General features: G+C 45.2%; 1 protein-coding gene across 1 annotated transcript; it reads left to right on the forward strand.

Moving 5' to 3' along the window:
• The first annotated feature begins 46,447 nt into the window (after positions 1-46,447).
• LOC146186960 (uncharacterized) lies at positions 46,448-55,687 on the forward strand. The gene is made up of 15 exons (XM_084608151.1): positions 46,448-46,478; positions 47,902-47,931; positions 48,332-48,361; positions 48,798-48,839; positions 49,270-49,299; positions 50,084-50,113; positions 50,315-50,344; positions 50,770-50,799; positions 52,204-52,233; positions 53,198-53,227; positions 53,951-53,980; positions 54,404-54,433; positions 54,867-54,896; positions 55,008-55,034; positions 55,594-55,687. The coding sequence occupies exons 1-14, from the start codon at positions 46,448-46,450 to the stop codon at positions 55,019-55,021; spliced, it is 417 nt and encodes a 138-aa protein (XP_084464277.1). The 3' UTR covers positions 55,022-55,034; positions 55,594-55,687.
• The last annotated feature ends 16,402 nt before the right edge of the window (positions 55,688-72,089 follow it).

Below are 72,089 nucleotides of genomic sequence, written 5' to 3' on the forward strand. Positions count from 1 at the left end.
CTGGGAATCAAACGTCCATCCGTCGGATCCAGGCGCTTTAAGCAATCGTTCACGCTCTGGATCGTAAAACGCACGTCATAATTCGCCTTGTTTACTATGAGGATAATTGTAGCGGCATTCCGCGAGTGGTAAATACTACGTCATGCTGCCGGGGCTCCCCCCTCGACAGCTCGTGCATTCTGTCGCGCGCACGATCTGTTTGCGATAGGACGCTACGCCCGCACGGCTATGAGACGCTTTAAGTGTAAACAACTGCAGTAGCCGCTCGCGCTCAGTTATTTGTGGACTGTGCTCGGACACTTGCATGCGAGCGACGTGAACTTGTTGTCTTTTTTGCGTTTTGTAAGTGATGTACAAAGCTCCCACCGTCTTTTCTTGCTATCGCTCCCCTCTGCACTTCCCCTCGATATCCTCTCCCTTTTCCTTCGTGCTGGTCGCAGCTCTTGTGCTTCAGACGCCCGACTACTGTGCCGGAGTACCCGGTTTCGAACCCGACCTCGGCGGCTGCATTTCGATGGGGGCGAAACGAAGAGGCGTCCGTGTGCTGTGCGATGTCAGCGCACGTTAAAGATCCCTAGGTGGTTGAAATTGCTCCGTAGCCCTCCACTACGGCTCCTCTTTCTCTCTTTCCACTTTCACTTCCACCTTCCTCCCTTCTCTTACGGAGCGGTTCAGGTGTCCACAGAAAACAACTGAGGCAGTTACCGCACATTTCCCTTCCTATAAAGCAATCTTTTTGCAATAAGCGTGCTGTGCGATGCAAGCGCACGTTAAAGATCCCCAGGTGGTAGAAATTACCCCGTAGCCCTCCACTATGGCTCCTCTTTCTCTGTTTTCACTTTCACTCCCACCTTCCTTCATTTCCCTTACGGCGCGGTTGCGATGTCCACAGAAAACAAGGGAGACAGTTACCGCGCCTTTGCCTTCCTATAAATCAATCAATTGTGCTTCAGTTCAGATCGCTGTGGCCGCGGCAGGCAGCACTCTTTTCCTTCCGTTTTTTGATTATTCGATAAACAATCATAACCACCATCGCCACCAAATACTGCACCTCTATAAACCAATGTTAGAGCGGCGGGAAACTTGATGTGATGCGTTCAACGGAACGCTGGATTTGTTCGACAAGGGGCGCGCGACGTACACTGTGCGGCTGCAAAACTTAGGATTTGGCATTTCTCCACTGCAGACTCTACACTGCTCTAAACATTTAGTAATATGATTGAATATTTTTATTCCACTTTGAAGGAAACGAAAATATTCATTTCAGCCACACGCGCAATATCACCCAGTGACGATAGCCTTACATCCCCCGCTCCCTTGGTTACAAATCTCAAGCGGACGATCGTTAAAACATCCTAGGTGTTACAAGCACCGGACTGCGGTGTCGACCAGTGGAACCATTGCTCGCTAGGCTATAAAACGTCTGGCTGCTTATTGCATAAAACCAGATTCCTTCTCTGACGATTATATTCGAGCAGAGGGGCATCATTGGCGATCGCCAGCAGGCGCAGCAACTATGATTGTAAGACGTCGACCTTCCATGCTAACCATTTCTGTTACATAAAACATATTTACTAACTTTAGCAGAACGCATGCATAACCCTTGCTTTGCACAGGAAACACGCATGACGCGGTTTTCCCATGCACATTTTTTTCCCGCTAGCACAGGAGAGAGTGCCGGCTCCTATAAAATCTGCATTCCCTTGCTCCTTTTTCCAGGGATGAGACTTTACCACTCTAATACTTTTTTAATTGTGAAGGTACATTGTCAGTGTTTGACACACACTCTGTGCAACATTTATCCGCATCAGGATTCGGCCATCCTGGCTTAAAGAGTGGCCTATCACTTCCCTTTAAGAGTCGAGTGAAGTTCGAAAGATCGAATGCCTGCCGCAATAACGCACTAGCGTCAACCTCTGGGAGCAGCAGTGGGGCTGCTATGCGAGACTGCCCACTGCAAGCAATTTGCTGCCCATCCTGCTCAGTGCGAAGTTATGGGAATAAGCAGACTTGTAACGAAAAGACAAAACACACGATGCTTTCTAAATGTAGTTGGATTGATTTGAAAATTAGGAAAGTGCAGCAGCAGCGGGTGTCATTGCGTAAGGCCGGCAGAAGAGATTATGAAGTTTACAGGGATCAAGCTGCCAAGAACTAGAAGAGAAGAGAGCAAATTGCAGCAATATCATAAGAGAGTTCTTTATCTTACAGTGGACATTTTAGGCTGATGGTGATTATTACCATTTTTAATTTCACGTACAACCAGTAAGGTCTGAGCAAAATACCCGCGCATTTATTTTTCTTTTCACTATGCTAATACAAAAACTTCTACTTTGCCATTTGCCCGTGTCTTTTGCCGGAAGCTTGCTAGACCTGAAACAAATAAAACAATTAAGAACTTGTTGTGTCATTGGGTTTCTGTCCCGGGGTGGCGATGACACACAAGTTTCGCTGGTGACAGCATTAGACCACGAAGTCATCACCGGAGCCGAACGTGCCACTTGTTTCACTGCACGCCTCTGATGCTGTGCTTTGTATACTGTCATGTTCATCAACGTTCATCTGTGTGCAGAGGTTCCCCAACACGCATCGCTTTGCAATCCTAAGCTGTTGTAAGCGGACGTCGCAAGGTATATGGCGCAACCACTGTTGCCCGTAGACACCGATTTCACTAATCTTTCTCTGTGCTGTGATCGACCTTGAAAACTAGACTCGAGCTGCGACCCAAGTGAAACCAGATGTGCTGGCGCACGTCACTTGCCTTTTGGTGAACCGCTAAATTTGCCATATTTTTATAACACTTATATTAACTTTTGCTGCAGCTGTTTGGCTGGCATTCAGCAACCGACAAATAGAAAATATATTTTTGATTGAACCATGTTAAATTTTTCATATTTTTGTAAGGCTTAAAATAATTTGTGCTGCACCTGTTTTGGCGGTCATTCAGCAGCCGACAGATAGAAAATATACTTTTGATGTCCTACCACAGATCAAATGACAACGGTTATTTGGATCCACTTAACTTCGCGGGCTTCTGAAAGACCATATAAATTGAACTCGGTGCAAAGAATGTTGTTTTATTTTTGGCGCATTCGAGTGGATTGTCTGTGTGAGGTTGAAGGTGCCTCATGGTTAATAACTTCAAGCCAAAAAAAACAATCAGCAGTAAAGCATTTTCTAATATTTTCCTGTCGACTAAGCGGAAACCCTGCAATTGTAAAAGAAGAAAATGTTTATCAAGTCCGAAACGGCGTAGACAAAACGTGATTTCTTTTGTACAGCCATCTGTCGTGAAATCGTTTCGTGGGTAGTGAGAAGTAGGAGCGCTATAAAAAGAAAATATAACTAAACAACATTCATCTATATATTGCATGTTTCAATTTGCTTTCGGTGTTTTCTTGATTTGCTCTTGATAGTGTTTCGCGGCGAAGCTATCGCAGTGATTGTTTACTATGATTGCTTGGAAGCTTCGTATCTGCCCAGCTTTGTTCATCCCATACGCCATAATTAAGTCGGGACTGTCTCCCTTCCCTTTTTTTTTTGTTCTCTTTTCCGTTGCGAGCCTCCGCTGGGCTTTCCTCTCTTGTTGTTCCAAACTTGTCTTATGAGCGCCATATATATTAGAATAAGTTTTGTTTTCTGAAATAGAAAGTCAATTGTCCAACGCTTCGTTCCTTCCATTTGCTACGTACGGGCTTCGAGGGGTGGGCCTTCGTGCTCCACGGACAAAAGCGCTTAGCCTTATGGCTAATGTTGGTAGAGAGATAGCCCTATTAGAAGCAAAAGTCAATATCCGTGTCTCCGCGATCAATTACCATTACCTAACTTGATAAGAGAGCTTAACAGCAGAGTCACTTTCTATCGCTCAGCCTTTTGGTGTAACCGTCGTTAAACCACAGCCACATTTAGAGCGTAGCTCTATTATTCTCACCTATTCGCGTTATTCGCACTTTAGCGTTTTTGATTGAGCCACCAGAGCGGCCAAGCACCTGTGCACCTCTACAGCAGAGGGCCAGTCTTCCTCGTCCGTAGCACTACCCGGGGCCAACGGTTGATCGCTCCGATTATGGACACGGATAGTGCAATACCATGTGACCAAGCGGGGGGTTTAACCACTGCTTTGCCGGCGCTTGTTTGCTATCATTCGCCATGGCTGCGGTGCACGCCGACCGGAGTGCGTCCACGCTACAACGCAGGATTGGTCTGATCTACAGCCGATATGGCTCGCCGAGAAGCAGCAGCGAAAAGAAAACGTGATCGGCTAGGTGAAGAGACCAAAAACGATCGATAAGCTCGCGTAGAGAAGCAAGGGCAGTATTACTGTGTAGTCATGCCTAAATGAGCTTACACTCGGATAAGTAGGTTTATTCGGGAAGAAAGCTCTACAGTTGTGTTTTTCACGCCCTCTGTAATATTGAGAGCTTCAGAGGGACGCTGCGTGACGAGGGGTAAATGTAGAGGCAATGTGAGTTTTCGTATAGCTCAACAAGTTTCAGTGCAAGTTTTCAATGAAATATTTTTGGCGGCTTATACCATACTTATATGGTATGTGCTTGTCAAGGAAATTCCAGTATTGACATAATAAATCAGCCAACGTGGGAAGGCTGGGAGGCGGCCCTGTCCAGCTCGGACCTCAAAGAACAATGAGCCCTCGTCGAAAGAGCATGGGCAGCGGCTTTTACCAGTGATGTCCCGGACAAGGGACCCGATCAGCCTTCCCTTAAAGGTTTTTATCGTCATCATCGGCGGACGATTCGATGCGATGCTAATATTTGCGAAAAATGTGGTGAACTCCAGAGTGTTTGCTAAGACACCAATCACTTCTGTCGTCAAATCAAATTTGAATGCTGGTATTATTCACTGTGACCAGTCCTTTTGATGTCGCTTCTAGCGAGCAGCTTTCCCTCGCCTCAAAGCCTTCCGTACAAACAATGGCTGGACACAAAGCTACGCGCAAATGACCGCTGCTGCTAAATTGCTTTCATTTTAGGCACTTGCAGTGCTGTGAGTTACCGCCACGCCGATGACGTCTTGCTATGTCTCTTATCCAGCTGGTTAGTGGGAACATAAGCTGTAGGGGAGCGAGGCGATGTAGAGCTTTTCATTTTGAAGCAGTGCAGCTAACTGAACTAACACGAATGGTTGAGCAAGCAGAGAAGTAGTTGGCTGGCATCCAGTTGGCGACGGAGCTGCTTACCAACATTGTAAAGCGCCCGAAGCATGGCCTGAATTTGCCACGGTCATGCAATCACCGCGAACACCACCGAAGCAATACGAGTTCGTGAGCAGGGTGAGGCACACACGCAGAGCTTTGCAGTGCTGCACCTGAAGGGTCTTCACATTCACGTGAAGGGTCTTCACCCTTCACGTGGCTAAACGTGAAGGGTTTTCACGTTTAGCCACAAACCAAACCTTAACAAAAAGGCGCCTGTTGCGGCTTGTGCCCCCTGAAGCTATTTATATATGCGGAAGTCCTCGGCTACTGTTTCAAGGCGCAAGAAAGCTATGGCATCTGTTTTTGCTAATATATACATAAATTGCCAGGAGCCCGTTCGAAGGCAGCTAGAATTCGCTGATATCGCAAAATTGCAGAGTAAACGGGACAGGGCCGAGCCCCGAAATACAACAGACCGTTTTCCGAGCTGTGCACCGCACAGCACATAAGATAATCTTATGCACAACATGTGCAGCATAGCGGAGGGAATACCAGAGCCACCCTGCACACCCATGCAATGGTACGAGGAGACCGTGAGAATAAGATGTCCTAAAGTAGCTTGGAATCTTTCTTGTCGTTTGGTCGCACATCGCTTGTGGGCTGCATTCTACTCCACTGCGTTCTGATGAAATGGCTGCGCACCGGCTTATCAAAAATCCCGTGGCGAATTGAGGGCTTTTGATGTATTGCCTGACAGCGATTTTTTGGGCGTCCCCTCGGCCACCTCGGTGCCTACGACACCTATGTGAGCGACCATTCCAAATGTATAGAGTCTCTGGTGCGCGAATTACGCACCAAGCTTAGAGAGCGACGAAAGCAGGAATCTGTAGGCCACCCACTCTCTAACTATTAAAGGGTGGATTTCGAATCAGTCAAGATAGCAACACGTTCAGCCGGACAGGACCCTAGCTTCTGTAAAGCCACTTCGAGGTTAAATCTTCTTACTGCACTTCAGGACATTGTCAACCCGTATTGTTGAAGGGAGGCTTCACGCCTTCACTTCATCCTTCCTCCTGGCCGCAGATCTATAGTTCATATGATGAAAACAACAATTGACTATTGACAACTATGCATAAATGCTAAATAGCGAGTTACAGCCTCCTCCACTCAAGGGAGAACAGCGCAAGTTACACATCAACAAAAAGGGGAGGACGAGACACACACAGCGCAGAGTAAACGAGTGAGCACGTGGTCGCTCTCTTCGAAGCGCCAGTGTATTCCAGCTGCCAGCGCATTGATGCAAAATGACAGCTTATGCGAAGAGCCGCCTCATGCTTTACCTGTGACTGCGTCCCTTTGCTTTAAAGTGTGGTGTTGCCAGCACAACATCGCTTCTAAGAGAGCGACCACCTCCTCGTATGCTCACTCTAAGGGTGGACCATGCTGTGCATGAAACATGATTAATGTAAATGCGTAATTCATGAATAATAATAAAATTTGACGCCGATACAGTAGATATATTACCTGCAGAGTACGCAAGATTATTCTCATGTGTAGCTTGCAACAACCTAAATACGAAACTCTCCCTTAGTTGTACTCATCTCCGTGGGACGAGGCGCGGACAGCATTGATCTAGCTTGCACATACATTGTGAGGCCATTCAAACAACTCGGACATACTGCAACAAGCTCTCGCCTAGACTGGTCCCGTGAGTGTATAAGGTAGTTCGACAAACGTCAACAAACATGATTGACGCAGGTATTAAAAGCAGTGGGGCAACAAGCCAAGCCGCCACGATGTGCCCGATAGCGCAGGAAGCGCCCGAGATGAAGTAGGCCGAGCAGCGCATCCCACGAAACTGCAGCTGCCTCGTATCGAACAACCAGCTTGCTGGGACAGCTAGTTCGGACGTTGCAATCGCATGTGCTCCGTAAGCTTACCCACAGCAAATGAAAATCGCTTCAGAAAGGTACCTGACTATTTACGTAGGCGGAAATCTAGCATTTGGGTAGGAAAAACGACTACCGTGACGTTATTGTTAGAACGGATTCCGTTTTCGTACACCAGCTGACCCACTGAAGGAGGACGTGGAACAGCGCCACATCAATCTAGCGTCACGCGTCTGATCTCTTCGGTCCGCTCCTGGCGGCAAGGTGTGATGGCACCGCAAGAAACCCCACATCTGCCACTGTGCATCGCATGGACCGTCGAATAGGGCTTGATCTTAGCGGCGAGAACTGCTCTACAACCACGCAGATGACACCACTCGTGACATGAGGCCGCTTGGGAGAGCGGCAGTCGCCAAATGCTTAGGGTTCCTTGTTGCCCACTCGTGAAGCTGCGACGAGTGGTACAGTAAATAGGACCAATTCGGCTTACATGAAATAAACTCCAATAAATAGGACAGGTCTTTAGAATAAAATTCCTGAGAGTGGGAAGGGTGGTTAGATTCAGATAGAGAGCGGGAACTTGTCCGGATGTGGAGCCGCGACAAATTGGGTTGTAGAAGGAAGTCCCATCACTTAATATCCTATCATATCAGAGCGCGCCCAAAAAATGTTTCAGTTACAATATTGTCTCTGACTCAGCATCTGAAACGCATTTCTCACCATCAGTGGTGTCAGCATTGCTTGATGTAACGTCTTAAAGGCATTTACATTAGATAAAATAAAAGTGCCGAAATAAATATATTGGGACGCATTGTGGAGTAGCTTATTCTTTTAGGAGTATTTTATGTTAAATAAAAAAGCTCAAAAATTTCTTTTACGGCAAAAACGACACAGAGATAATTGATTCTATAGATTCTATAGGTGTACAAGGATAGACTAAATTGTAAAAAGAATGCACAGAGTAATTCCTCAAAACTTCGTTTTGTACACGGGATATGCAATTAGGCGGACAAAAATCTTTGGGTAAAAGTAATATTAATAACACTACTTAACTAAAGCAATAACAAACAGTTTATTTACTGCAGATACATGTATGCTTGTGTTGAAAACTTACTGGTATTTATGAGAGTTCCATTTTGTAGAATTTTAGTAGCGCGTTTCTGCACTGCACTGAGATATGCATGTCTTAAAATTCAGCCCAATGGTTCTAATTTTGCCCATAGACGACGATGATTACTTTTCGCTCTTAGCCAGGGTTTTCGTTGTTGGCCAGCGAACCCAGGGAAGTACTGTGTGGATGGACTGTTTCCGCAATCGGTTATCTGGCCAAGAACAGAAAATTATCATGGTCGACTGTCCCTCCAATATTTTTTCAGTAAAACCACCCCAAGCACGATCCCCGTCTATTGAGAGGGGAACCTAATCCTGAGTGCCGCGGTCTCCCATGCTTAAATATAGAGACAGGGATGCTGATATTTAATACAAGTATATCTTAGGAAACAGGCGCGTTACCAAACTACCGCCCTACAGAATAGTCATCAAAAGCCGCCTTCTCTTTAGTATATATTATAACCATGCTTGCTAACTGCATCTAATGGAAGCACCATTTTTAAATTTATTGTTCAACTATATTACGATGAATATTTTTGAGACTGTTTGCAAGCACCTGACCACCTCTCCAATATACAAAAGTATTTTTGTATAGCTCTTTGCATTTTCTTCAAACTCATGAATAGCTAACATTCAACACCCTGCATATATAATGTTTCATTATCTTGGAAAAAAAAGAAATAAGGTTAAAAATATATATATTTCGGAACGAGGTAGTTTGAGCAGTGGCTATGAAAACGAGTTTTGTTATCCATCATTGGACTTGGACTTACCATTTCCATTTACGTCAGACTGTGCAAATTTCCAAAAACAGCCAACTCCAAAACTTCATATTGCATAAGCTCTCAGTTATCTGGTTATTACCTACTAGACTTTCCTACTGCATGATATATCTGGATGTGCTAACGGTCTCATTTTATATACATCACCTTTCGTCTGTTGCCAATGCTTTTGACTTTCATCTATATTTATCGATACTGTGCAATGAAAACGCTATTGCATTTATTACAAGCTGTTGGATGCTCTAGCACGCCGCATATCACTGGCAATACTGGGATGAGTCTACCGAAAAAGAACCCACCCATTTTTTCGGTGCATGCGAGACATGCATGGCTGATACTTCGATGGCTCGGTAGTTCCACTTGCACTTTTATTCACCCCTCGTCCTTCAGAGTGCGTATATGCATATTTGAGGACTGCTCGGCATGTGACCGAACAATTACATAGAAGCTGCCTGACTGGTTCCCTGGAACACAATGCAGCACCTTTTACAGGCTATTAGCGAAGAGCAGGAATATAACGCTGGATTCGGCCCAATGTTTTGTTTCTGCGAGCAAAATGTATTCTAATGTCAGGAATTTGATGATGATAAACCGAATATGTTATAGTAAAGTACCCTCTTTTCTTTGCACGTGGCTTGAAAATGCCACACATGGTTACTTCCAGGTTGTACGATTAGGCTGCAAACGCAGGGCTCGGCGGGCGCTCGCAAAGCCGAAAAGGACGTTTTTGCTTATCATAAGCGCTAGACATGCGCCATGAAGGAGCGTGGAACAAATCCCCACAATTAAGCGTCATAAAGCCGAACTAAATTCGGTGGAATGGATGCAAAGGATCTTCGGCTCTACTGCTGCTACAAAGCTCTCGGGCATTCAATATTAGTCATTCGCAGTGAAAGCTGTGCCGTGATGGAGGATAATGAGAAAAGGAGAAGACACGCCTAAAGGTAATTGAAAGAGATCTTGTCGAGCGACGAGAATACTAGCTTTTGATCTTATTTTTTCTGTTGTATTTCCAGTGCTCCTGAATCAGGGATCCGTCAGGCAAAGTTTACTCTTTTGAAATGAAACGGCTAATTGGAAAACATCGTTTTCATATAAGCCGTTTCGCATTTATGTAAACGTATTTTGAAATAGAGTGGGTTCTATTAGGTCAGAGCAAACTATCCACGCAACCTCTTTGCGTCAAATTTCAGTAACTCTTTGTCTTCTGTCATGAGCACAGACGCTGCAAAAGCCACTTACATGCAAGGAAACCGATCTCGTCTGAGAAGAACAAAATATGCTTTCTACCGAGGGAAATAGTTTTTTTTTAACTCTACAATACATATTTATTCGCTTAACGGTTCTCGTTCCTCATATTACGATGTTTAGCAAAGTCACCGTAACTACATTCAAGCTATCCTTGCTGGCGCTCGGTTACTCAATGCTAGCCAAACAAGGTTTGGCTAGCATTGAGTGTGTTATGTGTGTTGCAGAAATACCCTGTTTAACACCAGCTTTTCAATTCGCTGCTTTTCATAATTTTTAACTAGATTAGGTTTTGGGGAAGGCAATCAAATTATATTGGTTCACAGGAAAGGAAAGGCGCAGTATCCGTCACACTTGGTTTGTGGACACCTGAACCGCGACGTAGATGGAGGGAGGAAGGTGGTAGCAAAAGTGGAAAGAAAGAAACAGGAGCCATAGGGGAGGGCTACGGAGTAATTTCGACAAGCTGGTAATATTTATTGTGCACTGACATTGCAGAGCACACGGACGCCCCTTGTGTCGGAGTTCCTGGATTTTGATCATGACCGCCGGCGGCTGTGTCGCTGGAGGCGGAAAGGAAGGAGCCCTATGCTCTTCAGTGGACTGCACTGAATTGTGGGCCCCTACACCTAACCAGGGCAAGGTTCATATTTAAGGCGAAAGCCTTTAATGGCTCATATTCTCGTGAACAAAAAGCTGTCCGCCCAAGCAGCGCACCCGATTGATCGACAGAGGAGTGGCGTTACCAGCCGCCAAATTCAAAGCGACCAACCAGAAGTATTATCTTTTCTATAATTCCTGCCATCTGCAATCCCACACTTGAAGCGCGGGTGGCTCTCCTGGTCCTGATGGAGCTGGGACAGGTAGGTCACCGTAGCTTGAGGCGGGGGGTGGGGGGGGGGGTGATGAGGTGGTGAAGGGTGGCTGTTACTGGTCCTACGGGGATGGGAAGGTAGGTCAACGCCGCTTGCGGCGAGTGCTAGCCTGCCACCAACGTTCTCGAATCGCGGCATCGGCGGCCGCTTTTCGATGGAGGCGAAAAGCAAGGCGCCCGTGTGCTGTGCGATGTCAGTGCACGTTAAAGAACCCCAGGTGGTCGAAATTTCCGGAGTCCTCCACTGCGGCGTCTCTCATAGCCTGAGTTTTTTTGGGACGTTAAACCCCACAAATTAAACCAAACGTTCTGAGATATATCTAAGAACATCGTCTGCAAACCGAATTTTTACTTATTGTAGGCCACCATTGCGCCCGCCACCGCTTAGGTGGGGGACGACGGCTGTTTCGGCGCGCGTCTTTCCCTCCCTCTCCATTTTCTTTCTTCTCTACTTTCTCCGCTGACCGCTTTCTCTCATCTATCCGCACGAGGCAGCGGACTCTAACCGCCGCTTGCGGCAGGGGCTAGCCTGGCACAGAATTTTTATCTGTTGTAGGCCGTCTTTGCACCCGCCACCCTTTTGGTGGTGGAAGATGGCCGTTGTTGCGGCGTGCGTCTTTCTGTGCCTCTTCCTTTTCTTTCTTCTCTATTTTGGTCTGCGCGAGGCAGCGAAGATAGCTCAGCTGCAGAGCCAATAGCAGGCCCGTGCACTTTCTTTTCCTTCTTCCTACAGCCACTACTATAGCGCACGTTAAAGATCCGCAGGTGGTCGGCCTCTTTCTCTGTTTTCATTTTCACTCCCACCTTCCTACCTTCCCTTACGGCGCGGTTGTGATGTCCACAGAAAACAAGTGAGACATTTACTGCACCTTTACCTTCCTATAAACAAATAAATAAATATATAAACCAGGTGGTCGAGCTGTGCGATGTCAGCGCACGTTAAAGATCCCCAGGTGGTCGAAATTACTCCGTAGCCCTCCACTACGTCTCCTCTTCCTCTCTTTCCACTTTCACTCCCATCTTCCTCCCTTCCCTTACGGCACGGTTGCGGTGTCCACAGAAGAACAAGTGAGACAGTTACCGCGCCTTTCCCTTCCTATAAATAAATCAGTAAATCAAATCAGGTGGTCGAAATTATTCTGTAGCCCTCCACTATGGCTCCTCTTTCTCTCTTTCGACTTTCACTCCCACCTTCCTCTCATCTCTTACGGCGCGGTTGAGGTGTCCACAGAAAAGAAGTGAGACAGTTACCACGCCTTCTCCCTTCCTATAAATCAATCGGCCCCGCCGGGCTGGTGCAGTGGCCGGAGTACCCGAGTTCGAACCCAACCTCGTTGGCGGCGTTTCGATGGAGGCGAAACGAAGAGGCGTCCGTGTGCTGTGCGATGTCAGCGCATGTTAACGATCATCAGGAGGTCTGAATTATTCTGTAGCCCTCCACTACGGCTCCTCCTTCTCTCTTTCCACTCTCACTGCCGCCTTACTCTCTTCCCTCACGGCGCGATTGAGGTGTCCACAGAACACAAGTGAGACAGTTACCCCGCCTTTCCCCTCTTATAAAATCAATCAATCAATCGAGGCAGCGGAGATTGCACAGCTACCAACGTTCAGAGCCAGTAACAGGCCCGTGCATTTTCTTTTCCTTCTTGTTGTGGCTGTAGGAAGAAGGAAAAGAAAGAGAGAGAGAGAGTAAACTTTAATTGTTTAACGGAATAGCGAGGGTTGTTTCCTCAGTCCAGGATACCATTGGCCTGGCCCTGGCGAGCAGGCTGCGCAGCTCAGGGAGAACCGTGTGGGCCAGCTCTGCCTCCCGCTCGGCTTGGCTGAGGGCTCGAACTTTATATTTCTCTAATTGCTCTTTGCAGTTCCATATCGTGTGAAGGATGTTCGAGACTTCACCGCATGCAGTGCATGTGTTATTTTTGAATTTTTTGGGTCAGATTGTGTGGTACTTTGCTAGGTTTGGGAATGTCCTAGCCTGTATGTTCCTGCAGGTTACTGCCTCCTGTTTGCTGAGGCCTTTGTGCGGTTCTGCGTATCGCTTTCTTCCTAATTTGAAGTATTGTATTAGGTCCCCGTATGTAAGAGCGGTTGAACGCTGTGGTGCAGCTCACGCACGTGCCCGGAAAGAATGCCCTCGGGCTATCTTGTCGGCGCCTAGTTGCCGTCGATTCCCTCATGTGCCGGTATCCTTATGATTGTGTATTTCATGTTGCCCGTCTTCTTTTCCAGCTCCATTATTCGGTGTGCCTGTTTGCATACGTGCCTCAGGAGGAAGGCACGACAGGCCTTTTGGGAATCGCTCAGTTTTATGTGTTTTCTACCTTTTAACTGCAAGGGCGATTGCAACTTCCTCTGCATCTTCTAAGTAGTTATTGGTCTTGATCGATGAGCTGGTCACCTCTCTTCCCGTGTGGTCAACTAAGGTGGCTACCGAAGCATTTCTCCCCAGATATGGACTGGAGTCTACATAGAGTATGTCGCTATTGTTTCTGACGACGTTGTTTTGTATATGACGACTTCTCGCTTTTCGTCTTTCGCTGTTGTGTAGGAGGTCCAAGTTTTGGGGAATTGGAAGGAGCTGGTATTCAGCTCTGCTTTCGGGAGTGTTTATCTTAGGGGGTTAGTACTCTTGTCGGTGGGTCGTCCCATGATGTTCAGTAGGTGCCTACGAGTCCGACTTTGTTCTAGTCTGCGTTCTTGGCAGACCAGGATTGCTCCTTTGTGTTCGTAGGTGGCCGAGATGCCCATTGCCATAACAGCCTCATTGGATGCATCACTTGGTAATCCGCGTGCTAGTTTATAAGCTTTCCGAAACTGCGCATCAATTTTCTGTGATCCCGTTCTGGTGACGTTGTGGTACTGGAGGCAATAGGTGCAGCGGGGGATTATCATCGCCGTTACTACTCTGATCGCGTCCTTCTCCTTTAACCCTCCGTTCCTGTTTGCTATTCTTCGAATCATGCCGCAGACCGGACTGGTTGCCCGAGTTAGTAGCTTGATTGTTTGTTTCCTTTCCTCGTGGCTCTGTAGCCACGTACCTAGTATCCTCAAGGTTTTTACTTCTTTGATTTCTTGGTTTCGAAGTCGGATTTGAATCTGCTCTGCCTTGAAGTTTTTCTTGTGGTATAGTGCCTAGAATATACTATACTTGTGGATTCTAATGAATTCGGTTTTTTCCGGGACGCATTGCATGCCGTTTCTTCTTGCAATTTCTTCAATGCCATCCAAGGCTCTTTGCAATTTGTCTTCCTTTTCTCCCGCTTATCCTGTCTTCGTCCACACCGTAATGTCGTCGGCGTAGATTGCGTGACGAATTACAGGTATGCTTTCCAATTTCCTCTCTATTGGCACCATGGCCAGAATAAAGAGAAGGGGCGAGATGATGGATCCCTGCGGGGTTCCTTTCCCGGCAGTTGCCCTTTCGTTGGTCCTGATACCGCCGACACTTATCGTTGCTGTCCGGATGCTGAGAAAGTCCCGGACGTAATTGTACGTTCTCTCCCCGCACCCGGTTTTCGATATGCTATCGAGAATTGCTTTGTGGCTGATGTTTTCAAAGGCACCTTTTAGGTCCACCGTGAAGAGGATACCTTCGTTTTTGGCTGATATTCTGTCCAAGATGTCGTGCTTGATTTGCAGCATTACGTCCTGTGTTGACAGATTCTTCCTGAAGCCGAACATCAAGCTTGGCAGTAGTTTTTCGTCTTCCAGGTAGTCTGCGAGTCGGCTATTGAGGATTCTTTCGAGCCATTTTCCTATGGAAGCTGTAAGCGAGATACGGCATAAGTTGTCCAGGCCTAGCTTCTTTCAGGTTTGGGAATAGTTTTAATTTCCGCATGTTTCCATTCTTTCAGTATATTTCCTCTAGACAGATTTCATTGAAGAAGTTCGTTATTTCCTCCATTTTCTGCTCGCTAAGGTTTCTAATGACTGCATTGCTAACTTGGTCATTGCCGGGTGCAGTGTTTTTGACGAAGGATCTAGCCGCTGCGTATACTTCTTCTACTGTAATGTCCGCGTCCAGCTTTGGGTTGGGTATTCCTGCGTATTTCTGATCGATGTTGACTGTTCCGTCTGGAACTCTGATGTACCTATTCCAGACCTGATCCACGATTTCAGAGTCTGTCGATTGAATCAGGTGAAGCATCCTTTCCGCCTTGCCATTTTCATTCGTGCTTTGACTTCGGTCAAAAAGTTGTCTAATTAGTTTCCAGCTCTTCGCATTGCCTAGATTTACGTTCAGTTCGTGCGCAGATTTGGTTGCAGTTGTTGCTGGCCACCGTCTGCGCTTAGCTCTGAATTTTGTCGTTTAGTTTTGCGATCCGAATTTTGAGTTTCCTGTTATGTTTTTGGTTTTCCCATCGTTTGGTCAGCCCTCTTCTCGCGTCCCATAGGTTGAGTAGGTGTCGGTCTACTTCCTCTACGTTGTCGTGCGCTGATATCGTTTTAGTTTGTTTTTTTATGTTTGGCTCGAATCTGATCTGGTCCATTGGGTTAAGTTTTCTGCAATTTGTTCTTCCAGGTCTTTCCTGAACTCATGCCAGTCCGTTACTTTGGATTTCCTTAGTGCACTGTGCAGCCTTCCTGCGTTCACCAGTGTCTCGCTTATGAAGTGGTCACTCCCGAAGTTGAGGTTCGTGTTGGTCCACTACGCTTCTATTTCTTCGGTTACGTATGCGAGGTCTGGGCACGTATCTCTGTTTACGCTGTTGCCCTGTCGCGTCGAGGTGCCGCAGTCGGTTAGCATCTTCAGGTTGGCCCTTTCCGTTGCTCTTAGTAGGACAGTTCCTTTCGCGGTATTTTTTCTGTATCCGCATGTCTGATGTGGCGCGTTGAAGTCCCCCGTTATAACTAGCCTGTTCTTCCCTGCAATCTTCCGAGTCTGTTCAATGATTGATCCGAAGTCCGTTTTCCTGTCCCTTGGAGGGCTGTATATATTGAGTATAAATAGACTTTTATCCTGTCTTTTTCTGGGAAGGACTTCTACTAATATGTGCTCTGTCTCTTGCGTTAACTTGTCGTGCTTGAACGCTGTGACTGTTTTGCTTGTGAATGTGGCCACCTGTGTCTGGTTTTCCTCGACATGCGAGTCGTATCCTGGTATCTTTGGAGTAATTAAGGTTTCCTGTAGAAGTATCACATGAGGCTTATGGCTGCTGCCCAATATATGCAAGCTGAAGTCTTTCTTGTTCTCAAACCTCTACAGTTCCACTGCCAGATGCGGCATGTGTCTTTCCTCCTGGTGGCTACGCTGTTAGTGGCGTGAGCCGTGTTGGTCTTCAGTTCTCGCTGGTCTGGCTTTGTTCTAATTTTGTATGCTTTCTTGCGACCTTTCTCTTTTGGTTGCTGCGTTAGGTTGTAGCATTCGATCTTCTTCTATCTTCGTCTATCTTCGATCTTCTGTTTTCGTCAAACGTTGCCCGAGCTTTTCCAGAACCGCGATTATATCATTCAGCTTAGCCTCAATTGCTGCGTGTCTCGCGTCGTGTACTCTGGCTACGTTGTTCAATGTTTCGTCCTGCAGTTTAACTAATATTTCGAGTTTCTCGTCTACCGTTTCGAAATCTTCCGTGCGCTCGACTCTTCTGTTTTCTACCTCCATCTGTGTGCTTGAGCTGAATTTTTCTTGCTCAATTTTCCTCATTAGACCTTCGAATCTGCCTCTCCACTCGTCTCTGTCTTTCGCTATTGCTCTATTTTGTGCGTCCGTTTCCTGTCTGATCTTAACTCTTGCCTCATCTAGAGATTTTTTGTATGTTTCAGCCAAACTATAGGCGTCAGTGGGAGACAGAGGTGGTCCACTTATCCAGGCATTGTTGCCGCTCATGTCCTTGGTTCCTCCTCGGGGTGCAGGGTCCCTGGACGCTGACCTGCCCCTGGTCTTGAACTTGTGCCGAGGCTTGGCGGCTTCGTGCTCTTGGATCTCATGTCTCTTTTCCGGCCTGGATCTGTCATTCGTATTCTTCTGGGGAAATTCTTTCTGGTCTTTTATGGGCGGCTGTTTCACCTCGTCGAAGACGACCTTTTTTCTTCATTTGTCTGAAGTTTCTCTGGCGGTCTCTGGAATATGTTCGTGCACACTGGATCGCCGGTCGCATGTCCTCCTCCACAGAAGGTTTAGACTTTGTCGCAAGCGTGGATGGTCGGGTCTTCCATTTTGAAGCAGTATTCGCACGCCTTTTTGTTGGCGTGCGGACATAGATCCGTGCGGTGTGTCTGCATGTTGCACCTTCTACAGATGATTTTAGTTTTCCTGTAGAGCTGAACTTGGAATTTCATGCCCTCGTAATATACTTGTCTCGGCGGGCCGCCTCCGGTGACACCTAAGACTACTGTTCTTAAATTTCCTATCATCCGTGCGAATGCGAGTTGGATGCCAGCTTTCACAGTCCTGATGTTCTTCATGAGATGTTCCGGATTCGTGTCCTCGCGGTGCAAGACGCCTTTTTCGATGTTTCCTGGTGTCGTTCCGTATGTTTTGTGCTCGTAAGTTTTCCCGGCAATCATGATTTTTCCAACTTGCCAGATTCGGTTGACAAGCTTCATGCTTGGAGTGCTTGCAATGGCGGAGTTCTCCAATCTCATTTTCCATGCCGCACGCGCGCGCAAGTGCCCTGGCGAACGCTAATTCCGAAACCTCTCGCAAGTCGCCGTCGACAGGGCGAATGGCAATTTTGTAGTCGTTTCGTGGGAGTGTTTTGGGTTTGTAGGCTTGTTTTTCTTTTCCCGCGTTCGTTGGCTTATTGTCCTCGACACCTGCCTTGGCGTTGCTCGTTTCGTCTTTCTGTGGGCTTTTTCTGCTGGGTGCTTCTATCCATACACCTTCTCGGGTTGCACGCTGGAACTCCAGGTACTGTTCCCAGTTTTTAGAGCGCAGCTCTTTGGCGCCCGTTCCTGGGTTTCGCGTCGGCGTCGGCGTCGGCCTCGTAACCAGCTCCGCCCCCTTTCATCCCCCAGCGCTAGCAGCGACCGACTGATACCGCTGGATGCCGCTGACGCCGCTAGAGAGTCAAGATAACGTGACTGCATAGAACACCGTCGCCGCCATGCAAAAAGAGGAGGGGAGGGTCCCCCCCCGCCTGTTCCTGTGTGGCGGATAGGGTGCTCTTCAGTTGCCGACGCGCCGGTTATTGCACGTAGGCCCCGGCACGTCGACGAATACGTGACCACCTTCCCAAGGCTAGACCTGGTTCTTGGCGCTGCGGAAGCGAGGGTATCATATTGTTTGTGTCGGCATCGGCGGCGTGGTCCCTGAAACCAACTCCGCAGATGGGGTTGACTCACTATCGGCGTCAGCAGCATCAGTCAGTCGCTGCTATCTCTTCCCTCCTCCCTTTATCGCGTTGTCCGCTTGCTGCGCGCGCTTCTGCCCCCATCGTTTGCCGCTGGGTGTACACGCCCCCCCCCCCTCCCCCCTCTTCCTTCGAGTCTCCGGTTGTCAAAGCGCCGGCTCGAACTTAATTCCTTTCTTCGCTCCTCCTCCAATGCAACCCTTGTGCGGTGGCAATCAGAGAGCCAGATCGGTGGCGGCGGATCTGTATATGTGCACTGCCCGAGCCGAAATTGCCGCTGCCGTTCGCCACTGCTAAATTATCTGCCAGTTCTTTCTGAGCCATGAGCGAGACGAATGTCGACATAAAGACAAACAGGAATTTCTTCACACTTATGCGGGAGAACATCCCGTTCCTCTCGCTCGTAACGCGTCCCACGGCTGTGACAACCTCGCGAGGCACTTGTATAGATCTCGTCTTTGAGAATCAAGCATTGGTTTACAAAGTCGAACATATATCAGTCTATTTCTCCGACCACAAAGCTTCCTTCATGACTGTCAAGAACTGTTAGTGGAGTCTTTGTTAAAGGAATACGTGTGAAAAATTTAAAAAAAAATCTGTGATAGCGCATACATGTGTTGCTCGATTTCTTTGCCTCAATATATCGAAAAGGTGAAACAGCTTATTTGCTGCGCTCAAATTTCGCATTAGGAAGTACCGTAATCATCGGTAATTTTTTCTGTCTTGTTCGGGTCTGCCTTCCCTGGGTATTCCTGACTGAGTCACTGCGGCGTTGTGTTCCTCGCCCGCGTCCGTTTCCATGTCTCTGAGCAAGTCGAAAGGGTTTCTCGTTGTGATCGATGGCGCTTCGGCTGGAATCATGTTGTCGTGTTCACAGTTCGACGGCTCTTCGACTCGGCGCATTTGCCGCGTTTGTCGCTAGGCCTAGCGGTGACACGGTCACATGCGCGTCCGAAGTAGGCCTAGCAAGGCCAGTCTACGCTTCGGAAGCTGAGCTGCCAATAAATAGTGATTGTATGGTGCCACGTACCAGAGTTAGGTATCTACGTGAAGCATTCGACTTGCTGCGTCGATTCCGTCTGTTTTCGCTGGGTCCACAGTCAATTCTTTCGCGGCCTGGCGTGCTCAAAGCAGGAACTCATTCGAAGCGCGTCCGCCCCGTCTTCGAACGCCGACATCAAGGAAAAGACCATGCACGGGCTTGCTACTGGCTCTGTAGCTGAGCCACCTCCGCTGCCTCTGATTTAAAAAAAACTGATTATTTATAGGAAGGGATAGGCGAGCACTTGTTTTTCTGTGGACACCGCAACCGTGCCGTAGGGGAAGGGAGGAAGATGGGAGTGAAAGTGTAAAGAGAGAAAGAGGAGCCGTAGTGGAGGGCTACGGAGTAATTTCGACCACCTGGGGATCTTTAACGTGTGCTGACATCGCACAGCACACGACGCCTCTTCGTTTCGCCTCCATCGAAACGCAGCCGCCGAGGTCGGGTTCGCACCCGGGTACTCCGGCACAGTAGTCGGGCGTCTTACCACTGCACCACCCCGGCGCGGCCCTCCGCTGCCTCGAGCAGACAGGAGAGAGAAAGTAGCGAGGAAAGAAAAAGAAGAGGAAACAAAAAGACGCGGGGCACGCCGCAACATTCATCGTCCACCACATGGGTGATGGAAGGTGCCATGACGGCCTACAACAGATAAATATTTGGTGGCAATCTAGTCCCCGCCGCGAGCGGCGTTAACCTACTAGTCCCAGCCCCGTAGGGACAGGAAGATCCACTCTTCACCACCTCCTCCCTTTTCCTTCTTCCTACAGCCACAAAAACAACAGCGGGGTCTATCCTGCCATCGAATTGTCATCAGTTGTAGGCCGTCATTGCACCCGCCACCACATTGGTGGTAGATGTGGGCTGTTGCGGCGCGCGTCTTTCTCTCCCTCTTCTTTTTCTTTATTCTCTCAATTTTCTCTTCTTTCCGCACGAAGGGGTGACCTACAGGTCTCCTCGATTTGGCTGCACTTTCGGCACTAGTTCACAGGTGCTGCACTGTGGCCCTCGATTTGACAAGTGCAGCTGGCGCCACCTGCACTGCCATCCTCGATTTGACATCGTGCAGGCATTTTGGGGCACGAGTTCTTTGCACGCTTGCACGCCCGGAGTTGTCAGTTCACATCGTGCACGAGGTGTGCAGCAGACGACAGCAGTTGAGATGCGCGTGGACGTGAATGGCGTGGAGCGGGAAGTGGTCCCTGTTTTTGATGATTGCGGGTTTAACGCAATTGGAGACGAAGGAGGACTGCTCTATGAAACGGATGGTGAGTGCTGGTTTTGATGGGTTAGTAACACTTTTTTTTTTTTTGGTTGACAAACCAACTTTTTTTTTGTCTAGGAGGGCATGGGTAGGCAGCAATGCTGTTTTTGATGGGTTGGTAGCACGTTTTTTTTTGTTTTTTTTTTTTTGTCTAGGAAGGCATGGGTAGGCATGCTGCCCATACTACAGTGGCTTGCTGACTCTCTTCACTTTCTTTGTTTCGTAGACGGCGTCCGCGTAAGCATAATCTTTCGAGATGAACTTGACGGCGAGGGTGAGGCAGCTGCGGTAGCGGCGTCTGCAGCCTCTTACTTTGCCATGTTAATAACATGCAATCGTTATGACTGTTGTTGCATTTGGCACTAGTTTTGCGGTGTACTAAGCCACTATGGCAATCACACAACCTACATAGAGCGTCGTCCCACCACTATTGGCCAGAAAACGTGCCTTGCTACGGGCCATCTCAGCATCGTCTGGTCAAGCGATCACATCGTCGCTGATTTCGAAAAGGAAGTCCAGCACAACAGACGACTCGGTAACGTCAAATCGATCTGACATGGCGTTCATGCTAGTCTGGCTTCCGAGATAGCTGAGGGCGATCAAGATGGTCTCTTCGGCAGAAATTTGTCGACGCCCGCTCACAGCCTTCGGATACAAGGAGGAGCGCCTGAAGCGTTTGCACACATTGTCAAAAGTCTCTCGGGACAACCTAAAGAGTGTCTTGAACTCGAAATCAAAGTACCTGGAGGTCACATTTTGGAAATAACCTCTGATGCGGTTGCGGTCCACACGCAGAAGCTTGCACGCCGCAAGAGAAAATGCAGCTTCGAACTCAGCGTCGAACTCGTCGTCACTCTCGTCGTCCTCCACAAGTTCCATGGCTAACTGAACAATGTCACCCATGTTCATCCACGAGCTACGCAAGTCGCAAACGCAAAATCCGATGCAAACAAAGGAGAGTGGCACAGCGCCGGGGCGCCGGCGTTCGACTCGGGCCCAGCAGACGACAAGGCTTGCACTGCTGCACTTGTGCACTCGATTTGGCCGCGCCACGAAGAGCGCTAGTGTCGCGCTGCACTCGCACCGCAAGAACTGGCGCTGCACTAGCACGGCACTTTTGAGAACTAGTGCCGAAAGTGCAGCCAAATCGAGGAGACCTTACCTTTCGCGCCCCATCAGGGGAATAGCTTCCGGCGGGGGCCAGCCTGTCACCGAATTTTTTTTTCTGTTGTTGGCCTTCATTGCACCCTCCATCGCTTCGGCGGTGGACGACGGCTGTTGTTGCGGCGCGCGTCTTTCTCTCCCTCTTCCTTTTCTTCTCTATTTTTTCTTCTGTCTGCCTCGCCGGTGTGGCGCAGTGGTAAGACGCCCGACTACTGTTCCGGAGTGCCCGGGTTCGAACTCAACCTCGGCAGCTGCATTTCGATAGAGGCGAAACGAAAAGGCGTCGTGTGCTGTGCGATGTCAGCGCACCTTAAAGATCCCCAGGTGGTCGAAATTGCTCCGTAGCCCTCCACTACGGCTCCTCTTTGTCTATTTCCACTCTCACACCCATCTTCATCCCTTCCCTTACGGCGAGGTTGCGGTGTCCACAGAAAACAAAGTGAGACAGTTACTGCGCCTTTCCCTTCCTATTGCCACCTGGTTGTCCGTCACACTATAAATAAATCAGTTTTTTTCTCTTCTGTCTGCATGAGGCAGCGGAGGTGGCTCAGCTACAGAGCCAGTAGCAGGCCCGTGCAGTTTCTTTTCCTTCTTCCTACAGCCACAACAACATCTGTCCGCACGAGGTGAGACAGTTACCGCGCCTTTCTCTTCCTATAAAATCAATCAAGCAGCGGATGTGGCTCAGCTACAGAGCCACTAGCAGGCCCGTGCATTTTCTTTTCGTTCCTACTGCCACAACAACAAGGAACGCCACGCGACCGGAGCGATGGTGCTCCCCCAAACGCACACTTGTCGAAGAAAGTGTCGGGTGGAATCGCGGTAGTGATTATGAGAAATGGACAATGGACAATCGCTATACTGCCAACCTTCTCGAATACATAAGCACAACTGGACTTCACTCCTTCTTTTAACTTTCTATCTCTTGCATCCCATTCCCCCTTTCTCAACTTATGCCTTGTGGCAAACTCTTCGAAAAAAAAAGTGTCAGATACTGCGCCTTTCCTTTCCTGTAAACCAATTATAATTGTGTTGTTACAGACGAGCAAGGAAGTAGTGGGCAGCGGCGTTAGCAGGAACGCTCGCGCTAATCCTGCTAACATTTCATTAAAACGTCATCTCATGGTCGTCAGCCATCTCTCTGTTCCCTGTTCTCCTGTTTTCATCGGATTGCCGCTTCGTGACATTTAGTGGAGGTGCTAGGTGTGTCATTATCACCCCACGTCTTGTCCCGAAGGATCGCCGCCATGCGATTTGGCTGTTCCCCAGCCTATTTGACCCAGCAAGACCTTGCCGTTCTTCCGCTGTGTCCTCCCGCCCCGACCACAAGACATGACGAAGGAGAGATTGACCCGACACGCCACACATGACCACGAGACACAAGGAGAGACCCAAACGACCATCTGTCACCCTACTGACTAAATGCGCCGACCAATGACCCCACAACCCAAGACCACTACACTTGAAGACGTCTTCCCCTGCCTATGCCATGCTGTGCGTGCCTTGGCCTCCGCCATTGAGCCGTGGAAACGTGTGACCTGGGCTAAGGTTCATTGGGAATCATCGTGCCGGCAAGCCGTTCTGTTTTGTTGTTCCCTCAGATAATGGCACATACTCACGAGGGGGAATGGCCACACGTGACACCAGTAGTGAGGGAGTTATGCTGTTGGACATGGTGTAAGAATACTATGGCTGTTAGATAAGATATTCAAAAAACAATAGCCCCACCGGGGTGGCGTAGTGGTAGGACGCCCGACTACTGTGCCGGAGTTCCCCGTGTTCGAACCCGACCGCGGCGGCTGCGTTTCGATGGAGGCTAAACTAAGTGGCGTCCGTGTGCTGTGCGATGTCAGCGCACGTTAATCATCTCCAGGTGGTCGAAATTACTCCGAAGACCTCCACTACGGCTCCGCTTTCTCTCTTTTCACTTTCATTCCCATCTTACTCCCTTCCCTTACGGCGCGGTTCAGGTGTCCACAGAGCAAGTGTGGCAGATACTGCGCCTTTCCCTTCTTCTGAACCAATTATTATTATTATATTATTATTATTATTATTTTTATTATTATTATAAATAAGCAGTATGACAGATAAATGCCCTACTGATCAGAAAACAAAACATTGGTGGTGGCTAAGGTTAAACCTGGATATCAGAAACGAAAAGCGTCGTCGGTTTCACTTTGCTGGCTGCTTAAAGTGGTGGTACGTACGGCTGATAGCCTCTTTAGACTCTGGCCGTGGCCGTTGGCTATGCGCTCGTCTCTTTCCTCAAGGGTCTCCGTCGCTCGTTTCTCCTGGAGCCTTTCATTCCACACTTCCTTTCTGCGCAACATCTGCTCTGCGTCCTCGTGAAGTTCAGCCTCCCTCTGTCGCCATTTAGCAAGGCGAGCTTCCCGCACTTCCGGCGTTTCAGCAGCTCGTTGAGCCCTGCGTTTCGCGTTAGCCAATTTCAAAGCAGCCACTTCAGCATCGTCTTTCATGTCGACTGCCTGAGTTTGTTGTTGTAGCTGTAGTAAGAAGGTAAAAAAAATGCATGGGCCTGCTACTTGCTCTGTAGATGAGCCACCTCCGCTGCCTCGTGCGGCCAGAAGAGAGAATAGAGAAGAAAGCCGGGGTGGCACAGTGGTAAGACACCCGACCACCGTCTGGAATTCCCAGGTTCGAACCCGACCTCGGCGGCTGCGTTTCGATGGAGGCGAAACGAAGTGGCGTCCGTGTGCTGTGCGATGTCAGCGCACATTAAAGATCCCCAGGGGTCGTAATTACTCCGTAGCCCTCCACTACGGCTCCTCTTTCTCTCTTTCCACTTTAACTCCCACCTTCCTCCCTTCCCTCACGGCGCGGTTCAGGTGCCCACAGCAAACGAGTGAGATAGTTACAGCGCCTTTCCCTTCCAGTGAACCAATTATTATTATTATTAGAAGAACAAAGGAAAAGAATAAGGAGCGAAAGTCGCGTGCCGCGACAACAGCGTCGTCCACCACTGAAGCAGTGGCGGGTGCAATGATGGCATACAACACAAACTTCGGTGGCTGGTTGGTTGGTTGGGGTCTTTGGGATATTCTCGGGGTGGGGATACCGGACACGGGTTATGCCGGCCTTAAGTCGCGGCGGCACTCTTGGTGTCCGGGGGGCGTATTTGGGTTTGCTTGGTACGGTGGCTCCGCAAGGGACAAAGCAACAGAAGAGACGAAGAAAACGGGCTGTTCCGACTAGCATCTACCGCCCCCGGGAGCCGAGCAGCCTAGCGATTAGCGGCGCATGCTTTTTTCAATGGGCGTCACGTTGGACGCGGCACTAGCTTGAGAGAGCCTATAATACTACTACTACTACTACTATTACTACCACTACTACTACTACTACTAAATAATAATAATAGTAATACACAGTAATATTTCTCAGCGAATTATTATTAATAATATTATCATATTATCATTAGTAATAGTAGTAGTATAGAGGAAGACTCGTTTCACGAAGTTGGGACTGAATTGTCTAGTTAACGGCCGAATTAACTGGCTAAATATTATCTTCACAGTTTTAATTAACAGTAATAATAATAATAATTGGTTCACAGGAAGGGAAAGGCGCAGTATCTGTCACACTTGTGTATGTGGACACCTGAACTACTCCGTAGCCCTGCGCTACGGTTCCTCTTTCTCTCTTCCTCCCTTGTGTCTGTGGACACCAAGGGATGAAGGTGTCCACAGATACTGCGCCTTTCCCTTCCTGTGAACCAATTATTATTATTATCATTATTAATTAAAACTGCGAAGATAATATTTAGCCAGTTAATTTGGCCGTTACCTACAGACAATTCAGTGCCAACGTAGTGAAACCAGTCTTCCTCTATACTACTACTACTACTACTACTAATACTACTACTATTACTACTACTACTACTACTAATAATAATAATATTAATAATAATAGTAGTAGCAGTAGTAATAGTAGTAGTAGTAGTAGTATAGGCTTTCTCAAGCTAGTGCCGCGTCCAACATGACGCCCATTGAAAAGCATGCCCCGCTAATCGCTAGGCTGCCCGGCTCCTGGGGCGGTAGATGCTAGTCGGAACAGCCCGTTTTCTTCGTCTCTTCTGTTGCTTTGTCCCTTGCGGAGCCACCGTACCAAGCAAACCCAAATACGCGTCCGGGGGAAGGGGAGATGGGATGTTGGGAGGGGGAGTCATCATCTTGTAGTCGCTCTCGTCGTCATTGTCAACAGCTTCGTCACCAACGGTGGCTGGCTAGCCCCCGCCGCAAGCGGCGTTGACCTACCGTTCTAGCCCCGTAGGGCCAGGAACGGCCACCCTTCTGCCTGCGTTTCCTTGCAAAGCGCTCGTATATATACGCACAAAGAGCGGGCCCCGCCGGGGTGGTACAGTGGTTAGACGCCCGACTACTTTGCCGGAGTACCCGCGTTCGAAACCGACCTCGGGGGCTGCGTTTCGAAGGAGGCGAAACGAAGAGGCGTTCGTGTGCTGTGCGATATCAGCGCACGTTAAAGATCGCCAGGTGGTCGAAATTACTCCGTAGCCTACCACGACGGCTCTTCTTTCTCTCTTTCCACTTTCACTCCCACCTTCCCCATTCTCTTAAGGCGCGGTTGAGGTGTCCACATAAAAGAAATGAGACAGTTGCTGTGTCTTTTCCTTCCTATAAATCAATCGTAAGAGAGCGGCTGCGGCGGCTCCCTATTCCGCTTTCTCTCCTCTGGAGGTTCCTATTGATTTGAAATTGCTCCTGAAGGGAAAAGCTTCACTAGGCTAGTCAAATCCAAGTCTCGCACATGCCGTGGTCTCAGAATAGTCACAGCTGTGCCCGCGCCGGTGGACCTTCGCCGGAGCCATGCGCTCCGCGCATGCGTCGAACCGAGTGACGTCACAGGAGAGGCGCGGGCTGTCAGAGCCGCAGCCCGCATAGCGGAGACAGCGGCAGCGGCGGCTCCTACAGCCCGCGCCTCTCCCGTGACGTCACTCGGTTCGATGCGACGCGAGACTCGGAGTTGACTAGCCTAGTGAAGATTTTCGCTTCAAAGCAATAATTTCCACTCGATAAGAGCCTGAAGAGGAGAGGCAGCGGAATCGGCACACCTATCAGGGAATCCGATCAGAGGCGTCAAGAAATTTATGCACCGCTGAGCGAACTGTCCCGCTGCTGAAGCCCAGCTGAATAGCACGAAACGAAAGTAAATTCGGAACAGATAAAGAGAGATAAAGTTTTGCAAGTAATTTTAAGGAAGAGTTTTCCAAGGCAGGTGAAACGGCGACCGGTCAGAAAACAAACCCGATCTATGAAGATAAACGTTAAGGGGGCGGGGGGGGGGGGTCGTACACTTGAACTTTCTCAGATATACTTCGCACAGTCGTGAGAGGCAATGTCCATGATTCCATTAACACCTCAAATGCCGGAAGGCATCAAAAGATGAAAAAGCCGAGTATGTAGATTTCATCCAAAGAAATTGTTTGAATCGCGCCGCCATCCCTAGAGAGAAGTGTGGAATTAGACAGGATAGGGCTATTCAAAGAAGCGGACGCAAAAAAGTCCGTGGATTCGTTCGTTGAAATTCCAGAATGGCCAGGAACCAACACAAGTCTAATTTCGTGGATATGAGACTGCGCGAGGTCATAAAACTGGCGACGCATAAAAGATGCAGTCGAAGAAGTCAAGGCTGTACAAACTGAGAGAGCGTCCGTCACTACAATAATGTTTCAGTGATCTAATCAGACTCTCTGGATAGCGAAAAGAGTAGCTACAAATTCCGCAATAAATATTGCTGTATAATTCGGAAGACAGAATGAAAAAGCCCAATAAAGTTGAGAAGAAAAAATCCCATCACCCGCTTTTCCATCGCGCTGTGCAGCATCAGTGGCGATTACAACATATGTATGGAAGTGTTCCAGAGTCATTAAAAATATAAGCGAAGGTAGACACCGGCAAAGAGTTGGTATGTTTGAAACAAATGTCCTCATGGACCAAATTAACATGAGGTAGATGAGAACTGGCTTGTGAAATAGAGCACACGTCTACTGACAACGGAGTTAATAGCGACTGCACATATACAACACGCGGTTTTTGATAGGGAGACCAATGCGTACGAAAAAATAAATGAGGAGAGGCAATGAAAATTGCTTGCGAACAAGATAGGAAAGAATCATAGCACACGTCTACTGACAACGGAGTTAATAGCGACTGCACATATGACACCTGCAGTTTTGATAGGGAGACCAATGCGTACAAAAAAAAAAAATGAGCAGAGGCAATGAAAATTTTTTGCGAACAAGATAGAAAGGAATCATATAATTTTGGAATGTACTGTACCGTAAGTTGCTGAAAACGAGAATCCAAAAGAAGCACCCGAGCCCAAGAGCACAAGACATATATAATGCCACAAAATGAGGAAGGCCCGGGCAAAACCGCAATGCTTGCCGTTCAATCAAGAAAAGTGGTTGAAATTTGTAAGCCGCGCAGCCTGTAAACAAGACGCAACCGAAATTTAAAATTGGGCGCACATAACGTTTATAGATCCTAAAAAGGGCCGATCTTCTCATTCCATATCTCCTGTGACTGATGCGACATTCTTCCTTCTTCCTCTTCTTCTTCAAGCTTCTAGACATGCCCATCATCATGCCATCGAATCACCAACATCGATAAATTTCCTCGTCCACGATCGGGACGATCGCTCGGTGGCCCCGAGGCATGTTACGGACGAGCAAGAAAGAAGAAGCGGGCACTGGCGCTGGCGGGAGCGCTCGCGCTAGGCCAGCTGACATTTCATTAAAACATCGTCTCACGGTCATCGAACATCTCCTTTCTGCTCCCTGTTCTCCGGTTTTCATGGGCTTGCCGCTTCGTAACAATATGTAGCACTGTAACGAACGACGACAAAAGGCAAACAATGATAGGCAAATGAAGGGAGAGGAAGGATTTTGTTTGTTTGTTGCGCCACATTTCTGGGTACTAGTAGGCTTGTTGTCGTGGTTGCAGGAAGATGGAAACGAAAATGCATGGGCCAGCTACTGGCCCTGCAGCTGAACCACCTCCGCTGCCTCGAGCAGGCAGAAGGGAAAAAGTAGAGAAAAAAGAAAAGAAGAGGAAAAGAAGAGGAAAAAAAGAGGCGCACCGCTACATTCCTTCTCTATTCCCTTGCATTTATTATTTTCTTTTGCGATGTAGTTATACATCTCAAAATCTAATATCTCTGCACCCCAATTCTTGGCCGATCCCCCTGTGTGGGTATGTGCCATCACATTAGAGGAGAACAAAAACAACAACAGCCGTCGTCCAGTACCTAAACGACGGCGGATGCAATGACGGCCTACAACAGATAAAAATTTGGTGGCCGGCTAGTCCCCGCCGCAAGCGGCGTTGACCTACCGTCCCAGCCCCGTAGGGCCAGGAACAGTTGAAACACCGTAGGGTGACTGTCGGAGTGGCTGTACTGAATCGTCAGTAATGATACGATGTTTTACAAGGTGTGTTCTACCCACGACCGGCTTTAATAAAACCGGTCGTGGTACGATACATGCGCGGCAGCGACGCGAACGCAGTTCTGTAGCGATTGAGGAGGTTTCTCAGGATATCATACTCCGTCTGCGGTAGTGCCGGGTTGATGTCGTACTTCAGTTCGGCGACTTCTTCTTGTTCCGGTCGAGAATCACAAGGTTAACTGTGCACGCACCTAGTTTCAGCTATGGCATCAATATAAACGACCGTTGTTCCCTTATTGAGATACTGATGGGGAGAAGTAAATCTACTCTGCCATTTTCGAGGATGACGACAGCCTGAGCAGCAGCAATGCCGCGGTCGTGAAGCAAAGGCGGTTTACTCTAGACGATACCTTCAGATCCCCGGAAGGTGTGCGCACCGACGGTCACCGTTACACTGGAGCGGGATGGAACAGCCACGTGCTCGTCGATAATGTGGAGCGGCGCCGGCAGAAGATGGTTAACTTCGAGGGCATTCTCTGTCGAAAACTGAACCGAATGAGATTGCAGGTCGATAATGGCGCAGTTTTCCGTCAGGAAGTCGATACCCAGTATGACGTCTCTGGAGCATTCCGCTAGCACAACAAACGCTGCCTGAAAGATTTGCCTTTGAACTGTGACTCGCGCTTTGCACGTTTCTCTAGGTGTAATCAAATGTCTTCCAGCGGTACGTATTTGAGGGCCGTCCCGAGCTGTCGTAACCTCCGTGAGTGCCGCGGCGAATGATCAACTGAGTATGAAATAATCTGCCCCAGTATCCACCAAAGCGGTTATGGCGATGCCGTCAACTGAGAGGTCTAAATCGGCTGGCGGTGACGTCTCGCTGCGGTAATGTCGAGGTGTTCGGTCTCGACTTCGGTGCGTCGAAGAGGTGTAATGTCGTAGAGAAGGAGTCGGGCTACGCAGCTGGTCGGATTGTGGACTTGTCGTTCACTTGGGCGGCTTGGTAATCTTCGTCGTCTCTGAGTTGTTCGTCGTCTCTGAGTTGTTCGGCGTCGGCGAAGTGATTTGCGAAGTTGGACGGTCTTGTACATTTCGTCGTCGAGCAGCAGCCACACCTCCAAAGGCTGCTGCGTCTAGTTTCCCCTACGGGGATTTCTAGACTGTTCCTGCGGGTCGGAGAAATTATAGCGGCGGGGCGAAAGTGATCGGCAGCGCTGGACTGATTCCGGGTTAAAAAGATAGTTGGCAATCTCGTGGGCGCTCTCCTGGCTGCGCACAGCGAGCACCGAAGGAGAACCCTCGAAGACCCATCTCTTTGTACGGGCAGCGACGCCAGACATGCCCAGCTTCGCCACAATGAAAGCACAACGGCTGGTAGTCCGCCGTTCGCCAGGTGTCAGTTCGGCGGTGCCTGGGTCGCTGGAGGAAAGTGGACTGGGATGGTGGCATTTGGGAAGCGGCCGGCACCGGCGCTTCTTAATGTGGTGTTGAAGGCGGCAGAAAACGGCTTGCGACGGAGGTGTAACTCTTTGTAGGTGGTTGTGGAGGGCTTGCAAGAAGCGGCGGGGCACCCAAAGCTTGTTGCACTTCATCGCAGACAACATCGGTGACCGATGCAACTTGCGGCTGCGCCGGCATAGGCAACAGTTTCGCCAGCTCTTCGCGCACATGGCTCGAATGGTCTCACACAGTGAGTCTCCTGACGACACGGTGGATCTCTCAGTACATGTGGACATCATCGACACAGCGTACGCTCATACTGCCGTGTCCGCATGTCAAGCGCTTTCTCAATGGAAGTAGCTTCCTTGAGAAAAGCATCTACGATTACTGGCGGACTGCGAACGAGACCGGCGAAGAGCTGTTCTTTCACACCTCTCATCAATAATCGCACTTTCCGCTCTTCCGACCTGTTTGGATCTGCACGACGGAACGAGAGCTTCATCTCCTCCGCGTACACCATCACACTTTCGTTCGGATGCTGGATGTGATTCTGAAGTAGAATATCGGCCTTTTCTTTACGGAATGTGCTAATAAATGCCTGCAGAAAGTCTGCTTTGAATGCATCTTATGTTTGCAGGCGAGATTCATGATTAACGTACCAGGTCCTCGCTGAGTCCTCCAGGGCAACGTACACATGGCGCATCTTCGCGTTCGCATCCCAGGTATTAAAGGTGGCCACCCGGTCGAACTGGTCCAGCCAGTCCTCGGCGTCTTCATGGGGGAGACCATGAAAGCGAGGGGGTCTCGCTGGTGAAGCAGGCCATTGGCAGTTATCTCTTGAGCGTTCTTAGTGATAGTCTGTGTGCTTGTAGACCGTAGATCAGGACGCGGACCGGATTCGGGAGATAGGCCACGTAGTCGCCGGCTGCCCTGGTGAACTGGCGTTTCTACCCTGGGAGTGCGTCCTTGGCTGCAGTCGCGGCTTGACAGCCCCTTTCATGTACATGAAAGATAATCCCAGCACTTCCACCAGATGTAACGTTGGCAAAAAGGCGTGTGAAGGCCGCAGAGCCGGTAACACAAAGAGCCCGGTGTTGGCGAAGTCCAGGGACGTACAGTCTTTATCAAAAATTTACAGCCCAGGGGTCTACTTCTGAGCGATACTATATAGCACGCAATGCATTCCCAGGTTTCGGTACTTGCTGAAGGCAAGACGATTTTTCGTCCTACCTTCTCCAATGGCAAGGACTTCCACGATTATTACAGAAGTCAGTATATACGGCTTAAAAGCAAACCTTATGGCTGTAAATCTTTGATAAAGGCTGTACGTACGGACCGAGCGCGAGAGGGAACTTCGTCGTCTTCGGCTTGTCTTCCTTGTCTTCATCAGACTGGCATCAATAGAACACTGGTGAACTTTTTGTTGATTGGCTCTCTTTACACACTTTCTAACCATTCCAACCCCTTTGTGCGCGCAAACAACGGGATTTCGCGCTCCTTCATGTTCACACATTTCGAATTTCCCATCACAGGAAGTTAGGCCTACGTCATTAGAAGTTGACTACCATGTGACCCCTATTTAGGTCGGCATTATCCCTCCTGGCTATTTCGACGTCTGATCTAGTTGGCTCTAATTAGTTACCTAATTAACTCACATCAGCCGTTTTATCAATGGCACACCTTTAACTGACGTTATATTTGATGGTGCCATTCTTTTTTTCCAATATAACAACAAGTTCCTCTTTATTGTGCTGACAAGGTCATGCCCAAGCAAAACCCTCGTAAGCAGCCTTACAATGCCTACGCACTAAAAATCATCATCGTAATCAGCCTAACTGCCCACTACGAGACAAACCAACCTCTTACATGCATCCTGGTAACTCTATACTATGCCATCTGCCGGCGCGTACCCACGTAAACTTACAAAACCAACCATTTGACCCTCGCCACTACTACTTTGCTTGCCCTCCCTTCAATACCCCTTCGATACTTTAGAACTGTTTCTTTCTTGCCTTTCTCGTAGCCTGGGGAGAAATATGACCGATTTATCCTGTTGTTGTATTTATGATTAGCGAAATTTCCTCACTGCAACCTTTCTGTATCTCTAGTGTTCTACTAAGTTCAAGAATTTTTAAGGAAGAATATAACCTTTGAAAAGCACACTAGCGTCATCTACATGTATTATTTATTCGGTCGTCATTGAGAACATTTATACAAAAAAAAAAAGCGGGTCTACAAATACTCCCTGTGGAACACCTGATTTAAGGTTTAAAGAAGATAAGGACTCTGTTCTTATATTTATACACTGAATGCTGTGCTGAATATCTGACCTTATGAGAGAAAGGAGAGTGCCACGGATACCTTGAATTTCTAGTTCTAGTAAACGCTGGTGATTAAGGCCGTTGAACGTCTTTGAAAAGTATAGGCCTACACAAACATGTTTATTTTCAAAATCACCCGTAATAATCTCTTTTTGCACTAACAGAGCGGCTTCAGCGACTCTACTTCCAAAATCCAATATTGGTATGGAGACAGTAAAATGATCAAGAAATAAATTCTAAGTCTACGGTACGTTACACTTTCTAAACGTTGAGAACATCTTCAGAGAGGCCTGTAATAAGACGGTCTATTTTTTCCTTACTTTTATACAGTACGATCACTTTAAAAACCTGCATTATTGTGCAAAACTGCTCAGAAACAAAAGAAAGGGTAATGCGGGTGTGTTTGAGAAGGAACAAAATTCAATGAAAGATGAATTGCTTTATATTTCTTTCACTTTGCATGGGTTAAATTGGGAGCTACGGCAGACACCAGACGTAAAGGCAGACTGCTTTATTTAGTTGTCTTATTATTAGCCGATTTAATTATTGTTTTGGGAGAGTATGTTGCATTCGGGGAATTGGACCTCGTCCCTCTAATAGGGTAGTCAAGAAAACCATTTGTTGGCAAAAACTGTAGCGCAAGTTAAAAGGCCGAGAAATGTTTAAAACCGGCTGTGGGGTAACATTTGTGAACCTTGAACTGGCCCTCCTATTCTATTTAAGATTTTTTTCTGGTTTATACTATTTGGAGGACAAGCTGTATTTCTAGTTTTAGAACTAACCCTCTACAAAATGTGCGGGGTAATTATTTATTCAAATAATTACCGAACTGAAGCATTGTCCCTCTTACCTGGTGTCCCCGTAGTCCCCAATATAGCCCCTGGACTAAAATAAATCTAAAGGCCGTTAAAGTTTTATAAATATTTTGGACCTTCTAAAAACACATCTCGTGTATATGTTGCTCAGTATAGGAGCTAAGAGGCCGATTAAATATCTTACTGGAGCTATTCTAATGCCATCAATATCGGAATCTTTACAATACAGGAATGCGCAGAAAAAAAAAAACGGTGTAAAAATTGTAGGGAATTTTGCGTTCATGATTTGGATGAAAAAATATTCCCGGTATTACGTCTCATACCTAGCACCATTGTATCATGTAATAAAAATTTAGCCACGATGTCCTTAAAAAATTATTTAATATTTCCACTTAGCCATTCATGTGGCGCTTTCATGAACTCAATTAGAGGCACAAGATGTAGTTGAAGTACGCACTGCATAATTGATGAATTTTATTACCGCATGGGCCCTCACCAATTTATGTTACTCATATAGAAAAAGTGAAGTGACGATAAAAAGGAGCGTGGTAAATATTGTTGACACAGTAATTAAAATAAAAGGCATAATAAGTATTTGAGTCTGCCGCCTTAGACCGCGCGGCCCATCCTAACACCTACTACTATAAGTATTTTGCTCTGAAATCTCTGCCTTAATCGCTTTAGATTCTTCCTTATGACACAGTCAAAAAAACCAAGTAAGGCTTTCAAATCACGACTACTTTGACAATCAGAGCACGGTGTGTCGATCCACGTGGAGGAACAAGGGCAATTATGCTGCCCAAGTGGACTTCTTAATTTAAACGTCAATGTTAGATGACAAAGCCTTTGGAATAGCACTACCCAATTACCTCCAACCGATGAGTGACTGCTCCAGTAGATATTTCTCATTATAGGCCACGTTTGATTATAATTTTCTTTTTATGGGGGGGCATCTTGTAAAAATATTTCTAATGTCATTTTCAGTGGAAATGTGACAGGTATATGGGACAGAAAGGAATTAGTATTTATTTATCTTTTGCAGCAAGACGTAATGCACGACTATATCCAGATTACTGACAATTCACTAAACATTCACAATTACATATATGAAATGAATGAAATAACAGAGTGCTGTCATTCTAAATCCGCAGTTTTTTCATCTATTTTTTTTTTTTTCCAGCAGCGATTGTTCGGATTCGGGGCAAATTACGTTGCCCTCGACACGCAATTCAAGCGCTATAAAAGCATCACAGCTCACTCGGTGCAATACGTTTCTGCCTTCGTCAGAGAGACAGAGGTGCTACCGAGCTACTTACACGTAAGTGTGCCGACTGCCTATCGTGAAATACAGCCCCTACCCAATTCGAGTTTCATTTGTAAAGGTTTGTTCGGAACATATAATATATCTACTCCATACTATACAAGTTTTAGAAAAAACCCTCTCTTGATAGGAGTAGATGTAAGGAATAAAGAACTTATGTTAAAATTTCCGGACGGATATACAATATCTCTACTATATACTGTCGAATCTTTAGCTAAAAGTATGTTTGTAGACGCGGATGTAAAGCCGAGACGGCTGACCTGAAATACCCGTGTATGTAAAAAAGTGGGGCAGAGAAATTCTTCAGATGCAAATTATAAAAAGTCAAACAATGGAGAGAAGCAAGAGTTACTTCATTCCATTTTTGGCTTCAACGTGCCCACTTAACCTGGCATGTATGACTCGAAAAACAGTAACAAATATATTCCAGTAAACTATTATCCAAGTATTCAGCGTAAAAGGAGCCCTGTCTTTTGAGATCATGCTTCAGCTAAGCATCAAGTCGTGTTTGAGTGAACAACATACGTACTACGTGTAGTTTATCAAGAACACGGTTGTCCCAGAAAATGATATTGAGGGAGTGATTAAAATGGTACAACTCAAGACGTCATTGGAAGAGACAGAGAGCATGAAATATTTTTCCTGTTATTCTTAGCCGTACTCCTCTGTTATTTCTAAAAAGTAAAAGGCCTTTGCAGAAGCACATGGAAATGAAGGAAACCAGACGTCTATCTTATTCTGTTGAAGCTGGCGACCTGCATGAAACCTAAATGAACTAGCTTGCCTTCCCATACTCTGGACGAATTTGCTTTCTCTCTCTCTCTCGTTTTCTTTTCCGTGTGTGGGGATGGAGAGAGATTGTAACGTTTCGCATACATATATGGATGGATGGAGACCATTGTGTTTTGAAAATCTCTTATTAAATCATAAATTCCACTTTAATATTTCTCTTCCAGGCCTCCGATATGGCGCACGCATATTCTTTCGTCGTCCTTGCTGCGGCAGCTCTACTATCTGTGGGTAAGCAATCTTTTCTTTCCCTATTTTTGTGTGTTGGCGCGTTTCCGCTACGATGTCTCATTCGTACAGGTTGACCCTATTTCCAATCTGCATTTCATAGAAAGTCCTCTTTGAAAATTATAGATGTAGAAATTCTTCCTGCTGACGCTGGTGATAATAAGTTGCATTGTAACTTTAAATACGCTCCGCCTGTATTGGCGTTTAAACACGTACGTGGAATAGCAGTAAAAATACATACTGGTATAAGGTGTGCAAGAGCTGTCCACTCTGGCAAGGAAACAAATAGCAACGAAAGGATTGCTATACTATGCAGCAATAGGTGAACGGTCACTTTGAATTCATGAGCCTCTTGCTCCTATATAACGTTAAACAATTATATCTATTTTGTAGAAGTGCACTTCTCCCTTCCAAATTAAATGAAGCCGCATGATAAAATTCATTTTAAAAACTGATTATCCGCTTTATTGAAGACAACAACAGCTCCTTGTACAAATTTAGGATGTTTTAGAATATTGACATGCCTCAGATGAACTGATAGGTTTCAATGAGAAATGAGCGCCGTTATGATAGTAAAGGGCTTATTTGCGTTATCGTACAGAGGGTGGCACTCACTTAGAATGTTCATTTAAACAATGCTGCCACATCTGAAAATTATACGACCCTTAAATCCTTTGGAAAGAAACGCATACCGTGCACGTGAAAACCAAGTATTTATCTTCATGAAGTGACCATATCCGCAACAGAGCGTGGTTGCTAACTTTTCTTGACTGGCGTGGCTAATCCGTACGATATCTCTGCACAGGTTACGGGGACATGGCAGAGCGATCTCTGGGAGGAGGTGTAGGTACGTGTCTCTTGTTTGCAGCAATGATTCCATGAAGAATTAGCTAGAAGCAACTTTAGGCTTGTTTGGACAACATAATTGCTGCGCAAAATGCAATATGTGAAGAGTAATCTTCTGATTGGGTTTGACTCGCTTTGCACATGGCGCTTTACAGCTCGCCTTGTCCATAATATATTGCGGACTGTCGAAATATGCTCTATGTCCGAGAACGTCTTGGTGATTTATGCTTACACAGGAATTTTCCGCTAACATACAACACTAATTACAACGCATTGTTAGTTGTTACGTTCTCATTGTTTCCTTTTGAAGACACAGGTAGAAAATACTCCAATTTAGAAACATGAACTCCTTTATAACCCAGAAACCTATGCGATTGTTTGTTCCCCGCTGTATGTACAGATGCGGACATACGTAAACAAAGCACGCTTTACAGTTCAAAATTAAAATCACGCCTTCTGCTGTAGAGATACGAAATATTGGCCGAGAGAAAGGGTAGTGGCGCCTCCTTCCGGTTCGCACAGTTTGAAATATGCAACGGTGAAAATGTTGAGAAGACAACTGCGTGTTCCGTTTACTTATGTGCGCACCGGTACATAGGACACCGATGTGACCAATGCTCGTGTCAGGCTCTAGGTGAAGTATACTCAAGTGGCAACGGTTTTGAACAACGATTCGTTTATCAAACGATTATAGGTAGATCCTCCCAGTCTTCAGAACTCAAAGATGTTGAACAAGCGAAAGTGCTCAAGGCATGTCCCACTCCACTTACAGCCTCAACTGCTCACTTTCTGGCCTCTTCATCTTGTTCCTGTGACCTTGTTTTCTGCGCACAACTAGTCATAACACAATATAAAAAATACAATACAATACAACACAGCTTAGTCGCCAGTTTCTTTTCATGCAAAATTCTGCTGTTCAACCTAAGCACATAGCTCTCGTTGGCTGACCTGGCAGCCAGTTGATTCACCTTTAGTTTCAAATACATAAATTTACAAAACAAACAGCAGATAGCAATACCTCATCCAATACTCACTTAATATATCGAACTATGTACAACAAAGGTAGTTTATTGCTGCATAAATATTAAAAAAATCATCACACAGCAGTATTTCATTTTACCAGTCAAGAAAGGTTGTTCGAAAAGTCAAGCAATAGAAATCACTTAATATATCCAAACATGTACAATAAAGACAGGTCATGCATGCAAAGCCGTGCACAGTTTTATGCCTGCACTGTTGCTAGTCGCCATTTTCTATTGCTTTTTATCTTTGTTCTTCTTTTTCCAATATTCAAAAGGTTCCCGCTTAGTCCGTTAATTATGGCAGATGCATAATACTGCTTTGTTTTTTTAGCATAGTTTTTGAAAACTCTAGGGTTAACTTATCATCCAGTTGTTTTTTTAATGTCACGTCTTTCTTGAGAGTTGTTTTGAAATCACTCGAAAAATAGTGCCGCACAACAGTGGAAAAAGGGAATTTTTAACGAATTTTTAGTATCCCTAGTTCCATCACTTTTCTTTTGTAGAAGCCTGATGTAGGTCTGTTCCTCAAGTGATGTGAATAATTATTTTTTTCGTGAGCTTGTTGATCGTTTGCATCTTGTATTCTGAGCATGTTCCATATAAGGTTACCCCATATCGAAAGTCAGACTCCACATCCACAAGCGCTTTATATATTATGATCCTCAAATTAAGAGGACTGAAGCCGCCATCGTAGTCTTTTACGTATTGAGCCCTACATGGTTAATCCATTTGAAGTGTTCGTCCACAAAAACGCCTCAATATTTTACAGCTGATTCTGGTTCCAGTGGCACACATTCACCGGTAAAACACGTAGAAGCATGCAATTACAAGAGTCTGTTCAGTTTTAATCTATTATGTGTACTTGTGAAACAAACATTTTGTTCGATGAGTAATGCCAAAAAATGCAATTTTCTTTAAACCAGCTCATAACTAGGTATATATCATCTTGAAAGCGACGACAACCAGTCTCATAATCATTGGTATCGGGTTTGAGCGCTGTATCATCTGTGGACCGAAAGATTATAAAATTTAGTGGTAAAAACCCAAGTAATAGCATATATGTTTAAAATTATTGGTCCTAAAGAGCTACCTTAGAGTACGCTATATCTTATTGTTTTATAGTCGGTAAATTCACTTCCAAATCTAACGCACTGCAATCGACTGGAAAAGTGGTTTGCAAATAACCTGTTAAATGTACCTCAAAACTCCAAGCAATTTAACTCAGTGGTGTAAACGTTAGTGTATGGTCAACAGTATCAATAGCCTTGGTCAGGTCAACAAGAAAAGCTAAAGCGGCAAGGTTGTTTTCAATCACATTGTAAACGTAATCAGAAAATTCCTCCAGAAGTGTGACTGTGCTTTTGTTTTTTTGTGAATCCAAATTGGGGGGGGGGGGGGGAAGGGTTGGATTATGAACAGAAAAGTTTCACAAAACGAATGGATAACAGATGCAATATCTTTTTCCATTATTTGCACTAAACCACACAAAATTTCAGTTGGGCTGTAATTGCTATAGCCATCCTTTTTTATTTTTTCACTTATAGACTGGCCTTACAATGGACGCTGAGTTCTTGAGGTATAATTTCGGTTTCAAGTATGCCGTTTAGTATCTTCACGATCCCCCTTTCAGCTCAATGAAGCGAAAGTGTATTACTCAAAAAAAGATCTTATCTATTCCCGGTGGTTTTATCAGCTTCATTTCTACCATGATGTTCCAAAGTTCCGTTTCATCTATGCGTGCTAGAAAGGCCGTGCGTGCGCATGCGCACTTTAGTTTATATTCGCCCCTGTTGCGCTAATTCTTTTCATGTATTTTCCCACTGCTCTTACGAACTAGTCGTTGAAGGCATCACATAACAACTGCGTTCTTTGCTTCGGAAAGTTTCATTTTGACGGTATCTCCGTTCTTACCTTGTTTCGTTTTCCCATAAGTTCATTTGCAACTTTTTATGTCGTACTTCCATCGTGCTTATTGGCAGCGAATCGATGTAAGTAGTATCCTCTTTTTGCCTGCCTTATTTTTAATGTAGAAGGTTTCGCAACGTACGGAACTCCAGTCTTTTTTCTTCATCTCCTGGTTGTTTCCCGCAAACCACAAATGTGACATTCAATTCAACAGCCTGTCGCACCTAATACTTAGCAGTAATTGTGAAGGCATTTGTGACTAAAGCTTTTTGCACAAAATATTCGCTAAATTAAAAACTTCATACATGCAATAGATATTCTACGTTTTGAACAAGATCCTATCTCATCAAATTAACTTATTTTTTATCTTAACGGTGGCATTTTCCGCGTTATGTCTTCTACTGGCTACTGACGTGGCTAATGTCGGTGATATTTCTACGCAGGGGCCGGGCGATCTCTGGGTGGAGGCGTAGGTATGTAACGCTACTCTTTAGTTATGACTCCAATTCCAACTTGCCTGAAGCGTTCCTTCCTCATAGCGGAGAATCAGATTTTGAGAGGGGGATTTACTGCGAAATGCGGCAGGAAATAACACCAGCAATGTGACCAATGCTACTCGTTAAAAGCTAACTGCCCTTAACCATCGTGCGTTCAGGCTAAATTGAGACAAGGCGGTGATCTCTCTCTTTATTTTCAACAACACTTATAAGCCATGTATGAATGGATGTATCACGTCCTTTTTTTACGCGCGTGCCGCTTTATCGGAAGTATTATCACGTGTAAGATGAACTCCAAAGCCTATCAGAGAAATAAGTAGCTCCATGGGCATACACGAAGGAAGCCAAATACCAATGAAAACTAAGAATTTCTAAGGGGTCTTTTTGGTAATGATCTTTATGAAATATGAAATTAGCACAAATAATTGACGAGAAAGTAGAATAAAAAAATGTCCACTTGCTGCTGATGGGATCTGAAAGATGTAGAGATACTTACCTCTGATGATGGCATTTGATAAAGACGAGCTTCTTAAGCTTAATTACCGCATCAATAATCGTAGGTTAGTCAACACGTTGAATCAACACGCGAAACACGTTTAATCATTCGTTCATTCAAAATTAGGAATTCCTTCGCGCTGTATCTCTTGCAGTATGTACTCCTATACCCATCAGTGCCCCGTCGCTCTTAGCTCGCTGGTTAGGGCACTCACCCACTGTCCCCAAAGAGGCGGGATCGAATGCCGGCCGTGGCGACCGCTTTTCCATGGAGACGGAAAGCAACGCGCTCGCGTACTGTGCGATGTCGGTACCCGTTAAAGAACATCAGGCGTCTGAAAAAATCCTTCGCCCTAGTCCACGTCCTTTCTCATAGACTGGGTTTCTTGGAACATGAAAGATTGTATAAACCAAGAATATCTACGTTAGTAAGGGTTGTAAATCATTTTGCACAAGATACAAAAACGTAACTGAGAGATCTCGTTCGCAGGGATGTATTATTTAGCGCTTCTGTAATAGCAATTTTTCTATCGCTGTGAATGAGATAAGCCTTTAACTCTGGACCCAGCAAAATTTATGGAAGTATAAGCACGGCCAGAATACATAAATTCGGGATCTCATGTCTCGCATTTTTTTGCGTTCTACTTTCAGAGTTTCCATACGCCCGAAATTGAGATCCCAGGTTGCCGTACCTAGGTTCCAGAACTAATTGCACTACTTTCCCCACTGACGGTTAGAAAACGTCCGCTAATATAAAGAGCTAAATTTGACCAAAGGGGCACTAACCGTTCATGTTTCAAAACAGAGCGGTATATGAACATTAAAACGTCACCAGTAAAATGATTATTCGGCTCTGAAACCTTCTACCTAGAATAGCTTTTTAGGCTTTACTCTTTCTGTTTTTGTGCGAGGAATAATCGTGATCTCTAAACGCAGGTGCCGGCCGATCTCTGGGCGGAGGCGTAGGTAAGCATTCCTTTATTAAAACGAATATTCGTCTATAAATCACCTGAATGAATCTTTCGTAACATTAAAAATTGAAATTTATTCAGAATCAAGAACACGCGAAGCATGAACTCGGAAGCATGTGACACGCTATCTGAGACGATTCTTCGCAGGAGATCCAAAGGGCTCAAGACACTTTCGCGAAAAGTGATCCTATATATAACTTGGAGATCATGGTAGATTATGCTTGTGCTGAAAACATCTGCTAAAATAATTCACTTTTCAAAACACAATAAACCAAGATCTATTTCATATGTCTCTCGCAACGTGGCGAAAGAGAAACTTGGCGCTATATTTTCAATTCACTGTTCTGATCTAGCAGATCATGGCACAGTTTTGCACAGTGCCTCTCCTGTTACTATATTGGGTACAGGCTCATTGATTATGAGACAGCGCACCAGGAAACTCATAATCAGTGGCGTACCAACTAGCCCAAATTTCCGCTTTAATGTAAAGGACTTCCTTTACATCCTTTTGTATGCTTTCGCTAAGCAGGAGCCGCACGATCTCTGAGCGGATGTGTAGGTCAGTGGCCACTTTCTAGAACCACAATTTCCTTTATAAATTAAACGAAGGGACATTCATTTTGAGTCCTGGAAGTTATGGCAGGCAATAAGAAAAGTTTTAAGTCTGAGTTCACCGTGCTCCTTTTTGCTCAAGGTGCCGACCAGGTAGTGCAATCCCATATGAGTAGAATTTCAGTGCTCCGAAATTGAACGAAACGTAATAAGAGCTTGAGACCTCATGCTTTACTTTACACTTTGGGTCAAACAAGACCTAAAATGAGTGCAACATTTAGTACATTCTTCTTCTTGCTAAAAGAAAGGATGCAACACAAATACGAAAATTTGAAAAACGAAACTTAATCACCTACTTAAGGAATTTCCATAGAGCTACGTTCAGGTGCATAGTGTTTACTTCATCAATATCTTTCTTGATTAATTTGGCATTCATTCGAGAAAAGATTCCCTAGGGTTTTCTACAGGTCATAAAATGACAAATCATCAGGTATGCGAGAAATAATAGTAACGGTAAAACTAGGGTAAAACGGCCGATACAAGAATGATCACATATTTACTGACTAAGGTGTTACAGGTAGTTTTATTTCTTTGTCACCCTACCTGCACTCAGGATATAATGGCGTGCCCAATATACGATATCTCCTTGCATTTTGCAGGCGCCGGACGATCTCTCGGTGGAGGTGTAGGTGAGTTATGGTCGTTTTCAGTGATGATTCCATTAAGAGCCTTATTAGAGGGGGCAGGGCTATTATGGTCTGGTTAAACTTATAGCCACCAGCAATACGTTAATGATGCAGTGCGCAACAGTATTGCTGATTTTGTTCTATACCAAATGAAATGCATATAATTAGCAAAGAAACCTTCTCCAGGATACCGAAGAGGAGATCTTCGTTGCGATGTAAATATTTACAAACGATAAACTATCTCCATTAGAAAGAAGACTAGAAGTGGCTGATGCGCGTAGTATACATTACGCGAATAAAGAATTCATAGTTGTAAACGTAAGTTCATAAGTTTAGCACCTGTGGCCGTATGCAGCGTGTCTTCTTATTATTACTCGGTAAGTAATGTAAGTTACATCTTTGAGCTGAAGCCGGGGCTCAGCTACCTCTCGGTAGCGTATAGGTAATCTGTGTTCGCTCAGGGTAATAACTGTTTTGTCAGTTTAAATGACGTAACAATTTTGATTTTGTTTTTGGCCAGAGCATATTTATTAAGGTACAAGCGATTAGAAACTGATCGAGTACTCAGCATGTTACACTTTACTTGTACCGCTTCCCAAGTAGCCTAAGTTCTACCATCGATATTCCAGTGCACTGAATCAAATGCATGACGAAATACAGCAACAATTTAGTACAGATCATGATATACTCAATCCTTTTGTCAAATAGGACTTAAAAGAATCCTTGAACGTGGAGAAATATTGCAGAATATCTTCGTTGGAAATTTATTTTAGCAATGTTCCGCGATGTTCACGTTTGCTATATTGGCGTGACAAATGCTTTCGTTACCTCAATGCAGGCGCCGGAAGATCTCTGGGCAGAGGCGTAGGTAAGTATATGCTTCATGCTTCAATCGATCAAAATATCGCGGCAGCCTCAGTAAGTGATACAGCTACGAATTTGTGCTTATGGGAGATGGATCGATGAGAAAATGGGCAAGAGCTAGTTCTCAACAAGCGATCGCGTGATGATGTCGTTGATGCTCGGAGTTTCATCGGGAAGTGTGCTCAAAGTAGATTCCACTCCTCACATAAAGATGTCGCCGCCATATGTGGAAGCCAAGAAAACTGCTGGAAAGCTCAACGGTTGTCAACTTCCTCAAAGTTGATGGCGGTCACAGTATCGTGGCAATTGCAGAGGAACTAGTGGATCGCGTTATCTGCAATCCCATTTGAATATGGGGCCACATTTGCCAATGAGGACATGATGGTATCGACTTAGTATTAAAGCACTGATGCATTCTGTGCCTATGCCACTTAGCATTCTACTCGAAACAAAGCACGCAAGTGAATTTTTTTTTTGCGTCGCGAGTTTCAAATCATCTGGTTCTCTGAACAGAGAAAGAAGAATATTGTTTATAGGCCCCAACATATTAAGTCTGTCTCATGCGTACCATGTCTTTCCTTCGTCATCCCTGTTAAACAGAAATGACGTTCGCCAGCACTGCAGTCAGCTCCAATTGCTACAGATTCTGATGTGTTAATACACGGCTATCTATTTCTCAACACTCGTCGGGTTGAGGTATTGTGCTCGTCTTCTTGTAACGACCATAGCGAAGCTCTGTGATGCAATACGCGTTTGTTCCGTCAGCAACACTTTCACAACGACGATGATGAGAAAGTCTGGGCCTCCACCAAGATGTTATGGGGCACAAGGCATTCCACTACGTAAAATCACTACAAAACACACAAAACAGGGAACATGACTACGCGATCGACTCGGCCAGAAAGCACGCGCCGACACACAGAACTTCGTCCGCACCGTCACAGTTCAGAGTTTTCGTATCATGTGCTTATGAATTTTATTGCACGAAACTGAGTTGTTTTGGTAAATAAAATTATTCAGGACAAAAGTACACGATGCATTGAATGGCTTTTTACTGGTTATGATAGTCGGAATGACCGACGTGTAATATGAATATTAGTCACCTTGTCGAAGATAGACAGAATCAGCTATATTGGGCGATTCTGCTCGCCAGGACCACTAAACGCGGGCTCAAATAAATTAGTGCTGAAATATGGACTGAAGGATTATTTGTAGAGGTCTTTGCTTTGAAATATAAAGTAACAATAACTCTCCAAATTCACAAATACCTGATTACGACACTCAGGAAGGTCATTGCGCAGCTATGCATTGTGTCCACTATAGATATTTCAGAACCATCGATCATTTCCTTTCAACACGCAGGTGCAGGTCGATCGCTGGGCGGAGGCGTAGGCAAGTGCCCTTTGTGCTGAACGCCTATTACCTTATGACTTAGGTTAAATTGACTCATCATCAGCTTACACTCTGAATATTATTGACCAGCAAGCGATGCGAAACACAAGAGCTCGAGGTTCACTGTCCGGCGCCCGAGTGCCAGTGTGCCGAGTTTTCTTAATATTATTTTGCTCGTTGTCTAATATGTACCAATAAGATTCGACGTTCTGCTGAGGATGTTCTTTAACTGCACTCTGCAGGTCCTAAACGAAGTCCGTAAATATACGTCCACTAAAGAAGAGAATATCGCCTCTTTGGCATCGCGGAGAAGTTGTTTTGTTAATTATATGCTTTAGATTGCCTACAGAACGCAATCAGTAAAGAGTTTTACTCGCTGCATCATTTTCGCATTCGTGATAGCTATAATGTTTACCACACTAAAAAAAAATTGCAACATTCAACGCTGCTGAACAGAATGTGGAGCGAATGCGGCGGCGTAACCAGGGTACCCGGCTGCAAAGCCGACCGCCGGCAGCTGCTTTTCGATGGAGGCGAAAACGAAAGGCGTCTGTATGCTGCGCGATGTCAGCGGACAACAATTTAAGATCCCTAATTGGTTGAAATTACTCCGTTTTAGGCATAATTCCCTTTCATGTCCTGCGCATGCGATACCGGTGGACATTTTCTAGCTCCACTCGGTCAGCACTCCGCACCGCCGCGCGCATCTGCTGGGATGCTGCTACCTTCCTCCTACTCTCTGTAGTCAGCGCAGGCGCGGAACACCTGTGGAATGGCGCAACTAGTTGCCATGGTTACGGCGCATGCGCAGTAGCGGCTTATGCCAAGCACGGCGAACTTGGCTGTACATGGCGCAGTGAAGCTTTTACTTCAAAAATCTCTGACTGCTTGAATGCACTCTTCTCAGATTCTTTGAATCGAGGCGAATAGAAGCATCCTAAGATCTGAAAATTAAGAATTATTCTCCCTTTGACATGTCCACGGACCGTTATTCTGTGATGTTCTATGCTTTGTGTAATAAGGGGCTAATGCTTCCCATTTTTACACAGGAGCCGGAGACATGGCTGAGCGATCTCTGGGCGGAGGTGTTGGTAAGTTATCTCATAACAGGTATCTAAGAGAACGTGATTAAAGGAACATTACCCTTTAGTGATTTCGAGATTTCTTACTGGGAGCGCAGGCAAGTGAAGCTTTTCCAGTGATTATTCCCTGATCAAAGGAATCATAGTAAAGTTTACAGCTGAAGGAGAGCTCATGGTAGCTATTGATTGTGTTACAATTTGCTGAAGATGTTTTCTATATCCGTAGGCCGTGTATAAATCATTTGTCCGCAAAAGGTGATCGCCACATGATATGAGGAGGCTGTGGTGCATCATACCTCCTCTGGAATTGTCCGTGAATGAAACATTCAGTTTAATTATTTGTCCGACCATTGACTGTATTTCAATATAGGGCGCAAATTTTACAGGCCTCGCCCAGTTCTTTAACATTCCGTTATCAGTATGACCTTGTACTGCCTAATTTCTCTCAAATCTCTACGCAAGAACCAGGGGCATGGCTGAGGAACCTCGGGATGGGGAGGCGGGGAGAAGAGGTAGGCATAAAATAAATATTTGTTTAAGAATTCAATCAGGAGTATGTCTAATATTTTCATCACTTTTTTATTCAGGTCAAACTAAAACAGAACGTCGGTGTTCTTTAGGTCGAGGAATCCTAATCGTAGTTAACACTATCACTAAACCCAGATAGTTGGTGTCTAATATTTTCATCACTTCATTATTCAGGTCAAACTAAAACAGAACGTCGGTGTTCTTTAGGTCGAGCAATCCTAATCGTAGCTAACACTATCACCAAACCCAGATAGTTAACGTTCTCGACTGTCAGGAATGCGCCACAGATGAAAGTAGCACACGATAGTGTTTCATATTGCCAAAGATATATATGTACAAAATGTAAAAATCTTCAATATTGGTGAATATTTTGTACATTGTTTTCAAGAAGCACGAACGACAATCACACAACCCGGAAGAACCTAATTAATTTCCATTTGGTACATTCCGCGCATATAAGTTGGCGTCGCTAATGTCTGATGCATCTACGCAAGCGCTGGAAGATCCCTGGGCGGAGGAGTAGGTAAGTAATGCTTTTCGATGCATGAATGCCCTTTTAAAATCAATATAATTTCACAATTTTGGGCCCTAAAATAATTTAGCAGCAAGCAATAAGAAAAGGCCGAACTCGTCACCTGATACTAAACGTTTGCTAATGGTAGTTTGCCGTTCGGTTAAATCCGCACAATTATTTTTGAAGGTGCCAATCGGTCTTGACTGTAATTGTAAGGTATTGGTTGCTCCTTATTATAAATAAAACACCGAATAAAACAAGACATTGATAGCAGAAACGATTTGTACATTTTCAACATATTCTTTACACAAGGGTTCATGACAAGCAAGTAAAATTATAAAACAAATACCGCTAAATAATGTGTCTGATCGGAAACATATCTCTTTGCAGGTGCCGGCCGATCTCTTGGCGGTGGCGTGGGTAAGGAGCAGTTGTTTTAGACCGACTATTTCCTTATCCAATTGTCTAAATGCAGACTTTGCCGTCCTCGAGGTTCAACATTCTTTTATACATGGCAGTACTAAAAGAATAAACTTCGGATGCGATGTTCCTGGTTCTCTCAATGTGTTCGCAAACGAGCGCAATCTGTGTAGTGAGGCTTCTGGATATGTAATTTGGACATCTTGTGGCTCATCTCCACCTACATTCTGAACTTGCAGCTATAAATATCAATTAAAATAGGTATAACAGTCTTTCACAAGTACTTATTGAATATTTGCGAGAAATGCACAAACTAAGAGAAACAAGGATATTAACTTTGTTCTGGTATCTCCACTCTTTATGTATTAGCGTGACTGATGTGTATGATATCTTCATGCAGGAGCCGGGCGATCCCTTGGTGGAGGTGTGGGTACGTAAAAGTCATAACGTATATGCGACTGTCAAGTTGGCTGAATAGGGCGCTCATTATTTTCGAAACTGGAAACATTTCGGAAAGACATTGTGGAGAGGAGAACTTGTTATACCCATGTGCTCTGCTTTATTTTGGGCGCCTTATTGCGTCCGTAACGATAATAAGAAAGATATCACGCTCTTCCGAAGATGTGCCAGAGCTGTAATTAGTAGATCTTGACAGCTGATGCTTCTGCAGAAAAGGGTAGCTCAAATAATGGCGAATACATGATCAATTGGTGCCCTGTCTGTAGAATGCTTCAAAGGTGTTAATTATAAACAGAAAATGTTTCACATAAGCTGTTGTTTCTGATCTAGGCGTGTTAATTTCTGTTCTAAAATGCTTCAACTCTCCACATACTGGCCTCAGACATTTCTGTGTCATCTCTACGCAGGAGCCGGAGACATGGCTGAAAGATCTCTTGGAGGGGGCGTAGGTAAGTGTCGTTTGCTTAGAGCGACAATTCCCTTCTCAGTTTGACGGAAAAAACATTTCGATCATTAGCACTGCCACACCTTTGATGTTATAGCAATGAGATAAGCATGGCGTATGGAGCCGGTGTCCTCGCGCGTGGTTCATATTAGAGAGCCTAACGTGCATAACCGCAGGTATATTTCGCGGAATGTCAGCCTTAAGCGTAATTCAAGAATTTCGCCAATATTTCTCCGAGAATTTCTTCTCAAATATGCACAAACTGTGCATAACGATTCGTGAATTAGCAGTATTTTGGACTGCCAAAAAAGACTCCAGACAAACAGAACTCAAAACAAATTTATAATCTGATTCAGATGTTTCCTTCTAGCTACATCTGACTGTGTTCACTCTTTATTTATTGCACGACAAATATTTATGAACTCTCAACGCAGGTGCCGGCCGATCTCTGGGTGGCGGTGTAGGTAAGCAATTATTTTTTTTAACAGCTGTACAATTACAAACTTGACCTCTGCTATAGGGCCTGTTGGTCTTTTTGGCCAATGAAAATTACTGAAGTTAAGAATTACTAAAAGTGTACACAATGGTCAAGTGGCCAGGAATTAGAAGAGGCTGATTTTTGGGAGTCCAAATCATGTAAAAAATGTTTTGCAGAATGCTGAAAAGCACTGGTCAAGTGGCCAGCAATTAGACGATGCTGACTTGTAGGTAGTCCAAATCATGTAAAAAATGTTTTGCAGAATGCTGACAAGCAATGGTCAAGTGGCCTGCAATTAGACAATGCTGGTTTGTAGGGTGTACAAATCATGTAAAAATGTTTAGCAGAATGCCAAAAAAACACTGGTCAAGTGGCTAGAAATTAGACGATGCTTATTTGTAAGGAGTCCAAATCACGTAAAAATGTTTAAGGGAATGCCGAAAAACACTGCTCTCATTGGGCAGAAAATAGGCGATGCTACTTTTAGGGAGTCCAAGTCACGTGAAAACGTTTAGGAGCATGCCGAAACTGTGCAACATGTTATCAACGCCTCTTGGGGGCTAAATTAGTTGTGCTGAAAACAAGCACTAAAACAAACGCCGTCATAATTGTTTAGTTAACAAGGCTGTCGGTTCTGGCTGCTTGATAATATGGGAGATGTTACCTTTTTAACTGAGAATATATCGTACATTGTGCCCAGGGTGGGCTTCAATTTTTTTGGAAATTATTACTTTTGCTATATTAGTGCGACTTATTCTTTCTCTACGCAGGAGCCGGGCGATCATTGGGTGGAGGAGTAGGTAAGTTCACATTTCTAGAACGGCTACTCCGATATCAATTTATATATCGGAGTCAACATTGCTTTGAACACTCAATCTGATGTTGATAAAGCGACTAGGAAACTAAGAACTGTGGATTCGTCGTTACCCAGAATTCCAGCGTCGATGCCAGGGTCCCCTGTTCTTTTAGAGCACGACTAATGTATTTGAATTTCAATGCAGGTGCTGGCCGATCTCTGGGCGGAGGCGTAGGTAAGTAAGCCTTTGTTCGAAAAGAACGCGCTAATAATTTTGAACATATGCATCTTGAAACATTTTGACCATAAAGTTAATTGAAGATGAAGGAATGCGCGAAGCATTAACTCGGTTCAGGAACCCATCCATATCTGACTGATGATGATTTGAATGGGGGAAAGTGGGCATATGGAGTATTCTAATCCTATCGAAGCTGGCGTATTCGTATGTAATGGATCCTAGTGACTCAAGCGTGCGATGAAATAAATAATTTGACAAGTACAGTTAACTGGGCGTAATTCACACATGCTTCGAACTGTACCAGATGTCACAGGTTTCAACTAAAGCTACATTAATATTGGGACTGAAGAGGTCTTGCGTTTTTTACAATCTGGCTACTCTTGCTATATTAGTGCCACAAAAATTTTCCTTTCTCTACGCAGGAGCTGGCCGATCTCTTCGTGGAGGAGTTGGTAAGTTAGACCTTTTAGGAATGACTATACCCTTAAAAGTTTTAATGAAGGAACGTTTTGTGAGAGCACACTCAAGATTACTGTGAAAACACAATGAAAAAGCAAAACAACGGGAGTCGATATCCTAAAAAGAATACACGATTTTGTTGATAATGAGGTACTTATCCGCGCGAAAAAGGTTGGACACGACGAGAAACGTTTACTACGTGTGTAGAGCCAAATTAGTTTTTTCCTATGAGCTTCATCGTTCTGTTCTGACTTCAACGCACAAGTATGGACCTTACCAAAAATGAACTATCCCGCGCAATTGAAATTTTTATTCGAATATACAGTGTTCTGAATATTCCTTTGGTGCTTTACTCGAGATCTGGCTGGTAATAGAAAGATTAACCTGTCAGGCTATTGTGTCATTCACTTATAAACAGGAAGTTTTAGGGGCTAATTTGCATTTGAGTGGACGTATGGTTTAGAAACATAATCCGCTAAAACCTTCTGAGATTCAGATTCCCAAACCATACGTTCGCTAACATTCAGTCATGTAAGCCTAAACAGTTGCTTCAGTATCTGGAGATGCTTCGAAAGAAGCCTCAATAAAAGAACGTAAGCCGGTTAAATAAACGAACTATTCTCCTTAACGGGTGTACATGGATCTACATTTCGCAATGTTGAACTCTCAGTTCCTTTGTGCAAATGATGTTTGTGAGCCCTACGCAGGAGCCGAAGACATGACTGAGCGATTTCTGGGCGGAGGTGTTGTTAAGTGAGGCCTTTTAGACTGTCTATCCCAAAAACAACTTTACAAAAAAAAAAAAAAAAAAAACGTGGGCTTCTCTCATTTCTCAAAATTGATTTGGTTGAACCGATTTGGGAAACAATGAATCCGTAGTACGCTGTCTCGAGCTTTGCGGACCGAGCCATACAAGTGATTTGAAGCATACTATCAGCTTCTGAATTTCGCCAACAATCCACCGCCTTCCCAGAAATGGTCATGAAAAGAGGCTTCTTCCAGGCCAAATAGTGCCATCGTTACGGTACCCTTAAATTCCAGAAGGCATCGAGGTTGCTTTTTCCAATAGAGAATTTGAGCTCAATACGAGTAATGTGTCCGCCAATAGCCGGCCAAAAATGAACCCCGTCGCTACATTACTCTCGCCAAATGACATATGTACCATGGATGAAATTAGGAGAACGAGTCGGTGAGCATTCCGACAAAAATATGCCGGAACAACATACCAGACGTTAATGAAATAATGGTGCGCTATACTTACACATATTTACAGTACCAACAGGCAGATTAGTAAAAAGTTGCTATTATCACCGCTGCGGAAAGGCTGAGCCACTATTGCCTAATGTATATCCTCTCGTGGAGTATCGACGATACTGACACATGAAATCTCTACGCAGGAGCCGGCCGATCTTTGGGTGGAGGTGTAGGTAAGTAACGCTTGTTGAGAGCAAATATTAACTCGACAGTCTTAAATCCACCGGTTTCCAAAGAATCTGGCATGGGTATTGGAGTTGTGGCCAAAATTTCGTATGCCTCTGAAATGTTGTATTTGGCGGGTAAGATGGCCGTGGACTGAGTGAATGCCGAAATGTGGCATGCCATAGCCGAGTAGGTAGGAGCTGTCAGCTTTGCCAGTGCCTTTGACGTGGGAGGGTGATATGAGAATCAAACACATTAGGACCCATAGATTCCAGAATCAGACATGCCTGCAACCCGTAGGACACACAGCCTTATCCGTAAGGCTTGGGTAAAGTGCGGATTTATATATTACCGGATTGTCTCACATAACGTGGCGGCCTACAGCTGCTCTCTGGTGGCCGTCTCTGAGATGACATTGGCATATATAAGCAATCTGTGGTTAACGATTTAAATGCATGGCAACGAAGATATTCAAAAGCAGCCGCTGTCGAAAGTGAATAATGCTATCCGCCATACTTTCAAAGGCAAGCTTAAGTGTTCGCATATTTTTTGCTCTAGTAAACCTGATGAGAGCGACTCCTAATAATTAATTTTGGTATCCGATTTAAGACAAGACAGTTACAAGAAAAGCATGAACTCTAGCTCAGGTGTGTTACGTTTTACTGACACTTTTAGCCGGTTAACTCCCTCATAATCAGTGTTCGTCGCTCTACCTAAGATATGTCTAAATTGGAATTAGGGAAAGCCGTCGGTGGCTCATAATTCTGTAGTAAACACCCACCTAATTGTTACTCTTGAGGCGTAAATAATGCGTTTATTACTGTTAGCCATTTAATGTCAGAGTGCAAAGAAAGAGATGAGGTCGTACAAATAATTTTTATTGTGCTTCGGGCATATCACAGCACTGATTTTATTTGTGTCTACAATTGTATATTGTGATGACTTATTTTTTTGTTTTATCTCTCTACTCAGGAGCAGGACGATCTCTCGGCGGAGGTGTTGGTAAGTGAGGATTTTACAGTCATATTTCCCTCACAAATTCGAATGCACAACTTCTTTACGGCACTCAAATCTGACGAACAAAAAATAGGATAGCCTGACCTGGCAATTTTATTCGTTGTAATTTCATGACGGGCTTTTTAGGTGATAGACGCCATGCAATATCTTCCTATGTGTTCTTTATCTGCAATGAGAAGGCAGTGGTTTATCATGCTATTACTCAAAATATTCACTGAATTAAAGAAATATATAGTTACTTAATTCACCGGCACCTTGTCTATACTTTGGAACAGGGCGCAAGGCAAACTCCGATAACTGTAAAAATTAGCTCGTTACCAGCCCATGCATTTCAATGACACCCTCCAGTCAATGTATGTACACTCGTTATTACTCCCATACCTGATACTGCAAGTAGCGCTTTCCTCACAGGAGCTAACCGAAACCTAAACCCTATATTCAGGTATCTATACGGTTCAATATATGTCAGGTAGAAAACTATAGCAGATCTTGATGGCCCATGCTTGCCAAGAAATCTTCGCCCCAAAAAGTAAAATATTTAAAAAGAAGGAACGAATAAAGAGCGTGGTTAGAAAAGAGACGTAGAGTAAAGGCGAAAAATATGCAATTATCAATGTATAAAGTGACTCACGAATTTCCATTGCGTTAGCAAGTGCCTTGTATGCTTTCGGTATATTGGTGTGAATACCATCTGAAAAATCTACACAGGTGCCGGAAGATCTCTGGGCGGAGGTGTAGGTAAGTCACGCTTTTTGAGAAGAGAAAATGTTCCTTTCAATAGGGATATTTCGTCATTATGGGCGGTTAAAATTAGTGATCAGCTGGCAATACTAAAGCAACGCAATCAGAAACCGGTGTGCTACGCTCTTGTGATGGTGCTTTACCGGTCACCTAATCCATGCAAAAAAAAAAAAAAATCGAAAGTATCTGGGTCTGCCTTAGGTGTAATTGTTAGAGAGTTTGGCTGAATTTATTGCGGAAAGCGCTCGTTTAAATATAAAAGCTCTGTGTTCATAAAATGTGATGCGCCAATGGTAATGCGTTCAAATCAAGACAGATAAGCAAATAGATTGAGCTGACTTATTTGTCTGCGTGGGTATGTTATGGCTCCTTGTTCGTGCTGTATTGTCGTGTCTAATACTCTATGGCATCTGTACGCAGGGGCTGGCCGATCTCTTGGTGGAGGTGTAGGTGAGTGACACACGTGTGCTAATAGGAGCACTACATAAAGCTTTTATCATCCTGGTCTCTAAACTTATTGCATTTATCTCATTACTACAAGCATGAATTCTGGATCCTTGTTTTGTGTTCTTTTAGTGGCGCCCGCCAAGCAGCGTGGTTTTTATTAGGTGTCCAGTCTGCCGAAGTTCGGCTCTAGATTTATTTAGTCGAAAATTGGACGAACATCTCGACGTCTAATCATCAATAATTCCTCGTCTCACAGAAAACTAATTAGGTATAAGCATTAGTACAGTATTCGCTAAGCTCTCAAAAAGGACGCAGAATAAGCATGCAAACTAGGTGAAGTTAACTTACTAATCTGCTTACCAACTAACATATAAGTTGATTTGATATGACCACTATTCGTATATTAAAGTGACTAATGCCTATCGTCTTTACGCAGGCGCCGGACGTTCCCTTGGCGGAGGCGTTGGTATGTGGCACAATTCCTAGAAAAGTTCATACGATGATGATAGTTGCATGGTGTGTGGTGCATGAGTCAGTAGTTCTATGAAACTAATTACAAACCGTTGTTTTACTGCAGGAAGGACCTATTGATAACCCCGGAACGGTAAGGCTGAGAAATCTGTATAAAATAATTCAGGTAAGTATAATGCATGGAAGGTGTCACCATCTCATTTTAAAGGACTTTAACTGCAGTTTCTCAGCCCTAAAGAACCAGAAGGTAGAAAGAAGCCAGAATTCTTACTATCACTAGGTATAGTCAGGCATAAATAGTGTGGTAAGATATTATTGTAATACTGTTGATTTGAACTTTGTAGACAGATTTCTAGATGACACACAAACTAAGCCAAATAGTGATGCTCTATGGTTTCTACTAAGTCTTTCCATTTAGCTAATTATACACACTTATGTCCACAGATAACAAATCGTGCTGTATTTAAACTGTGGTCAGTATTTGGGCTACTACAGCAGAAGATGTCTCTTCTGTAGATTGGCTTCGAAGAGTGCTGCCAGTTCAACTAAAGCAGTTGCCAATACAAATATGCCGATGGCACACTTTCAATTTCGACGTACCGGCAATGGAGAGCTTACGTATTCAATAGCCAAATTCTTGGCTTCGTTCAGCACTGCCGTGTACTTAATGCGACATTCAATATTTTTTACAAGATACCTCTCTGGGCACCTAACGAAGGGCATTTGGACAATCAAGGAGCTCGCAACATTTTTTTAAGGCACCAAGAACTTTAGGCCGGATTTTCGCGATTGCAGCAATAAACTGTCACTCGAAAGTATCTTTTGCGGTCAGAAATCTGGCTTTTTCTTCCCCTACTGTGAGCAGAGCTTTCCTATTTTCATTCTGATCTTTTACGCGGTCAAGGTATCTGTTACCCATACAAAGAAGGCATTGATTCCTTCGTGCCAAGCAAGACACGGACGATAAGTGGAGCCGAACTGCATATATAGTTGCAGCGAGTATGCCTCAGGTGGGACAACTCGATCAGGGCAGCTGGGAGCCTTACTTTTGCCTGGTTTAGCATGACGAGGCCAGTTTTTAAACTGATAACGTTTTGGTTTCTATTCGGTGGGAAAGTTGTCTCATGCAACTGAAGACACGACGGCGTTGTGCCAAAAAAACTATTTAATGCGTCAATATCTAAAAGCGAACAATTGAAAATAGGCATTTTAAAGAGAAATAATGGCCGGCACATCTCTATAACAATTTATCCCCATGGGGTAATTTAGTTTTACGTAAAGAATGTTCTCCGAATATTTTGGTCTGGATCCGAATAACCTGCCCCTTGGTTTGCAGTCAAACACGCTACGACTCCGCAATAGGGCTTCATTATTGCCCTCAGAATATACAATACGTACACATAAATATATAACCTGCATTCACTAAGGTAACATAATAAAAAACAATGTTCAATACCAATATTCTTTCAATGTGCGGGAGCCAATCTGGGGCTGGATCCACAATTTGATAATTGCAAAATACGTTACAATGGCTTCCTCAAAGTATCTATTATTGGATGTGCGTTAAAATATGCGTGACGCATCGCCATTTTATTTTCCCCTACAATGTGCGGTCTTAACGCTAATACAACACCACAAGGAATATCATCCTCGTTTTCAACAGGAAGATACCTGATACCGTGAAAGTTAATAAAAAATGTTTTATTAAAGTGTTTGGAGGACCTCCCAAAGAAGAAACCTGTCACAGCAGTCCAAGCAAATATACTGAATATCTTTATCTCTCTTTTTTTTGCGTTGATAGAGTGGGTTCACGAAGGTACGAAAGTATTCATTTCTCTCCCGCATATAGTAGGGAAAGGAATGTTTTGGCTGCAGGCGTAATTCCCTTTTTGTAATACTTTTTCAGTTCAGTTCAGTCGTTCAGTCGTGTCCGACTCTTCGTAACCCTATGGACCATATCATACCACGCTTTCCGGTCTCTCACTATCTTCCTAACATCACATAACTTAATCTGCAGCGCCTCGAGGATGCCATCTAACTATCACGTTCGCTGCCTACCCCTTCTCCGGTGACCCTCAACCTTTGCCAACATCAAATCTTTCTCCAGCGACTCCTCTATTCTCATCAGATGACCAAAGTAGCTGAGCTTTAACTTTAGAAGTTGATCCTCGAATGAGCGGTGAGGGTTTATGGTCGATAATATTGACTGATTTGATCTTCTGGCTGTCCAAGGAAATCTCAAGAGTCTCCGCCAGCACCACAATTCAAACGCGTCAATTCTTCGACGGTCGGCATTCTTCACAGTCCAACTCTCGCATTCATACATCACAACTGGAAAGACCATAGCGCGAGTTATATGGATCTTGGTTGGCAGTGTAATGTATCCGCTCTTTACTAGGCGGTCAAGGCTAGCCATGGCTCTCTTTCCCAGAAGCAGGCGTCACCTAATTTCATGGCTGCAGTCTCCTTCCGAGATAATCTTGGAGCCCAAGAAAAGAAAATCTGTCACAGCTTCCACTTCTTGTCCATTGATGCTCCAGAACTTGATAGGGCTAGTTGCCACGATCTTTGTCTTTTTAACGTTCAGTTTAAGCCCAAACTCCTCACTCTCTTCGTGTACGCGCATCAGAAGTCTCTTGAGTTCCACTTCACGTTCTGCCATTAAAGTGGTATCATCCGCATATCTGAGGTTGTTGATACGTTTTCAAGCAATCTTCATTCCAGCTGAAGACTCGCCCAGACCGACCTTCCTCATGATGCACTCAGCATATAGGTTAAATAGGCAGGGCGACAGTATGCAGCCTTGTCTCACTCCTTACTCAATCGGAAACCAATCAGTAAGACCATGCCTAGTTCTGACTGTGGCCTCTTGCCCTTAATACAGGTTCCTGAAGAGACAGATGAGATGAATTGGAACTCCCACCTCTTGGAGCGCTTGCCACAATCTGCTGTGATCTACGCAGTCAAACGCTTTTGCATAATCAATAAAGCAGAAGTAGATGCGTTTCTGGAACCCTCTTGCTTTTTCCATGATCTAGCAAAGGTTGGCAATCTGGTCTCTCGTTCCTCTGCCCTTACGAAACCCAGCTTGCACATCCGGAAGCTCCCGATCCACATACTGCTGCAGCCTACCTTGGAGGATTTTTAACATCACCATGCTAGTATGCGAAATAAGCGCGATCGTGTGGTAGTTGGAACAACCTTTGGCACTGCCTTTCTTTGGGATGGCGATATAAAATGACCTCCTCCTATCCTGTGGCCACTGCAGGGTTGTCGAAATTTGCTGACATAATGTATACATAACGTTAACAGCGTCGTCATGGTTGAGGTTTTGAAGCAACTGAGCTGGAATGCCATCAGTAAAGTTAGCTTTGTTATCAGCAAGGCTGGCTAAGGCCCAATCAATTTCACTCTTCAGGATGCCCGGCTCGAGATCAGTAATCACAACCACCTTATGTTGGGTTTGCACATCCGGGTCCTTCTTGTACAGTTCTTCTGTCTATTCCTGCCACCTCTATCTCTGAGGCTTCAATGAGATCCCTGCCTCGTTGGTCCTTTATCACGCCCATCTTAGTACATAAGCTTCCTTTGATATCTTTGATTGTCTTATACAGAGCTCTTGTGTTCCTCAATTGGCTGTTGTCCTCAACAGATTGACCCTGTATGTTCAGGAAGGCATTCTTATTTCTTCTTGCTATTTTCTGAAAATCCGCATTGAGAATCTTGTATCTTTCTCTTTACCCCATAACTTTTGCCATCCTTCTTTCCTCAGCTATTTTCAAAGCCTCTTCAGATAACCAGTTTGCTTTCTTGTATTTCTTTTGCTTTGGAACTACCTTAGTAGCAACTTCTTGTATTATATCACGAACATCAGTCCACATCTCTTCAGGCTCTCTGTCTTCTAGACCTAATTCTTGAAATCGACTCCTCACTTCCATAGCATATTCTGATGGAATTTGATCCAGATAATACCTGGAAGGCCTTCTAGTTTTCTGCGTTTTCCTCAATCGAAGCTTAAATTTGACAACAAGAAGCTGATGATCGGTGCCGCAACCGGCCCCAGGCCTTGTTTTTACTGCTTGAAAACCACTCCTCCATCTTTGCCGGCAAAGAATATAATCAATCGGATTCCTGTACAGACCATCCGGTGAAGTCCATGTGTACAGGCGCCTCTTGTGCTTTTGAAAATGAGTATTCGCTATGGTCAGGTTGTTTTTTTTTTTTTGTTACAAAACTCTACTAGCTTCTGCTCAGCTTCATTTGGCTCACCAAGACCAAACTTGCCTATAATTCCGGATATTTCTTCACTCCCGACCTTAGCATTCCAGTCGCCTATGAGAAAAACGACGTCTGATGATGGGGTGCGGTCTAAAAGGCATTGTAGGTCCGCATAAAATCTCTCAACGTCAGTTTCTTCAGCAGTAGTGGCCGGTTCATAGACTTAGATAACTGTTATGTTTAAAGGGTGACCTTGGATCCGAAGTGAAAGTATTCGGTCGTTTTTGGTGTTGTACCCTAGCACTGCTTTGCCCATTCTTCTGTTTACTATGAGAGCGACCACATTCCTTCTCTTGGATTCGCGCCCACAATAACAGACATAATGGTCGCCGGAGTTAAATTCTCCCATTCCGGTCCACTTGAGCTCCCTGATACCCAAGATATCAATGTTCAATCTGTCCATTTCTCGCTTGACGACATCCAGTTTACCTTGCGTCATAGATCTTACATTCCATGTTGCTATGTGATATATCTCTTTGCAACATCGGTCTTTCCTGTCGCTTCCCGACACATCCACAACTGAGCGTCCTTTTGGCTTTAGCCCAGCCGCTTCATTCGTCCTGGAGCTACTAGGAATTGCCCTTTGTTCATCCCCAGCAACATGTGGGACGCCTCCCAACCCGGGGGGCTCATCTTCCGCCGCCATATCATTATTGCTATTGTTACTGGTCATACGGTTTTCTTGGGAGAAAATTTTGGAGTGGGTTGCTATTAATCACATTTTGACAGAACTCTCTGCCGTGACCCTATCTTGGGTGGCCCTACACAGCAGAGCTCACGATTTCATCGAGTTTCGCAAGCCCCTCCGTCACGACAAGGCAGTGATCCATGAAAGGGTTAACACTTTTTAGAGAACCTTAAACTGGGCCCGAACTTAACATGGTCCTATATTCTTGATCTGGCTCCACATAAAGTTTCACTTAGTGAGCGGTACTTTTTCTAAAAAAAGTCCCGCTTACATGTAGGGCAGTGTTCCAGACAAAAGTAGACTGTATCTTTGGAGATAAATTGTAACGGTTTTATGCGGAACATACATGTAACAGGGACACTGTTCCAAGTGTTCTGGGCGTTGTTGTTTTAACTTATCGCATAGCTTCTCTCCTCGACATCGGTTCTCGACAGAGGTGCAACACTTGAGTTTTGGTTGAGCTATTCGATGGCTTCACTGCTCAAAGTTGCTGCCGGGCAGGAGTGTCCAACTTTCTTGGTTCATTTTCTCGATTGATTCTCGACATCAGTGCCTAACAGCGTTGCCAACGGGCTTGGCAGTTGAGTGCAATCACTCTGCAGTTTTTTGGTGTGCTGGGGACACTGATAGTGATTCAGTCTCAGGCAGCAATGAACTGCATTAGGAGGGCTCTTCTACATGTGAAACAAACGTTTCCACCATCGACATTGCTTGGATACTTAGATGTGTAGTGGTTACTGTTTACGTGACCCCACATTTGCTCAGAATTGTCTGATGTTAGCTGCTGGAGTACTTGCCATCTCAAGTAACAAATGCAGAAGGGTTCTGGTAATAGCAGGATGAAATAATTCGAATTATGTTGATCAGGTTGATCAAGTAGAACGATCAGCAGAAGATAGTAAACAGTGTCAAATAAAAGTGAAAAAGGCTGAAAGTGAGCCTCAGTTCGCAAGGTGAGGTTTAGACATGATTCTCTTCAGCTAGACATGACAATTATCACTGGCAGTGTTTATGTAGGCATTGCCTTAAGAGAAGAAATGTGGTCAACGGCAGACGAGCAGGGCAAAAAATGAAATAATATTTTCGGAGGGATCATTTTTCACTACTGGGAACCCGTGCTTCAATGACTTGGAAAGTAAAATAAAGAGGCAACAGCAGGAGAAAAAAAATTGCAAAGCTAAGTAGCCTGTTGATGTACAGACGCCCTTAAACGCTTACAGAATGGCAAAATTACAACAAAAAAATTAACTGTCTCAAATCTACGCATACGGTAAGGACCGGAATGATATTTGGATCACTTCCTTGTGTGACCCTTACGATGCATCCCTCTTTGTCACGTAGATCGTTTAAATAAAAGAAATAAATTTGTCTTTCCATTGTTTTACACATTCCGAAAACATATTGTACGTTTCGTGGCTGCTATTGCCTTTGTATTTTCAATTTCAGGTAATCATATTCTTCACCCTACGTAAGGTCAAGTAATAGGTTTTGGAAACATGCTTTTGAGCTCTCGGATCTTTATAATATCGGTGTTCTATTATTTAAGATTCTTCACCATCAGCTCCCATTTAGCATTTTTCCTCCCGGCACGATCAAAAACAACAGCGCGACATGGTTCGCTCTACGTAATAATTGTCTGCTACCTAAGGTCAGCACTAACTACGGGAAACAATGCCTTTAATTTTCGTCCTTATAATTTTGGAGTTCTTTGATTTTCGACACCAAGCAAACTAATACACTTTCTTTGTTCAAGTTGAAATTAAAAAATTTCCTTCCTAATTTGTGATTTCTTTATTTATCTTTTGTGTCGCGGAATTCGTAAGTGTGTTTGAAGTTTTTTCTGTATTCTTTTTTGTATCTAAATCTTTCGGTAATGCACTCTTTACTATCTATTTCGCTATTTATTTTCAGTATTGCTTGATAAATATTCTTACAATTATGCTTTTCTGTATGTTGCCTATCGAAATCTATTACCATGGGAGGTCCCACCTACCGTATTGTACCATGGGGCCCCTCGCAGTATATTCTTGTACGTAGTTTTTTGATTCAAATATAAACTTTCAACTTCAACTTCAACGTCTAAGTTCAACCTATTATGTTTTCTATGGCTTTGAATTCAATCCTGAAAGACCAAAGCGTACAACTATTAGGATCCACAAAAATTATATGTAGTGAGACACTCGAGTTCGAAATAATGAAAACAGCACAAATGGTGCCCTTTATTAAAAGCTATGCGGACAAAATCATTTTAGTCATATGAATACAATAGCTTGAACGTGAATTCTAACAAATGTGATTAAACAGCTGAAGTAATGCTATCACACATGTTCATGATCTCCGCGCATTGCATGGACAAAGAGGTGACACCAGCAATAAGCCTGAAATGGGAACTGCACTGTATTGTGTGCATATTTTTATGCAATAAAATATTTTTTATCGTTCGACTACAATATTTCTTTTTTCTAAGCGGTGAATCGATATTTAGTGCTGCGTGATTTCAAGAAATGAGACGCGATGTCATTGAAAAGGCACAAAGCAAGATGGGATACTGGCTTAAACATGAGGGGATGTAATTATGAATTACATGAGGAATCATAAAAGTTAAGGAAACAATGGGGATAATATGTAGTGGCTGGCTTGCTGGTTCATAATAAGAAGCATATACTGAAATAGTGGCTGGCACAAAAAAGGGGATGCAAACATAGTGCGTGTGTGTGCGCCCGCATTCTTTTCTTCCTGTCACAAATGCTCTGTATGCTTCTAAACCAGTAGGCGGCATGAATATTTTTCAAAGTATCTGTTCTTGAAACGATTTGAGTAAGAATACAAAACTGTGTGTGATACAGAAGTTGGTCACAAAGTATGCTACAAGCATCAGTTGAGTACGTGAGCATTTTGTCAGATTTCTCATCACATGCGTTTCATTCACGAGTGTCACATGAACATTAAAGGTAGCCGCACTGCAGAGCAATAAGTGGTCTTGCAAACTGATCTTTAAACCAAGTTGTTTATGTGAACAGAAAAAGTGGTATTACCGGAACTGATCACATAGGTGGGCTGTTGGTGTCCATTTTGTGGCTCATAAAGCAATAAGTACTTTACAAACACCATATAAAAATTCGTAGACCATGAATAAATAAAACATTTAACTTAGCAACAATACTTTTGGACTAGCTTTCAAAGACCCTTAGTGACAATAGAAGGTTTCGTAATCTGGGGACACTTTGCACCTAGAGTAGTTCCAGCTTCTCCAAAACAGATTTCAGCATTAATGTCATGAGGCATACCTCAATTGGCCGACTTTCACAGAGTACGGTTTGAAGCAATCCCAATGGTTGGCCAGACGAATTGGAGTATGTCAAGACGAGGATGAAGTGCGTAGTTAAACACAAGAACAGAGCTTGTTCAATGGTAGTTCCTGCTGCTAAGCGAACAGTATGTTCCCACACATAACTGCGTTCTTCCTTTGTCACAAAAATACACGGTCCAGGGGAAGCTCCATCATTTGCGTTTTGTCCCTTCAACAAAAAATCAACAATCATGTATCTTTATTGCAGTTATAATGATAAAATAAGCACATCAATTACCTCCATTATTTGTGACAGCTAAGTGTTGCATTATATAAGTTAGTATATTTGTATATACCATCTCTTGTAGATGAAGCATATACTGAGTTCATATTTATGCATTGCACTTCTATGCAGGATGTTGCTTGCTACTACTGAATTTAAGCAACAAGAATGAATTACATATTAGGAGCTGAAAATTGACTTTTGTGCTCTGTGCCAGCTACTTGGAAGGGAACGCATTGCTAAGTAATATTCGTGACATTTTTCGCTGTATGCATCGATTTGCATGTTTCGCATTTAAGACCTTCAACAGCCTTATTGAATTTAATGCTTTTCCGACGAGATGGACAGCAGCTCTTCTCTGGCAAAGGTACCTGTCAGAAAGAAGTTTACAAGCTGTTGCTTTTGCTTCCCTTCGATGAGCTCGGCTACCATTTTGTCAACTGTAGCCTCAAAGCAATGTTTTGGCTCAAAAGCAAGCTGAAATCGATCAATAATCACGGACAGCAATGAACCAGTTTTTAAGCCTTAGTACTGTGCTATTAATATTTATTCCCTACTCTAAGCAAGAACACTCATCTCCCTATCACCTATTAGCCATGCTTAGGAAAAGTCACCATTTAGCAAACAAAATTTGATACTTTTCTGCCTTTCTTACTCCGTGTAAACACAAGTAATATTTTATATTGAGGATACGACTGCCTTTATTGCACGCTCTGCACTGTCCACTTCTTTAAAATCAGCTACATCATTCTTACATCAATAGTTATCGGCCGCTAACCTAGTTATTTTTAATCTTTTCTGTGTCCCGCATATCAGCTTCGAAGATATTGGTCAGCCTGCTTCATTTATGAGTGAAATGCACTGTTTATGTGTTCCACCATTCTTTTGTTATCAGAAATTTTAAGACAGCTTTTCTTAATTTCGCAGTTCCTGCCCAAAGCTCTCAATACATTTTAACCTCCTATCACAAAAAATGTATTTCAATAGGTAACATTATTCCCCATGTTTAAAGCGTGTGCTCACTAGCAGGAGAGATGAATGTGTTACCGTTTGACTTATAGTAATACAACATTTTGGGCGAGTTGGTTACATACATTCATTATTACAGCGCAAGGACGGTACGGAACAAGAGGAGGACACGACAGCGCTGTGCGTCCTCCTCTTGTTCCGTGCCGTCCTTGCGCTGTAATAATGAGAGACTTATAGTAGCTGACTGTGTTATATCGTGAAATGGTGTTTCGTTCTTTCAATGCTGGATATGTATTTCTACCAAGTTTTGAAAATTAGTATTGCGCTCTTATTATTCAAAACAAACAATAATAACAATAGAATAATAAGCAAATCACTGCATAAATACCCTAATTATATACCCATTAGCATTAACCAGATAGCAATGTTAATACGATACCTATTGGCGTTATGCCTACGTACTCCTCCCATCCAACCTTCAGTATAGCTTCTTCCTGCATATGGTGAATAAGAGGAAGCAGGTGACAGACATGAGAGAATGGCAATAAGCACAAGAAAAGTTGCCCTAACGAATAAAACTGAGCCATCATGAAGTTTCCGTCCTAAAGAGAAACATTAATTTGACTGGCAGTATATTTCACAATAACTTGGCAAAAAGTTCTTTCACTGCGCAGCTTTCGAATTGATGACAGGTTAGATGCTGAGAAAACAAAGTTTAATTAAAAATGAGCCGTCATAACTCTTCTATTTGCAAAATTTCAGCAATTAGTTTTGCTATATACTTCTCGCCAGAATGTTTTCTTTATATGTATTACAGCTGAAACTCGATTTAACGAAGTTGAAGGGAGCCGTGAATTATTTCGTTAATCAGGTATTTTGTTAAATCGAGTGAGGTATTTTTCGGTCCTATAATATTGTACATTTGATTATAAGGTGAGGCGGCACCGAAAAAGCTAGTGCTCTTCCTTCCTGAGAGCTAGCTCTTCGTGATAGGAAGAGCGCTCGAGATGACTACAAATTAATTTTCCAGCGATGAATTCGGCGATCGTTCCCTGTGTGCGCTTTGTGAGCAATGCCCGCACCGGTTTTCTTGTAGGTTTGAAGTGCTACGTATAGCAATGTAGACCTAACAAGCTGATCTTGAGACAAGCATGTACTCAAAGGCACGGGGAAAATATCCGCGGAAACATAGTGGTGAACGAACCACAGGCAGCCATCCACAAAAAAGCACCTAACAGCAACACCGCCCCTTGGAATGCGACACGAGACGTTTTTACCGCTGTCCCCTTCTGGTGAATTCAACTGAATACTAAAAGTCTTGTTTTACACCACACAGGTTGAAAAAAAAAAAAAAAAAGTGGGACGAAGGTGCCCCGCACTTTTGCCGTGGCTTTGCAATCAATAAATTGTTAAGGTGCCATCTACAAATTAGACCAAAAATAGCTTTTTTCCACCTTTATTTTTCGAAAGTTCGTTAAATCAGAACAGATCATGGAATTGGCTTCGTTATTTCGAGTTAGTCAAGGCATTGGATCCTATGGGTGTCTGAGAGGGAATTACAATATCTTTGTTAAATTGCGACTTTCGTTAAATAGGGTTTGTTAAATCACGTTTTTACTTTATATATATAGTGTAATAATGAATTCTTTTCATAACTTGTGCTGCAGGGCTATTATGACAAGCATGACAGTCTCCAGCTGCAAATTGATACATACAAAACGCAGATACACGCTCTACTGTTTCACACACACGGACCAGATTTTTGTCTTCACTTTCCAAATTTTGTTTCTTTTCTGTTTATTAATTTTTGTACATCGATACTTAGCATCAGCGAACATTGGTTTTCCCTTCTGAGCAGTTTGACATTATGAGCAATGTTTCGTATTTCAGTAATTAGAATAGTCAACTCAATTCATATTGTTAAGCATATTCAAGAATTGGCTTTTCATTGTGAGCATATTGACACCTTATTTGATCCCTCTTTTCTTAAGTTTTTATTTTTTATCTATAGCAAATAATTGATCAAATAAACACTCTAAATTACCTTGTTTAGCATCATTAAATATTCGCTTTTCATTCTAAGCATTCTGACAACTTTGAATATCTCGTTTACAATTTTTGAATTATATTAAATATTTTATTGATTATTGAGACAATCTAAGTATCCTTAATAACCATCATTATTCATCGGTTCTTAATTTTGTCCATTTTGACACATTTGAACTGTAAGGTGTTTATGGAGGATCAAGACCGTATGCAACTTCCGCAAACCAAAGCCACGGGGTAGCGTTCGAACCAACAGCTTGCCAACAGTGCAGTGCCAACAAGGCTCCGGCTCCACTTCGTCTACCTCTTCGGGTTGGCGCGCGAGCTGATGGCGATCGGGATTACAATACCCCCCGGCGGAAAGGAGCCATCCTAGCGACTCATGGCGAGGAAAGGGTAGGGGGATCATAATACGGCTTGAGGCGGTCGACATGAACAGTTTCTCGGCCGCGACGGCGATGATCTGGAGATGGGTTCAAGGGCTCTACTACGTAATTGACGGGAGAAGATTGTTCGAGAATGCGGTAAGGTCCGTGATAGCGCGATAGAAGTTTGGATGAGAGGCCGGGTGCTGAGGAAGGCACTCAGAGCCAAACGAGGGCACCTGAGGGATATGAAGGCGCTGGATTTGTAGGGTCCCGGTTATGTTTTTGTTGAGCCTGGTTCTCCGTTGTGAAGGAGCGCGCCAATTGGGGGCATTCTTCGGCAAATGCGTGCGCTTCAGACAGTAGAGTGTTCTCTGAAGCGTCGGGGTGGTAGGGCGTGGACGTGGGTTCACGACCATATAAAAGAAAGAAGGGGGAGAACCCAGTCGTAGTCTGCGTAGCCGTATTGTAGGCGTACGTTACGAAAGGCAGCACTTGGTCCCAATTAAAGTGAGCGCTATCAACGTACACGGCTAGCATGTCACTAAGAGTGCGATTAAATCGCTGTCATGCCGCTCTTTTGGGGGTGATACGCTGTGGTGCTCCGGTGAATGATCTGGCACTGTTTGAGGAGGGCTTCGACAGTGTCGGAAAGAAACACACGTCCGCGGTCACTGACCAATTCTTTCGGTGCGCCGTGACGAAGAACGAGACGATGCAGAATGAACGAAGCAACATCCCGTGCGGTGGCAGACTGCAAGGCCGATGTTTCCACGTAACGGGTTAGGTGGTCAACGGCTACGATGACCCAGCGGTTGTTAGCCGAAGTGGTCGGAAGCGGGCAATACAGATCGACACCGACACAGTCAAAAGTGCGGCTGGGGCAAGGCAATGGCTGCAACGGAGCGGCTGGCTGAGGGGGTGGATTCTTGCGACGTTGGCAGGCGGTACAGGATCGGATGTATTGACGAATGAAGCGGTACATACCGCGCCAGTAATATCTCATACGCAGTCGAGAATAGGTTTTCATGACACCTGCAAGGCCGCATTGGGGATCGGCGTGGAAAGAGGCGCAGATTTCAGCACGGAGATGTCGCGGAATCACGTGAAGCCACTTTCGCCCTGTGGGATGGTAATTGCGGAGGTATAAAAGTCCATCACGAGTGGCGAAGTGGTGGGCCTGACGACGAAGTGCACGTGACGGAGACAGCTGTGCGGGCGTAGACAGGAATGTTAAGAGGGAGGATATCCATGGATCCTTCTGCTGCTCAGGTTTCATGTTGGTAATGTTGAGCGGCGACATATCGTAGGCACAAACGAAGCCATCCGTCGAGTCATTAGGAAGCGGGGAACGGGAAAGGGCATCAGCGTCGGTGTGCTTGCGTCCAGATCGATAGATGACGTAGATATCGTACTCCTGAAGACGTAACGCCCAGCGGGCGAGGCGGCCGGCGGGGTCTTTGAGGGAGGATAGCCAACAGAGCGCGTGGTGGTCGGTAACAACGTAGAATGGGCGACCGTAAATATAAGGACGAAACTTGTTAATGGCCCATATGATGGCCAGACACTCCTTTTCGGTCACAGAATAGTTCGATTCCGCTTTCGTGAGGGTAAGACTAGCGTACGCGACGACATACTCGGAATATCCAGGTTTCCGTTGAGCCAGAACAGCACCCAGAACTACGCCGCTTGCATCAGTGTGTATTTCGGTCGAGCAGGCAGGGTCAAAATGGCGGAGTATAGGGGGAGAGACCAGTAGACGGCGTAGTGTACTGAACGCAGCATCACAGGCTGGTGACCAAGAGGAGAGGTTCGATGATACTGGCGAAGTTGCGGATAAAACGGCGGAACTACGAACATAGACCGACAAAACTGCAAAGTTCTTTCAAGGTTGTGGGCTTGGGGAAGTCTGCGACGGCACGAAGTTTGGTAGGATCCGGTAGGGCGCCATCCTTGGATATGACATGACCAAGTATTGTGAGCTTGGTAGCGGCAAAGTGACATTTCTTTAAGTTAAGCTGTAGGCCGGCTTGCAGTAAGGCACGTAAGGACACGCTGAAGGCGCAGAAGGAGGGAAGGGAAATCTTTCGAGAAAACGACAATGTCATCTAGATAACAAAGACACGATTCCCATTTGAGCCCACTGAGAATGTTATCCATCATTCTCTCGAAGGTGGCGGGGGCGTTGCACAGTCCGAATGGCATCACATTGAATTCATACAAGCCATCGGGAGTGATGAAGGCTGTTTTCGGGCGGTCAGCAGAAGCCATCGGTACTTGCCAATAGCCAGAGCGCAAATCTAGCGACGAAAATAACTCCGCTCCTTGCAAACAATCTAGCGCGTCGTCAATTCGTGGTAGTGGGTAAACATCTTTGCGGGTTATCTTATTCAGACGCCGATAGTCCACACAGAAGCGGATAGTGCTATCTTTCTTCGTCACCAACACTACGGGGGAGGCCCAAGGGCTATGAGATGGTCGTATGATGCCCCGTTGAAGCATATCGGTGACATTTTCACGAATGACGCGGCGCTCAGTGGGCGACACGCGATATGGTCGCTGCCGCAGAGGGGCATGAGGACCAGTGTCGATTGCATCAGAAACGGTCAAGGCGCGGCCCAAGGAAGGCTGGGACACGTCAAAAGATGCACTGAAGCGCTGAAGGAGGGCGACTATTTGGTCCCGTTGGGCGGACGGAAGGTCGGGCGCGATAGCTCGATGAAGGGTGTCGACAGGAAGCTCATCACTCGTAGCAGCACGAGACATCACGGCAGCGACGTGAGGAAAAACTTCAGGTTCGGAGAACGTGTAAATGCGATCAGGGTCCAGCTCTTCAATATAGCCGAGGCACTTCCCGCGAAGAACAACCGTCGGACAGGGAAAAGGGTTGGAAGCATAGATGACACAGCCGCCATCAGAAATCGTTAGAACGGCGAAAGGAAGAATGAGGCGGTTATGGTGGGCGGAGGCGAGTTTGGGCGTAAAGAGAACAGGACTAGGGAGGGCAGATGTCCAAATAAGGGGAACGAGAACAGAAGAAAAGGGAGGAATGTCGGTGTCTGCAGCTACAAGGAGTTTAGCAGGGCGTACAGGCGGGTCACACAGGGAAACATTACACACAGGGGAAAGCTCAACTTCAGCACGGGCACAATCAATCACAGCACTGTGAGTCGACAGAAAGTCGTAGCCGAGGATGATGTCGTGGGAGCAGGCGTAAAGCACCACCATTTCGACAAGATACGTAATGTATTTGATGCAAACTCGTACCGTGCACGCTGCCACAGGGGCGATGCGCTCTGAAATGGCCGTACGAAGCGAAAAGGCAGAAAGCGGCGTCGTGACCTTGCGAATTTTGCGGCGAAGGGCATCACTAATTACGGAAACGGCAGCACCTGTATCCACCAGCGCAAGAACGGGAAAACCTTCTACGAACACTTCAATGACGTTGGCGGGAGAAGGCGGAGGGCTTAACGAGTTCGTCAAACGCGCAGTTCTTGCCTCCGTAACTGCGGCATTTAGTTTTCCCCTTGCGTAGGGCCCTGTCGCCAGAGCATCGGCGAAATGGAACGTCGGCGAGGCGAGGGCGAACGGCGTGTCGAGTACTGAGCCGAGGTGGAGACGATCCAGAAACGACGTTGTTCAAGGGCGGCTCGGGATCGTAGTGGTACTGACAGACTGTGTTCTCAGGAAGAAGCGGGCGCTGACGGCAAAGGCCAGCGACGTGACCCAAGAGCCCGCAAGCATAGCAAATTGGCCGATTGTCGGCAGTTCGCCATGTGTTCATAATGCGACGTCGCGGTCGATGGATCGGAGACTGAGGGGCCATGAAACGAGGTGGAGCATAAAATGTAGGGCCGTTCTGGTAAGACGATGTAGGAAGCGGACCGCGCGTTCCAGCGGTTACTTGAGCGTAAGTGAGTGGGGCTTGCACAGGAGCGATGGGAACACTAGAAGGCACCGCTTCGGCGACTTTCTCCTCGATAACTTGGCGGATAGCCAGCGATATGGATGGCGCTTTGGCCGGCGCTAATTGCGAAGTGCAGACGGTCGGCTGAACTGGATGGAGGAGGGACAGCTGGCGTGCAACTTCTTCGCGGATGAAGTCTTGGATACTCTGCATAAATTGAGACTGTTCCGCCGACGACGTAGCCAGTGCCAAGCCAGCAATGCCGGCAGGTGCGGCAGCCCGCCGCGTAGAAGCGCGTTGCTTTCGTAGCTCGTCAAACCTCTGGCACAGGGGTATAATGCCGGATACGGAAGTAGGGTCTCTGGCCGACATCATATAGTACGCATCATCAGTGAGACCTTTTAGAACATGTGTGACTCGTTCGGGCTCGGGCATGGACGGATTGACCCGCTTGCAGAGGTGAACCACTTCCTCAATGTAGCTGGTAAACGTTTCTTCGGGAAGTTGAAGCCGCGCATTGAAGCGTTGTTCGGCGCGGAGTTTGCGTACCGCAGGACGGTCGAAGACATCCGCGAAGCTCTTCTTGACGACAGAACATGTCGAAAGATTGGCTTCGTTGCTTCGAAACCACAGATTTGCCACGTCCGTGAGGTAGAAGAGGACGTTGCTCAGTTTTATGGAATCGTCCCAGCGGTTGTAAGTGCTCACGCGCTCGAAAGAGGCCAGCCAGTCGTCAACGTCGTGGTCGTCGGTACCACTAAAGAAAGGTGGGTCACGGGGGCGTTGTGCCCCGGGACAGAAGATGGTGGCAGGAGTGACAGGGATGGGCGCCGATGGTTGGCTAGGAGCGTCCTGCATGGTTGTGACCGAAGGCGGTAGCGTGCGGTTCCGAAGTTCCAGGGTGAAATTTTCGAGGAGGACTGGGGCGACGACCGAGACACCTCCACCAAGTGTAAGGTGTTTATGGAGCACCAAGACCGTATGCAACGTCCGCAAACCAAAGCGACAGGGGTAGCGTTCGAACCAACAGCTTGCCAACAGTGCAGTGCCAACGGCTCCGGCTCCACTTCGTCTACCTCTTAGGGTTGGCGCGCGAGCTGATGGCGATCGGGATTACTACAGAACAAACCTTTCAATTTGTTAAAAATTTATTTTCCATAATAAATCGATTCATAATTCTGACTTTATTAAATCACCATTTTATATTACACAACAGTCAACCATTATACTATGCAACGACAAATTACTACGATACATAATTTTTTTTTCAACGCAGCCCCTGGTTGTTTCCGACAATCACTGCCACAACTACATCAACAGCGCCAACGGCTTTTAGCCCGCTGGGGTGGCGCAGCGGTTAGGG

This window comes from Amblyomma maculatum, chromosome 6 (assembly GCF_055883805.1).
Source record: "Amblyomma maculatum isolate TAMU_Amacu chromosome 6, ASM5588380v1, whole genome shotgun sequence".
NCBI classification, from domain to species: domain Eukaryota; kingdom Metazoa; phylum Arthropoda; class Arachnida; order Ixodida; family Ixodidae; genus Amblyomma; species Amblyomma maculatum.

Excerpts from the sequence above, each read along its gene's own strand:
- LOC146186960 (XM_084608151.1), top strand. The coding sequence starts at position 46,448 with ATGGCTGAGCGATCTCTGGGCGGAGGTGTTG. Across the intron at positions 49,300-50,083 it reads ATCTCTGGGTGGCGGTGTAG|GAGCCGGGCGATCATTGGGT; the intron begins GTAAGCAATTAT and ends TTCTCTACGCAG. Across the intron at positions 50,114-50,314 it reads ATCATTGGGTGGAGGAGTAG|GTGCTGGCCGATCTCTGGGC; the intron begins GTAAGTTCACAT and ends ATTTCAATGCAG.